The 71897-nt window shown below is 40.3% G+C and overlaps 3 protein-coding genes and 1 non-coding gene across 4 annotated transcripts in view; 1 reads left to right on the top strand and 3 right to left on the bottom strand.

Annotated features, from left to right (window-relative positions):
- The window catches only part of DCT (dopachrome tautomerase), an 18248-nt gene extending 15639 nt beyond the window's left edge, over nt 1-2609 (bottom strand). Inside the window, exon 1 of the mRNA XM_071570458.1 lies at nt 2315-2609. Coding sequence (XP_071426559.1) covers nt 2315-2609 — 295 coding nt within the window. The remainder of the gene's footprint in view (nt 1-2314) is intronic.
- Nucleotides 2610-13906: 11297 nt separating this feature from the next.
- TRNAF-GAA (transfer RNA phenylalanine (anticodon GAA)) lies at nt 13907-13979 on the bottom strand. Its single transcript has one exon. It is a non-coding gene; the product is annotated as a tRNA-Phe (tRNA).
- Nucleotides 13980-18469: 4490 nt separating this feature from the next.
- Nucleotides 18470-34143, bottom strand: TGDS (TDP-glucose 4,6-dehydratase). The gene is made up of 12 exons (XM_071549500.1): nt 34037-34143; nt 31790-31856; nt 31301-31369; nt 28662-28752; nt 27131-27273; nt 25553-25651; nt 24672-24731; nt 23038-23081; nt 22603-22768; nt 21998-22056; nt 19971-20068; nt 18470-19601 (listed from the first exon to the last, which is right to left on the bottom strand). The coding sequence occupies exons 1-12, from the start codon at nt 34105-34107 to the stop codon at nt 19501-19503; spliced, it is 1068 nt and encodes a 355-aa protein (XP_071405601.1). The 5' UTR covers nt 34108-34143; the 3' UTR covers nt 18470-19500.
- Nucleotides 34144-34514: 371 nt separating this feature from the next.
- On the top strand, nt 34515-59232 carry GPR180 (G protein-coupled receptor 180). The gene is made up of 9 exons (XM_071549485.1): nt 34515-34746; nt 37619-37777; nt 40454-40648; nt 42720-42900; nt 43104-43153; nt 46420-46577; nt 52844-53035; nt 53390-53467; nt 55141-59232. The coding sequence occupies exons 1-9, from the start codon at nt 34596-34598 to the stop codon at nt 55297-55299; spliced, it is 1323 nt and encodes a 440-aa protein (XP_071405586.1). The 5' UTR covers nt 34515-34595; the 3' UTR covers nt 55300-59232.
- The last annotated feature ends 12665 nt before the right edge of the window (nt 59233-71897 follow it).

Raw genomic sequence — 71897 nt, 5'->3', positions numbered from 1 at the left:
CACGGTCTAACCAAATGATCAGCTACATTGTAGTTGGAGTTCCCACAGCTTATCATTTACACCACATCTAAACTCTAAATTAAACAGGGCCAGGATGGCAGTGGAACAAAACCATTTATATTGTTAAACTGCTAGAAAGAGCCTTGGCAGGATTGGAGTTTGTACAATCCAGGAACCATTTCAAACAGGCAGTTTGCACATAATATTCATTTTTAAAATAAGATACCTTAATGGTAGAGATGTGCACAGGTCCGTGTCCCTTTGAATGAGCATATTTAATTTATGTTATGTAGGTACCATATGCTACCTACCATTATGTCACATAGGTACCATAGCACTGGATGCCTAATAAATACCACACTCCACATCACTTAAAACTCTGGTGTTCAGACAGCAAACCAGTGTATAAAACTGAGTGGAAATAAAGAATACAAAAAATCCCTAATAGACAAAAAGCCATGATCACCTGCACCGTAAAAACAACAGATCTAATTCAAACCCCACACAGCTGTAAACTTCTTAGCATTCTCCTAGAAATGCCCTTGCATACAGCATCAAGCAGAGTACAGCCCAGGAAAACTTTCTGAAAAACATCCTTAAGGATTCTTTCCACCTTCATATTTCATCACTGGTATATTTAGATAAAATCTGCAAGAAGAAAGAGGAATCCAAGTGAAATAAAAATGCAGCAGGAGAAACCAGATTTAAGGAGACAAGGAGAGCAGACAGCTCAGCAGAAGTAAGGCTGAATTAAATACTACATTCTGCTCACATAACTTGGGATCCAGTCCTGCAAATATCAAATACCATCTCTATCTCTACTTGGATAAGCAAATTAATATCTGCCTACGCAGACCATTCTGTCTCCACTGCTCTTCAATTTACTTCCATGTTTTGATGTCCTAATCACTTTACTTTTGTAAATATAGGTATATGCCCCTGTGTTTTAGCATTCTTCCGACTCAGGGTCTGTGCCTGTATGTGATACCTGACTTAAGTTTTGGAGGCACATAAGAACATGTGAAATGAAAAAAAATCTGCATCCAATTTTTTTTGTAAAGTGTCTGGAAAAGTCCTTCCACACTTCCATTTCAAGCATTTGAAATCCAGTCAAAGGAAGAGATAAAAGCTGATTTATATTCTAAACTTTGTTGTTATTATTTTGAGGAGTTTCAGTAATGCCATGTATCTGTGTAAGTCATCTGCCACTACCTCTGTTTTCAATTGATAACAGTGCTCGAAAACTTAACCTCTTGGGCTGAAATTTTCTGCAGTGCTGCCTTCTCAGACTGATCTGGGCACTTCTGATAGTGAGACACAAAATATGTTTTAGACTAAACAGTTCAGCTATTTCTAAGAATCAGGCTGAAGGAAAGCAGACTACTTTTCCCATGTTAGAAAATTCAAACAACTTTATGTTTTCAACAAGAAAGCTCAGGCTTTCTTTGAAATCTCCCTAGCAAGTGACTTCAGTTCCTGAGACACACCTATTGCCCAACTCCTAGTGCCATCTCCTGTCAGCCCTGCATGGTAGTCTGGGCTGAGACTGCAGTTCTTCTTAATTTTACCTCCTTCAACCAGGGCTGTTGCTGAGAAAAGTCTTATCACCTTATCCTGCCCTGACCTTACCTTCCTACCCCTTCCCTCCTACTAGCACTAGTGAAGCTGTCTTATTAAAACCTTATCCCTTTGGCCAGACTAGCCTTCAAAATCTCCTCCCAGATCCGTTTCACTCCAGCATGCAAACAGAGCAGCCCATGTAAAATCACAGGTGAGAAGGAGCAGATAAAGACGGGGAGGAAGAGAATGGGATGGTCTCTTTGGTGGTTGTATAGACATTTTGGATCAGTGTAAGTTGTAGACTTATTTAAGAACCTTAGGAAACACCTGACCAGACATCTCAACATATTCAGTGCACAGGGCTATATTGTGCTGCAAAGTACTACTCCATGAGGAATAAGTCTCCAATCAATACACACTGATCCAATGTTCACTGCACCAAGATTAACAGTGACAGATGTTTGAATGCACCACTGAAAGGTCCAAAAGCCTGCAGAGAAAGGTGATGGGTGGCTACAGGGACTACTCCAGAGGCAAAGAGGAAAACACAAAAGTCTGCATGAGAGAAAACACTTATTTGACCCTGCTGCTCTAAAAAATTGTTGATAGTATCATGAACATGGCAGACTTTTTAGGATATTAATAATATTTGATGCCTTCTTCATGCCTTATGCCATCAGAGATGTTTCTTGCCTTTGGAACAAGGTTAGTGGACATATTCATGCCCATCCCCTCCCTCCAGCACCCATCTCACCTGTGCACCGACAGCTCTGGTTGAAGAACTTGAGGGGCCACCGTTCCCGGTCATCCACATTGTGAAGGGTATAGGGGCCACTCCAAGGCTGAGTGTCTGCCTGCACCCCCTCACACCGTCCCCTGCCCTGCAGGGACCCACAGATATTGCCTGGCTCTGTCCCTAAGGCCGGGCAGCAGCGCTTCAAGCGAAGGGCTTCCACCGTCATGCAGACACGAGGAAACTGTGCCTGTGCGGGACAGCAGCAGCTCAGATAGCCCAGCCCAGCCCAGAAGAGCCACCTCAGGGTGCCCATTACAGCTGGGTGCAGGCTCTGCCTGTCCACTGGACCTGAACGAGTGGAGCAGGGAGATCTCTGTCGTGGAACAACCTGGCTTTACCACAGCTCCATGCTCTGGCCAGCCAGGGTAATCCCTCTCACTGCTGAGGATGCTGGTGTTGGGTGTTTGTTTAATTCCCAGTCTCTTAATTGCCTTGAATGTGGTTCAAAAGGTGCTTTGACTCTGGTGCCTGCCCAGCAGCCACAGCTTTGAGCAGGGTTTATATAGAAGCTGGGAGAAGCCCTCATTAGAAGGATTAGCACGGCATAAATCCTCGTGTTTTGCACATGACATCAAGGGCAGAAAAGATGCCAGTGTGAAAGCAAGTTCTGCAGATTCTGGCAGCTTGTCAGGAGAATGAATGCCTCAGATTTATTTCTCCAAGTGTTTTATGAGCTTTGAGAAATTGATTGTCTTGTTTTAGCTGAGGTGCCTGGATAAATATGTTTATTCTTTTAATCAAAACTCTGTAAACAAAAATAAATAGAAGAGGAAACCTTCTCTTTTAGTGCATTCATTGCAAGATAATACTTTCCAGCAGCAGTAGAAAACTAACTGGAAGTGCAGATGATATAGGTGCATCATTAACATAAATTAATAAACGTGGTAGTATAAATTTGAGATGGAGAATACACCTAATGACTGCAGAATTCTACTGCTTATACTGAAAACATCTGAGTGGCAAGTGGAGAAGAATTTCCTTCCTAATAGCCTGTTTTGCAGGAAAAATAAATTATTTAATTGTTTTTAAAAGGTGAGTGGTCCTTGTTTGCTCTCTAATCCTTTCCCCATCATTACACTAGAGGTTGTTTTGGAGCTGGTCTGGCTGTTAGCCTTTCAAAACTGCCACAGCTGAGCATTTATTACCCACCTGGCAGGAGACAGTCTATGAGATCAATACACACACCAGACATGCATGCAAGTGATTCTGTTCAGTACATCGACAAAAATAACTTTTAAAAGCTCCTAGTATGCAGAAGTTCTTGCCCACAATGCAACTCTTGTGTACTAGAGGAATATAATTAATAAATCAAAATAAAGTAGTTATAAGTGATTCTGTGAATCTGAAGCAATAGCTGTCAGTTCAGATCTATTATATGAAATAAAAATTGGCAACCCACCCTGCTTCACTGAAAGCTTTCATTACCTTCCCACTCTGTTGTTTAGCCATTTTTGTAAGCATGTATAATGAAAACAGCCATGGTTGTGTCTGTGCTATTCAATATTTCAATGGATATTCAACTACACCATTCTGGCACAAGAAGTCTACAATCTATGCAGCAAACTATTGCCACCATGCAGCTAAAGAGTTCATCCACACTGCAGACACTGTCATCAGCACTTTCAGGTTCTTAGATCTTTATATCATAAACTTATTATTTGCCAGACAAATTGAAATATGATTCTACCTCATTTATGGAGGCACCAGCTAATTAGCCATACCATGAAGTCTGAAACGGGTTTCAACATATCTCACTTTGGATTCAGTTTACCTGGCATTGGCTTTTCTCTGCTGCTCTTGACACAACACATGAAAAAGACAAAAAGCACAAATAATTACTGAAAAAATATGTTGAAGAAACTCAGGAGTTATAAATGGAAATACTGACTCAAAAACACTCTGAACGACACTCCTCCCCATAATACTCAGCACTTGAATACATCTTTCTGTGTAGGAAGGATCAGTCTTTGAATCTAGGTTAGACAATGTCTTGTACCAAAGTTACCAACATACTATCTGAAAGCAATTAAAGTGAACACACTTATCAGCATCACCAAAATAAAATCAAAACATATGGATAGGAGGTAGCTAACCTATCAAATCCCTGAACTGGTGTGTCTGTACATAATATATGTGTCCAAGCAGCCATTATAATAAAAGCCAACTCAGTTTAGACACCCATAAGAAGGTTCCTACTGTCTTTTGTGATCCTATATGAGACAAAAAGAGTAAGCATAGAGTAAGGTGAGGTACTGAGGCAGGCAAGTCAAGGAAAAGCAAAAAAATGTGCTTCTAATGCAGTACACGAGGAAGGAGAAATCTGTCACTTTCAGGGGAGCTAGAGCATGGGTAAAGGAATAGCAGGCAGAGGATAACATGGAAATTGCCAGGGAAGGAAAACTGTGAGTAGAAGAGTGGCACATATGTAGTTTTTATTATGATTACTTCCTTCCATCACAACTACAGAATTTTACAAAACTGGGAGCATGCTACAGCATGTAGTCTTAGTACAGATGTGGCACTAGTCTCTGGTCCTCACTAATGCATCAGCATTTTAGGAGTGCCTTTCCTGTCCAGGCAGGGAGCACCAGGACAGACAAATTACAGGGAGACCCCACATCCTGACGCCACTGTGTCGCTGGCATTGGTAGTTGTCTGCTGCTGTGTGATATACTGTGAGGAAGACACTGAGCACAATTACAAAAAGACAGTTGTCTTTCTATCAGTTACTAGGAAAACTGCAGGCACTGTTTGTTCCTCAGTCCATTGCTACTACGAAGCTCCCACATTTTTCCTGCAGCAGTCACGCTTAAATAAAGGAGCCATTGTTGGGGCTACACAGTATCAGCACTATACCAGTTTACAAAATAGCATCCTGAATGAATTTTTATTTACTACAGAGATTTTACTCTGCCCTGAAAAATGACTAGTGCTGTGTGTTGGCACTACTGCCGTAAACTATCAAAGGACTTTTCAAGCAGCAAATCTGAGCACATGAGCAATGGCCAGTGATCAAAACTGTGACTGCACTGCCTTGTCCACCCATATTGGGCTTGTGTGCCATGGTTTGGTAGACAGGGAGCTACAGAGGTGGCTTCTGTGAGATGCTTCAGCAAACTTCCCCCATGTCCAACAGAGCCAATGCTACCTGGCTCCAAGACAGACCAGCTGCTGACCAAGCCCAAGCCCAACAGCAATGGTGGTAGCACCTTAGGGATAACATTTAAAAAGGGGAAAGAACTTACTGCATAATGGCAACTGCAGACAGAGAAAGGAGTAAGAATGAGTGCGATAAACAGCTCTGCAGACACCAAAGTCAGTGAATAAGAAGGAAGAAGAGGAAGAGGTGCTTCAGGCACAATTGCAGAGATTCCTCTGAAGTCTGTGGTGAAGACCAGGGTGAGGCAGACTGACCCTCTGCAGCCCATGGAGCTCCACGAGGGAGCTGAGATCCATCTGCACCCTGTGCAGAACCCTACACCAGCGCATGTGAATGCCCAAAAGAGGCTGTGACCCCATGGAAAGTAGGCTCCTGTGCAGAGACAAGCTTGCACTGTAGCAGATTTGCTGGCAAGAGTTGTGGCCCAGCAGGGACCCACACTGGAGCAGCCTGTTTCTGAAGGAATGCACCTGTGGGAAGGACTCACATTGGAGAAATTCATGGAGGACTGTCTCCTGTGCGAAGAACCCCAGGCTAGAGCAGAGGCAGAGTATGAGGAGTCCTCCCCCTGAGGACAAAGGAGCAGCAGAGACGTGTGATTAACTGACCAGAGTCACCATTCCCCATCTCCCTGCTCTGCTGGTGAGGAGAAGGTAGAGAATTTTGGAGTGAAATTAAGCCCAGGAAGGAGGTTGAGATGAGGGGAAGGTGTTTTTAAGATTTTATTTTATATCTCATTACCTCCCTCTGATTTGGCTGGTAATAATTTCACCAATTTCAGCCTGTTTTGCCCATGACAGTAACTGGTGAGTTATCTCTCCCTGTACTTATCTTGACCCACCAGACCTTCTGCTATATTTTCTGTCCCCTATCCAGCTGAGAGGGAGAATGACAGAGTGGCTTTGGTGGGCACGTGGCATCCCAGCCAAGGTCAAACCACCATACTACACATCTGAGCTACTGGGTTAGGCTACCACACCTGAAAGTACTTAAAATATTTAGGCTTTACTCTCAAAGTACAGCAAAACAGTATTTCAGCTACCTTGTCATCTGGATTCATGACCAGGGTCGTCATCAGTTGCAAACTTCTCAGCCTATAATCAAAGGCTGGTGAAGAAATATATACACATGGATGCCATGCATTTGTGGGATTAGTACATTCACATGTTTTTGTGGCAAGAGTGGAAATAAAGAAAAAGAATACTCCAAGGTACAGGCAGAGAAATCACTAAACACAATTCACACGAGTAATACAGAATTCCTGAGTAGTAAGTAGGCAGTGGGTTCACATTTTTTTTCTCAATGACACTATTGTTTCTCAGGCTCCTTCTACTGTACTAAAGCACAGATTAGCATCAAGCCAGAAAAGTATTTAGCCTTTGGAATTTTGGAAAGAATTTTGGTCAAAATAAAACATTGTACATATAAACCTGCGTGGAAACCAATATATCAATAAAAGAATGAATAAATTACATGTTAATTCGTAATGACAGATGATAACTAGAGATAACAAGAAGAAAGATAATTCTATAAGGAAACCCGCAGCAGAGGCTTCCAGACACCTGTGCATGTTCTAGATTTCCTGAATCTCCTAGAAAGTTAAGTCTTTGGGATCCTTCAGCACAAGCCACTGCCCTTTCACCACCTTACCTTTTGTCTCCCTGTCCTCTATCAGAGAGAATGAGGCCAAAGTGCAGGCACAGCAGAGTAACTCTGAAGATCTCAGGATGCAGCCCTGGAACAAAACTCTTCTTCATATGAACACTGTCTTCATCTCCTGGCTTCACATATTTAAGTTATTTATCCAGCCCTTTCTAATTTGTGGAATTGTCTTCCTGAAAACCAATTTATATGCTTCAATACCTTCACATATTGTTAGAACAGAAGAGCAACTCAGAGAAGAACAATTTGTTCAGGTCTCATGGAAATACACAAGATGAATGTAGCCAGGAATGCAACCTTAGTTAAGACAGTTTCATAGTCTTACGTGAGTTTTCTTTCCTTAACAACCACAAGGCTGCTTTACTCATACTCTGTCAATCAGGAGGATGGATTACTCAAACATTCCTTGCATTGCCAATTTCATATCATCTTTTTGTGGATTTACCTGTAGGATTCCTTGTGACAGAGGATGAGATTTATCTCACCTGATGTTAGACACCTATTGAATATTGATATCTATACATAACCAGTCACGCAGGTTTTTCTTTCTTTCTCTCCTCTCTTAATTCAGAAAAATAGCTAGTTTTAGGGTGAAATTCACTTGGCCTGTTTTCTGTACTCACATTAGGAAGGGATGAATTGCACCACACAAGACCTAACCTCAATTTATTTATTTCTTGCAGGGGAAAATTGAGCATCTACCACTTTTAGTTATAGATACTTAGTCCCACTTTTAGTGGTAGATACTCAGTTTAGGTAGATGAATCCCACCTAGATTCCTCACTGATTCTTCGATGGGTCTTGTGGTTCAGCTGAACTTGTCTCCCATATGACTGGAGGTAACTGCAATAGGAATTCCTCATTAAAGACACTCACTTCAAAAGTTCCAAATTTGACGACACTTTGCTTCTCACTGCTCCAACGACATGTGCCAGCTGAAACATGTACTATATACAACTCGCATAGAAAGGTCATAAAATTATACACTGCTTTAATATGGTGGATGCCTGTGTCAACTCTGTTAGATCTTTCCACAGCCTTAAAAATGTTATTAGCAGACACATTTTCATAGTTTTAAGTCAGGCGTTGCCTTACTGTAGTTTCACTCATTTATGTTAGAGATAGCGGATGAGTACGTCCATTTTCTTTGTAAGATCTTTCTTCCATTCTCATTTACTCCCTCATTTAACATGTCTGAGAACTTTCTTCATTGATCATGAAGGAATATCATCATTTGGTTAATGAGACTCAGTACCCTGTCACTTTCTAACTAAACAAGCATGCTTTTTCCAGTATCCATACTATGTAGAAACACAGACAAAAACTTAAGCTATTTATAGTTTAGATAAATACAATGCCAGCTGATAGATTAAACCACTGCTGTGGTGATCACCCATGCAAACAGAGCTTTTTCTCCAGAATTATTTCATCAGCTTCTAGTCTGGACCAACTATAAAGGCAGTCATAGAATATAAAGGATGATCCACTCAAGGAACCCAGACATCTGGAAGATAAGAGAGCTAAATGTCAGTTAGCCTAGAGTTCCCCAATACTCTGTGAAAGGAAAGAAGCACCTCCAGCGAACAGCACACCCCATTCTGAGACAGGCATCTTGGCAAGTTCACATTACCTCTCTCTGTCCTAATTTCTCTGCCTTGAACCTTAAAGGAGGTAAGAGTGACTGGTTCAAACTCAGACAGACACTGAACTTCTAAATGTCTAAAGTGAAGTGAGATGAACATCACTAAATGACTGTGGTAGAAGAGGACCTACACAGAATAAATTTATGTCAGTTTACATAACGTGAAATGGAATACAACATGATTTAATATCCTAGTTTTGGCACATGGGGTGCAAAGCTGTAAGGAGCCTGAAGCCCACTGAACATGCAGGCTGTCTTTGTTGCCCATGATTTAGGGCATGATCAAGAAAGTGTGAGCCGAAGACCTCATCTGCAGTGTCGGTGGGTAGGACAGAGGTTCTTAACTCAAAAATTCAGCTATGCAACAAATTGTCCCATTCGCAGGGGTGAAAATATGAGGAAAGAAATACAGATCTGGTTCTGTACCACATTAAAAAAAAGAATCTGAAAGACAGAACAAACATATCATTTGAAATCATATCAGAAATTATAGAATCATAGTACAGTTTGGGTTGGAACCTTACATTAATCTTTCCAGAGCCTGTTCCAGAAGACACTCTTTCCTCACATTTTTTTATTTGAAACACTAATGCTATCACTTATCCCAATGGAAAATATAAAATGGAACAAAATATACTCATCTCTCATGTCATGTGGGCTAAATCCCAAGACCACTGTTGGGCAAAGTAATGAATGATCCCTTGCTTTAAGCAAAAGGATGTATGTACATTCAAACAAAAAGTAAAATGTTTCCCCTGAGGTTCACTGAGGAATAAAGACAGCATTGAAAACCATAGCAGGACTGGAGGTTAAGGTTTCAGTTAACTGCCCCAAATTTGCCTTGTTAATTGTACCATAAATTCTATGGTTCTACATTACTACGGAATATGAGTTCTATATTCCTATAAAAGCACAAGGAACTCTGAGATACATTGCTGGGAAAGAAAAAAAAAACAAAATCAAAACTGCCAAGGAACTGGATCAGGAAAAGCCTCACTATATGAGGTTTCTGAGCTGAACTCAAACAGCTCTGCTAACTTCTTCACTCACAGAGGGGAGGGGTGTGTATGTGTGAGGAATAAAGTATTATATTCTAGAAATGCATTGTAAGCTGAAAAATGTTGTTTCCTTTTTAACTACATTTATTTTTCAGAAAGTTGAAAACCACATTTCTAGTTCTTCTATGGGACTAGATAGACAATAACTAAGATTTGGTATTAAAAACATATAAAAATCAAAACCACTAAATGTGAGTCATGACTCATGTTTTCTAAACCCCTTGTGTCTCTCATAGTGTGTAACTAAATGAGATTTACCAGATGTCTGTAAACACTAAGGAAGACAAAGTCAGAAATCTTTTAATCATGAGACAGAAACAAATATTTTCTATCCAAAAAAACCATTTTCAATCCAAAGAGAAGGAAATTTTACTATGTGGGAGTAGCATTTTTTCATTCCTCAGAGGAAAGCAAGACAGTAACAAATTTCAAGTGCAGAAACTGCCATCAGGGACAAGGAGAGGACTTTTTAAATCAAGTAGATGTGCTACTCAGGGGACATGGAAGAAGAGGAGGATCATGTCACACGAGGAACATCTGAACTTGCTAAAACCCTCAGAAAGCCTATGGTAAACACCAAGCAAAGCAACTTCCTCCCACCACTGTCAGAAATACCAAATACAGGTGTGTCCTAGTTCAGCAGGAGGGACCAGCTAACCCTGTGTGGGGGTGATCAAAGCTGTGTATTCTACCCCCTCTATCATTCCCCAAGGACAATGGGCCATTAGCAGCAGCTGCCCAGGGAGCCATTATCACCTTCACACCCAGCCTGAGGGGGGCGGAGCTGCTCATGGGCCATCAACAGTTCAACACCCCCTGGCTCCCAGAGTTAATCACCCATTGTGTGAGTCCCCGCCCAGGGGGAGGGACTGAGTGCTCCCTGAGGGTACATAAGTGGTGGGTAAGAAGACCTCGGGAACTTCTCGTCGGATCCAGAGCAGCAGCAGGACCTTGACAGGAGGAGATCCCCACTCTCGCCCAGACCACAGCCCTCGCCTGCACCAACAGGTTTTTCTTTTCCTTTTGCTCTGGACTTGGGGGAGCCACAGGGGTCTCAGCACAAGGGCAAACAAACCCCCTTGGGTTTGGGCCCCAGGACACTGGGTTATACTGCTGGGGTTTTGTGAGTTGAAAGCAATTTCCCTTGTGTGTCAGTGTTGTTATTGTAATATTATTATTAAATTTTAGCTCTGACTTATAATCTCTCTCGTGGTGAGTTCATTTCCCCTGCTGGTTCACCTTTAAACCAGCACAAGGTGTTTCAAAGTAAAGCCTTAGGCTTCCTATATTATTTGTCATGTTTTGTGACTGCAAGTTGTTGCAGCCTGAAGAAGTGCTAGGATGTGGGAGCTCTCTCTGAGCTGCTCCTTCTGCCCCAGTTTTCATTCACTTAGATTAGGAACCAGAGATGGTAATGGAAAAAGCACATGAACCAAATTCACCAGATTTCGAATATTTGCATAAGGCTGAAGTAACACTGTAAAATGTGATTTTTACTCTGAATACCTGTGACGTATCAACTTCAGTATCTGATGGACATAGAGCATATATAAGCATATCTGTCAGGGCAGAGAAGTTTCCCAGTTGCAGAGAAAGAACTTTGTGACTAAAACATAATGTCTCTTAGAAAGATGTGAAAGTAGCCTGGATTTGCATCCTACCAAGGAGTTCATCTTGAGGGAAGAAGCTGATAGAAAAATAAATGGGAATGTTTGCTGGCAAGAATAAACCTAGAAAGCAGCAAAGAAAAAACATTGGGTAAAAAAGACACAGATGAATGAAAAATGCCTGAACATTGTGTGACAAGCAATAAAGTAGCAACACCTAGGGTTATTTTCACAGAACATGCCAAATCACATTAGACATCCGCATCAAGGCTGCGAAATCAAACAGACAGAATTAAGTTTATATCTCATTTTTGTCCTCTTCTTCCACGTAAGACTCCAGGTCTCACTCAGTGTTGAAGCATCATCTGAGCCCTTATGAGCTGCAGTGCTGGGACACAGAATCACAGAATATGCAGAGTTGGAAGGAACCCACAAGGATCATTGAGTCCACCAATCCAAATCCCGTACCAAACAAACATGAGATTTTCTTCTCAATATCAATGCTATCACCCTTAGAACTTCAGTGTTCCACAAAATTTGTGTTTAACATCACAAAACCTCTGAAAAGGGAATTGCTGTTAAAGGTATTATCCTTAGCTTAAAAATGGAAATTTAAGATACTACCACAGCACATATTTGTTATACATCCATGAGCCTGGGTACTCCTGCTAAAAATCAGACACTTTGAGAGGGCAGGAGTGACCCACACCTTTCCTGGCCCTCAAAAAGCTCAGTGGCAGAGGGGACCAAACCTCCAGAGCAGCACTGAGGGGGTATGGCCAGACAACTGCATAAAAGGAGTCTCGGGGCCCCATCGTGGCCCCTCAGCTGAGTGCCAGCACTGTGGGGGCTGTTCCATCCATAGCAAACATACCTTGGGAAGGGCTGTCTCTCAGGATGCTGGTGCACAAGCCAAGAAGAGTCAGAGGTCTCAAGCTTGTTTTATAACTCTTTTTTATTCAGCAGTATGGAAAAGGCCCGAAAGTAAACAGTCATTCTCTCTTTTGCCTCTTTGATCACACATCCACAGGAAATTAATACTCCTAACCCATTCCCAAAGAACCATTAGTGTCTTTGATGAATAATTAAAAGCTCTGGGGAGGGGGGGAGTATTTATTTTTATAACAAACGTGCAAAAGTATGTATGAGAAGTCACAAGTGATCATTTTAACGTTTCCTTCTATCCTGAGTACTTAAGCATGAAATCTTAATGTTCATTTGAAAGCTTAAAAAATCTAAAAGCAGCTATACTATCCCTGATCTGTTTTATTAGTAGAGATCTAAGTCACACTATCCCTGTTTGTATTAATGGATTGTACAAGTCATTCAAAATCAGTGCTTGATGTGAGGCTGTGAGTGGAAAAGGAACAGTGACACCTTTTCATGAACAGACGAAAGACGCTGAACAAAGAGGTAAAGGAGCTGTTTTACTGCTCTGTTTTGTGCTGGTGACATCAATACTGAAAGTCTTTTTTCTGTATATTGTTCTAGTGTCAGTATATTAAAAAGGCTACAAAAATAACTGAAAGCTGAAGAAAATGTCTTAAAATGAGCGTCTCAAGGAGTTCAATTTCTTCAGCTTACCACAACAAAACTGGGTGACAGTTTCGTGATGACCAAACACCAGGTACCATGAAGATCTCTGCTCTAACAGAGAAAAGGTTTAACAGAGGGCAGGTCCAAATTAAAGGAATACATTTGACACAATTGCAGCAAATTACCAAGAACCACTGGTGAACATTCTGCTTCAAATGGCTTCAAATCAAAACCAGGTACCCTCCTTAAAAATGTGCTTCAGAAAAATCCAAGTGATGTTTCCCATCTTGTAAGTAAAGAAAGGATCAGAAGGAAATAATGAACGGCAAAGACCAGGCATTAATTACCAGAGTTCCTGGCCTCGAAGTTATTCCTTTGCCTTTCTGTGAAGTAAAGCACTTTCAGCCCGTTGTTATCAGCAGAGGAGTAGTGAGGTCTGCGCTCTAGATTGTGGTAAGAAGTAATCTCTAATCCTCCTGCCTCTGTCCCCGTCTCAGTCCTCTGGAGAGACTCCGTCCCTCCGTGCCTCACCCTCCTCCTCAGCTCATGGTTTCACTTTCTCCCGTCCTCCCTCCCGTCATCGATAGTGGGACACAGCAAGTTGCGGAGAAGGGACCTGGAATGAAGCTTGCTGCTTTCAAGTTCTTCCATTCCAGATAAAAACCGTCAACCCAGAGGAGCTAAATAAGGCACCTGGAAAGCAGGAACCGGTTCGTCATGAGCGACACGGTGGGTATCGGCTTGACACAGCATTCCCACGCTTGCCACAAGCCCCGGGGGCAGAGCCTGCGGGGCTGCTCCATCCACGGCATCCGCTCGCCACCTTCCGAGCAGGGCGAGGAAAAGTAAAAGGGAAACAAAGAAGAAAGAAAAAGAAAAGGCTTCTGCCGAAACCCGGGATCGAACCAGGGACCTTTAGATCTTCAGTCTAACGCTCTCCCAACTGAGCTATTTCGGCTGCTGTGGTACCACTTTAAACGTGAGGTCAGTAATCTGTTCTTCCCCCGCCCCCCGGTCATCCAGCCCAACTTCGCACGTGGTAGTTTGAATAAAATAGATGTTACTCGCCCTGCAGTGCCGCATACCACAAACGAATCGATGACGAGCCTTTGCAAACAAAATTATGCCGTAAGCCAAAGAAAAGTGCAGCAGTAACACAAAACTGTGTATACATTTATCCCAACACATAACCTACATGTGTTTACCATCAGGATAATGAAGTTTTGGCTTTGGTTCCCTTGTTTATTTAGGGAGTAACAGAAAACAGAACATTCTGTGGGATTCAGGAACGTTAAATTAGCAGTATTTTTGCTTCAATTTTCAGGGATGTTATTTTGAACCCTGACAAATTCTGCGCAGAGATGATGTATCACAAAGAGACGGCAACACAAAAGCACATCTGCACCCTCATTTTTCAATGGTCTTGCTGGGAGTTGCATATTCCACAGAAGCTCCATGAGTCTGCCTAAATCACAAATCCTGACTAAACACAGTTATAAGAAAAAAAATTATGCTCACATTGTTGATTAGGCATTTATTTCAAAAAGCAACAGTTATCACACTCTTTGGCTACAGGTCAAAGGTAAAGGATATACCTGAGCGCCCACATTAGTGCACATTGCCCTGGTGCTGGACACTCACCTCCCAAGTTGGTATTTATTTGCACATCCCATGGCTTTAAAAACCAAGCTACCCGTGAGAGTGTCCTCTCTTCACGCTCTCTGCTGGCTGTGGGGGGAGAAAGGCTGCTTTGCAAGATTGTTCACTGCTGCTCCCTTGTGTTGGTCAAAAAAAAAAAACCTACAGCTTGTTTTTTTTAATCTCTGTCTCTTCTACAGTAATAGAATTTAACAATTTCCTTTACTGCTTGGGGAAGCAGAAGCCTTTTCTCAAACCAGCCACATGCATATTAGATGACATACACCCCCGTATTTGCTTTTATTTTCTGAGTACATTTTTCCTCAAGTCGTTGCCTTTTTGGGAAGTCTTGTGGGACAAACACTGTTCTTCAGGAGCTCATGTATTTTCAGAAGTCAAAGACCTGTTTTCAGAAGTAAAAAGGCTGAGAGGAGTGGGCCAACAATCTTGTGACTGAAAACAAACTAAAAAATTTAATTTAGGGAGAGGTTAAAAAGAACTACTCACACCATCATACTAAAGAGGTGTGCAACCAACATACTGACGCAAAATCTCATCTTCTCATGATTTTTCACCACCACTGACAACAATTGTTTTGCTGAGAAATTATGAATGTAATCCCTTAATAACTATGTTTCCTGCTGATGCAGCTAAAACAATCTTGTGATCTTGGCTGCAGATTAACTCCAAATGTGTCATGACACGGAGAGAAGTCAAAACACTACCGATTCAAGAGTTTTCATATATTACCACAACAATCAGAGATACTATGAACCAATAGGTTAGCTTGATTTTCATTATTTTTAGAAGCCTTTGGTAGTGGAAATGGCAATGGAAATAAAAACTATAGGCAATGCAAACCAAAATGAAATGAAGAGGACAATTCAGTCTCAGATATAGTATATTTAACACAACAGTCACTTTTTTCCCAAAAAGAAGGGATTCTGTATTATTCCTCCTACTGAAGAGTAGAAAGATACTTGCATTTCATAGCTATTTAAAGAGCATAAGAACACAGTTTTTGCAAAATGGAGCATTCTAAGTTAAAAAAGGACACTTTTTTCACCCACCACTTTTTTCCTATATCAAATAAAGACAAACAAAAGCTATTTTCTAGCCCATCATATCATGACAATGTAAACAGCCTCAACCACAGCTGATATCCCTTTATGCCAATCAGCATACAAGTGTAAGCAAGTGCCAAGGTCAGACCAGGGGAAGCCTTGGAGGAAGTAAGGGTTATCTCTCTTGCACAAACTGGAGCTAATACACACGAACACTCAAAGGCACCACAGGCCACAGTTTGCAGAGTAAGCGGGGGATGCCCCATCCCTGGAAGTGTTCAAGGCCAAGTTGGATGGGGCTTTGAGCAAGCTCGTCTTGCAAGCCACCTGCCTGTGGCAAACGAGTTAAAACTAGATGTGATCTTTAAGGTCCCTTCCAACCCAAACCATTCTATGACTGCAGATGGCCCTGCCTCAGCTGCCCACTTCAGTGTCTTCCAAATCCTTTCACTTGCTGCTGGCAAGGGATGTACTGAATAGCAGGTGTGGTACACCAAAATAATGGGGTAGCAATGTTGGTCTTCCCCAATGCACATGTGATTTCAGGAGCTGCTTCCCAAAGATCTGATCCAACTCACAACAGTAACCCCAAGAAGAAATGCAAACCAACAGCTGTTTCCACGACTGAACCTGGAGAGAAAACCCTGGCCAAAAGCCAGTCGTCCTTCTTTCTAAAGAAGTGACATACACTTTTACTCCATTTATTTTCTTATTGGTGTAACCTTTGTTCTGTGACACAAACCTCAAGAGAATGGCCTCAAAGATTAGTGTTCACAGTATTTTACATCGCTCCCCTTTTGCCTTTTGCAGAAATGCTTCCCAGTAAAAATGGTAAGAAATAAAACCTAAAAGCATTACACTTCTCCACAGTGTCAGTTCACTAGTTGATCCTTTCTTTCTTTCTTCCTACAGAAACCATAGACTTAATGGCAAAATAAGCTGTTTTCTTTGACAGGAAAAAGACTTTCTCCTCTGAAAAGAAATGGTCCTACTGGAGCACTCACCTGCTAAGACAACCTGATCTACAGCAAAGTGTGTGTGTGTGGCTCAGCTTCGCGAACCAAGATTTGGGAAGGGCTCTCCCCACGTGGGTGTGCCCTTCCAGCCTGCGCAGTGGATTTTAGGTGAGGCACAGCGTTTAAGTCCTGAGGGTTCATCTGCCACAGCTAAGCGAGCTTGGACCGTGCCAGTGAAGTCCTCAGGACTAGAACCCACAGCACCCGGCATTTCCCAGGAGGTCTCCCATCCAAGTACTAATCCGGGGCTGACCCTGCTTAGCTTCCGAGATCTGATAGGATCAGATGTCAGGGAGGCATTTAACTGCCTTCTTACAGCAAAGTAGCTCAAAGAAAAAAAAACCTCCTAGGTTTTTTAAAATATACATTTAAATATTTTTAAAATGTGTATGCATGTATTTATTTTTATATATATAAATAAAAGTAGGAATACTGAGCCAAAAATCTCAAATGCTTGAAAGGATTAAAAAATAAATAAATAAAACAGAACAGCTTCCATTAACAATTGATCCTTTTGAAAAATACGCTCCCAGTAGTATCACTTGTTTGGATAGGCACGTGAATATCAAAGCTTGCATCTTCAGCATCTAAACATTCAAAACAATTTTCAAAAGATCTATTAATAAACCAACCACACACTACTGCCTTCTACTGTGTTTCTGGTAGCACTACCATAAGTTAATTGATTTTTAGTGTTCTAAAGATACTGTACCTATTCTGAAGGTTTAAAATAAAGTTTATGTACATTTAAAATAAGATTAAATAATCTCTAATCTCTCCTCCTAAAGACACATCATCACAAGTATTCCAGTATAAGCAGATGTGAAAGATACAGACTTGCATGCATCTCACCCAAAGCAGCTGCCACAGTAACCACAAATACAGCTAGAACAGATCTTTGCAGCACTTCAGCTGTTTCTGGTACTGACTTTTGTAAAATACAGAACATTAAGATGGATATTGTAAGGAAGGATACATATTGTATGGAAGCTGTATCTCAAGAAAAATACCAAAATTATGACAATATTTGAATGTCACCAGCAAAGTGTGTTCGACACTGAAATTTAAGTGATTGATCCATGTAAGTGTATCCAGTAAGCAAAGTGTGCTAAGAAACCAATACATACTAAGTCCAGCAACCTCTGTCCTTTGTAAATGGAGGTTTTGACTTCCAAATCAAGTTTCAGAAACCCAAAAAATATAATTGCCACACGAGTCAAGTGTAGTGTTATCCCAGTTTGTCACGGAAAACTCATCTTCAATAACACACTCCCAGACTTCAGAACACATACTTGGCACAATGGTACACCTAGAAACTTCCTGCTTAGCCTTCTTTTAGGATGACTCTTGCTAACCAGAAGTGGCATGTTATCAACAACACCATGCACCACACAAGAGGTGTGAGGAAGTTGGGAGCATTTGTGTTTTAAGAGTTAACTCCCAATTCTGAGACACTTTTGAAGTCACAGCAGCTTCTGAGTACACCACAGCATTCCAGTGGTATGCTTCTTTTGCAGCTCTGTTCAGGGGCCACAGAAGGCTCTGGGACTGTGCCAAGTCCAGAAGCTCAAGTGATAAAACCAAGAAGAACAGCATCTTCTGTGTCTGCCACACCACCTCGAAGCCAAAGAAGTGAAGTTAATTTTTTCAGGATAGAGGCAGAGCCAAGAAATTTAAAAAAAAACCAACCTGCCATCTGCATTTTAAGCATGTTTTTCTGAATTAAGAGAAACCAGCTGCAACATAACTTTTATTGCTAAATCAACTTAGAAAAATATTCATGGACATAATTATAGCATCAAAGTTTTTTCCAAATTTGACATTAAAACTCAAATATTGTTTTATCTTTAAAATGTTTGTTACAGAAAAACAAAATTGTGCAATGCTGCATTGAATAAGGTCTGCCAACCCACAAGTCACAGAAAAACAAGCATTTAAAAACATTTTCCCCATAAATATCCTTCATATCATCGGAAATAATGTCATTGGAATGTTAACTGTGTTCCAGTATTTCAAGTTTGTTACAAATATTTAAGAAAAAGAAATGAACATGTAAAAGACAGCAGTACAGTAAAACAAGGACAAATTTAAGAAAATGCTTCTGGAAATCTCAGTGAGAACACCTGCTACTTCTTGACCCATTTTCCCCCTTGCTAATCTCAAAAAGGGGCATTTAACGTTAAACAGTAGGTAAGAGTTTAATCAGCCATCTACAGGAGTTAATACTGCCCCAACAGAGAAATGGACGGAACCATATGAGGGCCATATATAGCTTTTAGCAACCAATTCATACTCACCAAAAAAATACATTTCTCTCTTTGATCAAAAATAAAACCCAAATCTTTGAAGTGGCAAAAATAATATATTACAATGTAAAAACAAACTGATAAAGATGAACAATTCAGAACTAAAACAAATCTAACTGAAAGTCCCAAAGCTGTAATCGCAATTAATTATTCTTAATTAATAAGGCAGATTTTACTTTAGTTACACTAATTTGTAGCATTATAAAATGCTTCACTCCATACAGTTCTTTAAAATCAATACCTAATGAGAATAGAGTATTGCACCAAAAGCTGAAATTAACAAGTTCAACTTATAAAGTGCTGAAACCGTTCCAAAGTTGTGCCACGCTGCAGCTCTGTGCTCATCAGGGTTCCTGTATCTTGAAAACATTGAGTCCAACGTGGCCACTTGATTGCAGGCTTTGAAGAAAAGACCATACATGAGGTAGAAAAAACTCCTTCAGTTCTGCGCCACCCTATGGATCACTGAGGTGTGCAAATGGCTCTGACACAGGAAAGGGCTCCAAAGCTTTTTCCGAGTTTTTCCAATTGTGAAAGTTTTCTTTGTACCACTCAACTAGTATGGAGAGAATGCTGATGAGTCAAGCTGACCAGAGATAACAGGGAAATTCAAATATTCCACAGACATCATAAGACTAACAACATGCTAAGTGATCATTATGCAAAATTTTAACCTATGGTATTATAAAAATCTAGTTTAAATTTTATAAATTCTTTATGCAAGACTTATTCTAGAACAAAACAGTGATCAAATTTTTTAAAATCATATAAATTCACTACTTAAGAAGCAGACAATTCTACATAAAACCAAAGTGTTAAATTCTATGTCAAGCGTCTCATTAACTGACCTATATAACCCTTTCCCCCACGTTCCCTTTCCCTCCTCCCATCACTTCTAAACCAGTGTAAAAGCCATCAGTCCTACTTGTTTTCTTTATTCCTTCTTTCCAAGGCACTTTAGGTCTCCATCCTAAGTTGTGCATCTTTTCTGAATTCATTGGGTACCTCAGGTCATTCGTAGGCCTGATGAAGTACAAAATGGACACGGAAAACAGTTTGATTAGACTTGTTCATTAATAAGAGATGCAGTACCTCACATAGTCTTCAAAGGAATATTAGGTATGCTTCAGTTTTGAAAATTCACATCAACATGAACAGATTGCATTGCCTACAAAGAACACGTGGCAGCTGAGTGTAGCTACAACAATTACAATTCAGTTTGTACAGTCAGCTACTTGGAATTGACTAGAATAAATATGAATTAATATTTTATTGGCACAAAAATGAATGCAAAACTCGACACACTGCCAATGCAATTGTGCAAGTCAGTGCACTTGCCACGCAAAGCCAGTGTTTGCTAATATTAGCATTTACGTTTTTCATCCTGAAAACCCACAAATTTACACATACTTCAGGTTTAAAATACACAGCCTTCCAAAGGTTGTCATTACAGTGTCTCAGTAGCCACACAAACTTAGTCATACTGAATATGTAGAACCCCAAACTGCAAGCTTCAATACAGAAAGAGATATCTGATATTTAAGCATGACAGAAAGAGATATCTGATATTTAAGCATGACACAAATCTTCACTTCCGCAGTCTGGCAGATAGGTAGTCTAGTCTAACACTCCTGCATTACTGGGGCTGGTACACTGAATAGTCAAAGTACATGTGCAAACACAAACCAAGTACTACCACTGTTATAACATGCTGATCTCAAGCAGAAGCAGAACTAATTTTTTCATAGCAAGTAACCCCCATGACCTTTAAGTCACTCATTATAGAATTAAATAATCATTAGTTAAGTATCTTACCACTTCTTTATAAGATTTCAACATTCTTTGAAGCATGTATTCTCACATGGCTAGTTTTCCCAAGCCCATTTATGTTTAAACATTAGCAGACAGGGCCCAATACACATAAAGAAACATCCCAAGCTGAATTACACTGAGACCTACTGAACACTCACATCATGTGAGCCAAAGGCAATTTGTTCAAAGTCCTGTGATACACTCAGATAGGATTCTAAAGAACACTTCCTTTTCAAAACAAAAGTTAGTACATTTAAAGACACTTCAGTTGCCATGATAACAATCCACATGTGAACAGAAAGTGAGAATTCTAAAGGCCATAATACTTAACTGCTATCAGTAGACACGTCATTTCTAATCACTCTGGAGAGAGTGATATCTAAAGTAAGCAGAGGCTCATTGTTGCTGCAGAAAAGAAATGGAGATAAAAGAACAGAGCCAAACTAAGCCTGAAATTAAGGACAGAAACACACAGCAAAAGCGTATCTGTAAAAGCTCTAAAATTTTTACCACTGCCCTAACTTTGGTACCTTAAGAGTTTTACATCTACTTTTGAGGTAGCAGCTTCAGTCTAAAACTAACTACACTCCATAAGTGCATATTTCTGCCTGGAGACAATGAGTCTTATTATAAAGTACATCTAAGTTTGAATTAGTCGCATTAACGTGAAAATACCAAAGCTAAGTGACAATTGGGACTCATCTCATTCAGTGATGATGAATACAAAGTACTGAATAACCATACAAACTACCATGATGAAAAGACTTAGCTGCTGTGTAAAACCTGAACTCATCCCAAAGGGACTTCAGTAGTGAGAAGGATGAACAAAGTTTGAAGACAGACGGATTAGCATTACACATTCCTCTTCAAGACATGCACTCTGACTTAAAGATCCAAATAATAAATGGAAATCCTCTTTTTCTATACAGTGCTCTGTATAGATTATGGATGTCAAATCCAGTAGCCAAAAAAAAAGAAAAAATATTAAGAAAGCAAACCAGCTCTTACTCCCTCAAGTGTTTCCCTCCTTCAGAGCAGAAACACTTTCACAAAAAACTATTTGGCAAAAGTCTCAGAAACCTTTAGGACAAAGCTATGCTGGATGTGCAGGATATCCTGAATGTCCTCCACATTCCTTACCTGTCTTTGACATAATCCATCCAGTGCTCCATTTCAGATTCTGAACTGGTCTTCTTTATCTGTCAAGAACAGAAACAATTACCACCCTCATACATTTTGCACTGTCTAAACATACATTTAAAAAATAGGAGGGTTTAAGAAGATTTAAGTCTGTTAAAAACAAACAAACACAAAAACTACAAACAGATGGTCTTTTGCAAACTGACTTTTCAAACTACTGAAATTACCAAAATTATCTAGAACAATTCCAATACATCTCCTTCATCTGAGCACTCTCAAAACATCCATAATCAAATTGTTAGATTTTAATAGTGCCCAATTCTCAAACAAAAATTAAAGCAGCCAGCATGAAAAAAACCAATAAATGATATTTAATTATTATGCCAGTTAGGATAACTGATGAAGCAGTCCAACACAGAACAGCCCGTACTGCAAACTTACACAGTACAGCTGTCACAGAAAGGGTAGCACACTGTTCTGCTACAATTACCTTCCAAGAACCACTGCAAATCTAAGCTCTTTCAGAGTTACAAAAGGTTTGTAAAAGAATGGTTCACACATGTAATGAAAACTGGTAAAGAAAAGCATCAGAACTGTTTACTCACTAAATGGATTAGTTCCTTAGCAAGCTGGACAATGGACAGCTCAAAGTTAGTTCCAATGTTATAAATTTCACCTGGCTTCCCCTCCTTCAGGACAGTAAGGAATGCTTCTACCACATCAGTTGCATAAAGGAAATTCCTTCTTTGAAGCCCAGAACCATGAATACAGCTTAGGAAAAGAAAAAGACAAAAATTTGTATTAATTCTCAGACACATTCAATTTATTGGACTGTGTTTAAACAGTTTTGCTTTTAGGTGTTACCTAAAGGTACCTTAAGTAGCTGACAAGCAAACAATCCTCTACTTTAAGGAAATCCTATTGTTAAAATAAGTGATTCATAACTTAGTTATGAAACTATCATTTACAAACTGTAGCACACATTTATAACTGTAATTACAGTTTTATAGCACAAATACCACAAACCAAAAATTACCTACCATTTTCTGTTCTGGTGCAACAAAGATATAAACTTTGGAATAACCTAAGGAATAAAAAAATATATTATTCTGCTATTTTAGAAGCTGTTAAATCTACAAAGAATAAGGTATTTCACTAGTGAAGCATCATTAAGTATTTTATTAAGATCCTTTAAATACTGTTAAGTTTTATTAAGTCTAATGAAAGAATGTATCAAGCCTAGAAACTGCAAGGATTTCGGTCTTAAAAGTAGATGCCTCGATTTTATTGTAAACCTTACCTTTCTGGCAGTTACAAATGTAACATTTTTACAAAAGTAAAACAAGTTCCATTACTTTTTGCACACAGCAGTGCACTACAGTCTAACTAGAAACAATTTTTGCCAGCAGGTCAGAAAAAGGTTTAAACATCCAGCAAACTGAAGTAAATCAAAAAGTAAGAGTTGTTAAAATAGTTATATTTGGATAGAACCAATAGAGAATTTCAAGGTAACTAAACACAGATCAAGTGACAGACACTAGTTTGCTGCACAAATATTTACAATATTATGTTCAGCTACAAGCTTAGATCCATTCATGATGCCCCAGAAACTTCAGAACAGTAGGCCCCACTATTAAAGTTCTCAAACTGAAGCCATTAGAAAACTACTCAAGTTATTTTAATTTTGTTAACTTAATACTTTAAACATAGGAGCAGACATACTAGGTAAAACTAACAATTCATCTAGCCCAATGGTGTGTTTTCACTGGTAACTAAAACTGGGTATATGAGGAAGACTATATCTAAGTCAAAAGCAAGCATATCGAGACCTCTACACCCCTGACTATACTCCCAGTAATCATGCAGCCTGCAGCCAGGCATTTCCCCAGTCACAGATCAGTGAAAAAATGTATATTTTAAAAACATTGTTTATCCACCTGCAATAATGTAGGGGAAAATAAATTTATTTTTTAAAAAAGGGCAATTCCAATTAAAAAATACCACAGTAGAACTGCAAAATATATTTTGCATAAATTCCAAACTTCAAAGAGTATGTGTGATTATCACTTTCATTCCATCAGTATATTTCCACTCACTAGCATAGCAGATTTTGGTATAGACTTAAAAAGGCAGCTTGCTCTCACTAATAACTATTTTAAATAGTCGCCCTGCAAGGTCTGCATGAACAATGCAAAGACAAGTCACTTTACACTACTTCTCCCCTTATATCTGAAGCTTTATCTTATCTCTTTGCTGTACAGGTTAGAACACCACTTTCTATACCAGACATATTGTGTTCTCACATTTTACTTTTTGAAATGTTTACCTTGGTTATTAAATGCTCCCAATTATAGAACATGACATATGATTTAATGTAATTTGTAGGAGAACCCTGCCAAAATATCCCTTGAAAAAACAGAAAAATTACAAAACAAAGTCACTGTCATAAGAGTCATGTAAATAACTACAAGTCTCTCACTGAAGTTTTATTGACAACCAAAAAATTTGTGTTTGCAGTAAGACATGTTAGCATGAGTTCAAAATATATAATCACATGTTAGTTGCAGGAGTGCTTTTTCCAAAAGTCACTGCATTCATATGAGAAAAGTGCAACATCACTGTGACCCTGAATGATGGTACCCTGAAGCTCAGAGTAAAGCACAATTTAACTTACTTTTTCTGGATACTGATGTGGTCCATAAACATTACTGCTCCGTGTGATAACAGCTGGAAACTTGAGAGCATTAAATACACATGTGATTATAAGAAAATATATACCAGTAAAAATCTGTAGGCTTCTTGCTGATCGATAAACAATAAACTGACACATGTTCAGTGCTTATTCACAAATCTGCAAGACTTTACAAATATTAGTGAATTAAGCTATCTGCATTTCTGCCAAATAGGTAAGGGCATCCAGCCTCCTCAGCCTGTTAGAAGCACCACAAGTGACAAATGTTTGAAATCTCTGTCTTGCTCTGGAACCACCATGGAACATTGCACATGTGTATCTGCTTGACTGAAGACTAGCTTACTCCTATTTATTCCAAGATGATGCTTCACAGTCATCAACATCCTATTCATGCCCACTATTTATCAAAAACATCATATATCAAGAACAAAAGCCTAAAGTATTCAAAATTTTAAATATTTTTCCTGAAGCAAATCTAATAGGGCTTTTTCTTCTTTTTTTGCTTTAACTATAAGCCTAGTTTTAATACAATTTCAATTCTGCACATTCTACTTCTATGTAATACGTCTGTATTTCCTTTAAGCTTAGCACTGGTTTTTAAATCCTATTGTTCTCTTTGACTATTTTATCAAAGCACACGTTTAGACATTACAGTTCAGATTTAAAAAAGAAAAATTAAAAACATCTGACCTGTCATGCAGTGCATCTCCACCACTTATTGGTGGACATGCTCCAATGCATCCAAACTAAAGGACTAACATGGAAAGAGGTAGCACTGTGTGGATTAGTACTGGCTTTTCTTTTATACATAATACAGACATTAAGTATGGGCTTCACAGTTTCTGAAGCTTCCATCGACTTACTTGATACCTTTCCCAGTAAGACTGAACAAAACACTCTGCAGCTGCTTTAGAGGAGGCATAGGGATTTGTTGGACGTTTTGGTGAAGATTCATCAAATTCCTAAAATGAAAAGAAAAATTTGCATTACTCAATTTCCTTCGTCCAGGTAAGCCTTAAAGTTACAAAAGAAATAAAAATCCCTAAATATCCAAGCACATCAGTCTGACAAAGTACACAACAAAAGTCAGTATATTTATGGAACACAGGGGGCAGCCAGATTACCAGCAGTAATATCTTTTTACTTCTAGCAGAGTATCTCAAGGTAGCAGGGCCTTAGATTTTTATCTTGTAAAATAATCACTGTTGCTACAGGGAGGCTCCATCCTTCTCAGGTTCATACTGCCTCAGAATGCCATTGCACCACCACTAACAAACTGACCTAAGTTAAAGGGATCTTAAACTTTTCTATAAATTTTATTTCTGTAAGAAGTGTAGAATTGCAACCCAAAAGCCTCTAAAGCAAGACTTCCAACAATTTTGACCACTTCCAGAACAGTTAGCTTTCCAGGCTAACTTGCCACTTCAAACTTCTCATCTGGAGGGAAAAAAAACCAAACCGACACAAATGAAAAAAAAGAGGGATACTACTCAAAGCATGATTTGTAACAACATGATTAAGAGACTTACTGTTCTTGTCTGACCTTTGCCTCTAAAATTAACTGGGCCTTCTCCCCACAAAACAACTCTACACAAACTTCTAGTGTGATTTGCAAAGAGAAGAAAAAAAGCAGATCAAAGTGCTCTTTTCAATGCCCAGAGGCAGAAAAATTTCACCTGAAGGTAGCAGCCAAACCACTGATTTACATGCAAGAAAACATTATCCTTGCATATCTTAAAGTCTACAGATGGAAGTGGAGTTGAAGGAACTGAACAAGACATTGTAGCAATAGGGAAGAGCATAGAACTCTTCTGAAGTACATTATTATTATTTTCATGGACCATGGCATAAGGCTTCTTGACTGTTATTTATGCCTCCAAAAAATGAACATGCATATTTTGCCTTTTTACTGATCTAAATTACATTTCCTGAATTAAGGTCAGGCATAAATTGTCAAAAATCAAAGACTTTCATAGAACAATAAAGATCTGAATACTTCTTAGAGTCATATGGGAAATGTTTCCTGTTTGAATTGTCACTCCCTACAGTTGTTAGCATTTAGCTAGAGTATAAAAGTATGAAAGCAGTAGTTCCCTGCCTGTCAAACTGTGCACATTGCTGAAGTCTCATGAATGCTCCAAGACAAAACCTGTATAATATTTTGATACTATCTGAGAAGTATTCATGTCATTAATGACCCCAATCTCACTGCTTTAGGTAATAGACAGGCAATATAAAATACGCTACCAAAAAAAAAAATCAGGACAATTTTGATACTCAGCTTTATAGAAACAACCAGTGCTTATTTACATGTTTCAGTACTGTCAGAAATAGCTTGAAAGTCACACATTTAGAGAGGCCAAGAAAAGTTATGACTCAGTTTGTTTTCACTATTAAAAGCAAATAAAGCTAGCAAAACTCCCATGCACTTTCAAACTCACCTCATCAGTGCTCCCTCCATATACTTCATCTGTACTAACATAGACAAATTTCTCCACATTGGCTTCATGTGCAGCAGCAACCAGCACGTTAGTGCCATAAACATTCACGTATGTGAACTCCAGGGCACGCCAAAATGAAAGATCTACATTAAAAAATTCAGACAGTTCTGATTAAATTTAGGCAAGTTGGGTTATTGGTTCCCACTGAATAATACTGGAGGCTGAAATACAGACTTGCAGATTGCAAGATCATTATTAAATAAAGGGACTTTCTACACTTACTTGAAGACAAAAATCTTTGCTCTCAAGAGGCTGGAATCAAGAAGAAAAGCGTACTGGCTGTGGACTTTTTAACCTAAAGCAGCATTATCTAACTTTATTTAAGCACAACTACTTCCCTTCTCACTAGGAAAGGTTATGTATGTATGTATGTATGTATGTATGGCCAGACTTGGCAAACGCAGATTTGGGCAGGGCTCTCCCCACGTGCCCTTCCAGCCTGCACAGTGGATTTTTTAGGTGAGGCACAGCGTGCGCAGAACTGGCCCCACCGTTTAAGTCCCAAGGTCCATTTGACACGGCCGAGCGAGCTCGGATAGTGACAGTGAAGTCCTCGGGACTGTCACAGCACCCAGTACTAACCAGGGCTGACCCTGCTGAGCATCCGAGATGTGACGAGATGGGATGGCAGGGAGGCATTGAACTGCCGGGGGACGGTCCCACTGAGACTCGAACTCAGGTCCTTGGGATTCAGAGTCCAGAGTGCTCTCCTTTACACCACGGGACCGCCCCAGGAAAGGTTAAGCACAGTAATAAAAGTGTCATGCAAAGACAGTGTCAAGATGCAGTAATATATAACTATTACTGTTCATTAACCAGCACCTGTTTTAATTCTTACAACTGTCCCACTGGCCTAATGACTGCGCATATCAAATCTGACAATTTCAAAAAGTATTTTCCCAGGGAACTTTCTGAGGATTTCTTCTCATGATGGAAGGAGCATGTCAGGGATTGTTCTTAATAACAGTGATGCTGAAGAGCAGTGACCTGAAATAAGCACTTTTAAGTATGATTTATTCTCTCTTTTTAGAATTGAGGCAGGATTCCGAAGGGACTTAAGCCTAATCCTTAAGCTTCCACACTGTGTTTCTTCATGTGAAGCTGGAGCCAATCAAGCAAAAACTTTGGATTATGTACAAACTCTCTCTCCCCACTGTCTTTATGACTCCATCAGTACACTGTCAGTTACATGTGAGTCCAGATGGAATTTAAAAATGTAATGCAAAAAAAAAGAAAAGGGGGCATTACCATTTATGTGAAATGAAAACAGACAACAGCCAGATGAAGCACTTTTGAAATCAAGGCTGTGAACTCCTTTAAGTTAAAAAGGCCATCAGACAGTAAATCATGTAGTTTGTAGGTACCAACTGGATCCTTGGTTTATATGAAGGAAAAAGACAAAAAGTACCAGCATATATTTCAAGCAGATATGGCCATGGAAAACAATACCAAAACATGCAGCATTGCTCACCTACATGTGTTTGGGCTGCAAAATGAAGGACTATATCTATTTTCTCAGTTTTGAAGAGTTGTTTTATAAAATCAGGTTCACAAATATCTCCCTAAAGAGAAAAAAAATTCAAACATTATTTTTGATAGAAAATAGCTTTCATCATAGAAGCACTTTTGTATGATGAAATCACACAATCATTACAAAGCAAGCACAAGACATAAACACCACTACCAACTGAGTTTTGGCAATTTCTCAATGCCATGTCTAAAAGAAGACCAGCTATAAAAGTTCACCTATTTTGAGAAACATCCTCAATGAAACTTATTTCAGGATTTACATTACTATTAACATTAGAAACACCAATGTTCCCAAAAATACACACCCCAGCAGTACAGCGTGGAACTTCAACGCTGATGCTGAAATGCCAGGTTCGGAGAGAGCAGGTAAGTTACTGGAGTCTCGCTAAGCAGACAGGGACATCTAGTGGTGAAGCGGACACGTGGCTGGATGACTTGCAAGGATTTGGGTTTTTGTTGTTTGTTCCAGTATTTATTGATATATTTACAAAAAAGAGAAAGGCATCGACCCAAAAACCATTCTTTAATTTGACACCACCAACAGCACCTTTTAAAGGTAAATGTAAGCTGACAAAACCTTTTGATATTTACCTGTTGGCTCAACTTAAACGAGACAGTACCTGAGAATGGTGTCTTGTGGAAGACTTTTGTATTTCAAAAACAAGGCAAATAACTAAACATAGTTCAAATGTATCTCTGTTTCAAGAAGTTCTCAAGTAACAATTCTGAACAACAGCATCAAAATAGTAGACTATGTCAGAAATGGTAGGAAGATGAACTGATTTTTCCTATTTCTCATGCCTGAATAAAAGAGACACACTTCAGTAAATACACTTCAGGCTCACAAATTATTTTGAACTAAATGGTTACAATTACTTTTTTAAAAAAACCTGAAATTCAAGCTTGGTGCATCTGTGCTGAGCAACAACAGAAATAGCGACAGAAATGCCCCTAATGCAAATTTCCTAAACTTTCACTTCTCTACTTTCCAAAATAGGCTTACTTCCTACAGTACCACTAGAGCATATACGCTTCTTGCAGTCTCTTAAGGTCAGTAACAATGTTATAGTTTTAATCAAAGGTGTTGCATATCAGAAATTATTTTTCCCAGTGCACTTTTTCCCGTCACTGTCAACTGCTCGGCTGCACGGCTACTCTATGTTAAGCTGTCCTTAAAAAAAAAAACAACAAACAAACCACACATACACAAAAAACCAAAATAAAAAATACTGGTCCAAGTTTTGTGACAAGATATCCCCACCCCAGTCCAAAAGCAGTATAGCCACATCATTCCTTGTTACTGTTCCCCTGCTTCAGACGGGGCTGTGACTCTTTAGAGGATGCCTTCTAGAATTCCATGCTCTCCCACACAGTTAAATGTTACTATTATCCAGGTAACAAGGCTCTTATATGGCATTCATGTATTTCGTATCACATACTGAAAACAAAGACCTCAGGAAAAATAACCAAAAAGCCAGTTTGAGCATGCTGAAACTGCATGTATGTGCACGTCTACATACAGACAGTCTCTTTACCCTCATACAACTTTTATCCCAATAGCTCAGACATAATCTCTTACTGAAATAAAGAGATCCGTTCACAAAAACAGCCATGGGGGTCACCAAACAGGTGAGGGCAAGTTAAATTCCCAACTTCACCTGAATCTAAGGAAAAACGTAAGCTTACATTTACTACCTCCAACAAAGTTGCTATTTTAGAAAACTAAACAATATGCATTTCTCAGATGTCCTGCAGCTTTGGGCAGCCCTCAAGACAGAGAGACCAGAGTCAATATTGACTTATGTAGAGAGGAAGGACCTCAGCATGAAAGCCCAGCAGTCTGTGCTTCCAAATATTGATCTGAACAATCAATCAGAGTCAATCTCTTATCTGAAGACAAAACTGTGGAAACAGTGAACTAATTTAACTGGCAAAATTTTAAAAGGAAAAGGTATACCTTGAATGCTGCCATAAGACCCCATTCCAAAATGACTGTGAACTCTGCAGCTTGAGCAAGAACACAGCCTGATGGCCATTACTGACAGAACCACAGCCTGTTGCACACCATGGAATGTGTCAAGTGGCAGAGTTTAAAGGTGCAAAATCTAAGACAGCATCAGAGAATTACAGTAGAGCTGAATCTAAGTCTATCTTGAGCACACCATATATCAAAAGTGAAACAACCATCACTAAAAAAAAATTATGCTCCCTATCAAAATTACGCTTTTATCCATTTTGTACCTTTATGATACAATCAAATACATCAACTTTCCAAAGAATACTTCATGTAAAAGACAGAATATACTGCATATTCTTACAGACTTCTGTGGATGAAATGCAAAGGCTATTAATGTGGCAAACAGGTGAAGTAAATGGTGTTAAGCCCATTGAACTGTCACATACATTGGCATATTAAATATACCGACTCATTTCTGACAATGAAAGAGTAGAAGTAATTTCAATTTCATCATAAATTAAACTAGTGGCTTCCACTTTGGGGACCTCTGGAGACTACATTACCTAGTATACAAAGGGATAATCAGTAAAAAGTCAAATTTCTAAAAGAGAAGGCTTTATCACCTGGATAAACTTGTAGTTTTCCTTCCCAGAGACAGTTTCAAGATTCTTCAAGCTTGCACAGTAGTCGAGCTAAAGAGAAATAACCACACAATATCAGTAAGTGGGCTTCATGCAAGCAACTGAGGTAACTCAAACTCAACATAATCAGTAGAAAGTCTGGGAACTAAGTAAAAACTTACTTCACAAGAAAATCTATTGTGCAAGTAGATGTAATGAAGCTTTAAAAACACAAAACTCAAAAAAAAATCTTCAATGCAAAAATTCTTAAATGAAACTTTAGAGCTTGAAGTTTCCTTTTTTTTTAATCAAATAATTATTTGTGGTGGGAACATAAACAGCAGTTGATTTTTTTGTTTGCACAGGAACAAATGGAATATCAAACAAAAATTAATAACTAACAATAACCCACATGAATTTCAATATGTTACAGACTGCATTAAAAAAAATTTACAACAGTTTTCCACATCAAGAAACAAAACAAACTATTACCTTATCTAGATTTATAATCAGATAGTTTGGATAGTTTTTCACAAGAGAGACGACTACATGTGAAGCGCTGCAGGATAGAAAAAAACATATTTTACAGTTATATACACAGGTTTAAGGTAGAAAAGAGATGACAAATTCCAACTAAGTTCAGCAATATCAAAAGCCTTTGGGGGAAGAAGGGGCTATACTCAAGAGAGGTGAAAGGCATTAAAAATATACTTTAAGATATATCAACATTATTCTATTCTATATATATACTCTATATATTATTCTCTAGAACGCAGCTGCGCTGGGCAGGGCACGTCTCCAGGATGGAGGATCACCACCTCTCAAAGATTGTCCTCTGGTGACCTCGCCACCGGCTGCCACAAGAGAGGAGCCCCAAAGAAGAGATACAAGGACTCCCTGAAACAACACCTCAGCCTTGGCCATATTGACTGCCACCAATGGTCCACTCTGGCCTCCAATCGGGATTCATGGAGACAGACCATTCATGACACTGCTGCTTCCTTTGAGAACACAGGCAGAGTCAGTCTCCAGGAGAAAAGACAACGCAGAAAGAACCGTTCCTCGCCAATATCACCTAAAGAGACGTTCCGCTGTGCCTTTTGTGACCAGACTTGCCTATCCCGTATCGGCCTTTTTAGCCACCAGCACGCTTGCAACAAGCGTGGGTAGTGCCCTTCCCAAATCTTTGTTCGCGAAGCCTGGCCATGGTGATGATACATCATTCTAATATAGTCTACATATAACCGCATACTGTTAAGAAACTAAAAGTCAGAATAAAATTTAATGCTATAATGAAAGAAATCAGCACTGCTCACAGCCACATAAAAAAACCCAATAAACTGTTAAACACTTTATTCAATTGCCTTTCTAAAATACTTTTACACTCTTTAGCTTATACATTCAATATTAGGGAGAATCAGTCAAGTCTCCTGACCTGTAATGCTGACTCCCATCACTTTGACACTATTGTGAAGTGGCAACCAGATGGCATTTCCTGTTTGGCAGAGCTTCTTGTGTACAAGAAGCTCACGCAACAGCTCAGGTTTAGCAGGGGTTATTTGCACAACAAAATCTAATCCTCTCATAGCTTCTGAGACGGACCAGACCTTTCTCCAACTTGAGCAGAGCCAACAACACTGGAGAGCTGACATGGGAAATAGCAGCTGGCTCAAAGCACTGCCACCCCAACCCACAAAATCACAGAATCATTCAGACTGGAAAAGGCCTCTGAGATCATGGAATTCAACCTATGACCGATCACCACCTTCTCAACTAGACCACAATATGAAGTGCCACATCCAGCCATGTCTTGAACACCACCAGGGACAGTGACTCCACCACCTCCCTGGGCAGCCAGTTCCAATGTCTAATCATCCTTTCTGTGAAAAAATTCCTGCTGATGTCCAACCTGAACCTCCCCTGGTGCAGCTTGAGGCGAACTCTTCCTGTCGTTGTTTGCCTGGGAAAAGAGGCCGAATCCCACCTGGCTACACCCTCCTTTTAGGGCGGTCCCGTGGTGTAAAGGAGAGCACTCCGGACTCTGAATCCCAAGGACCTGAGTTCAAGTCTCAATGTAGGGCCCACCCCCCGGCAGTTCAATGCCTCCCTGCCATCCCATCTCGTCACATCTCAGATGCTCAGCAGGGTCAGCCCCGGTTAGTATCGGGTCCTGTGACAGTCCCGAGGACTTCCCTGTCACTGTCCAAGCTCGCTCGGCCGTGTCAAATGGACCTTGGGACTTAAACGGTGGGGCCAGTTCTGTGCACGCTGTGCCTCACCTAAAACATCCACTGCACAGGCTGGAAGGGCACACCCACGTGGGGAGAGCCCTTTCCAAATCTGCGTTTGCCAAGTCTGGCCATACATACACATATTCCCTCCTTTCAGATAGATGCAGAGAGTGGTAAGATCTCCCTTGAGCCTCCTTTTCCCCAGCATAAACAAGCCCAGCTCCCTCGGCCACTCCTCATGGGACGTGTGTTCCAGACCCTTCACCAGCCCCGCTGCCCTTCTCTGGCCTCTCCTTGAACTCCTCGCGGGCCAAGGGCCGGCGGGGCAGCAACACCGGTGTGGCAGCCCCCGACTCACCGCCCCGTCCTTCCCGCGGCGAAACCCGCGACACGGGCGCGGCATCAGCAGCCCCTGAGCCACCACGGCCCGAGCCAGCGGCGCCGCAGAACCGGCCCGGGACAGGCACAGGGAAGGCGGCCCCGCGGACCCCTCACCTCACACACTCACATGAAGCCGGCGCCGCCCGTCACCAGCAGCCGCTTCTCGAACCCCACAGCGCTGCCCGCCCGCACCGACATCGCCCGCGCTTTACGGCACCAGCCCCCCCCTCCGCGCCTCTCCCCCCACAGCTGCGCGTGCGCGGCACGGCCCCGCGGGTGTCACGGACAGGCCCGCAGCACCGGCGAGAGACTCGCTGAAGACTCGCCCTTCGCCCTCCCCGTCGCCCCCAGGGCGGAGCTCTCGCCGCCCCCGAGGGCAGCGGCGTGTCCAGAGCGCCGACACGTCGCCTCCTTTACGACAGTGGGCCTCTCAACCTACGGCCGGACCCGGCAACGGGACACGTTGTGTCAGGGGCGGGGCCTGTGCGCTTGGCCACGCCCCCGGCGCGGACGCGCCCCCTCATTGGCTCTCTCCGCTCCCGCCTTCCCGCTCGAGCCAGCCCGGTGGGGCCGGGGTGTCACGTGACCCGGGCAGTGCCGCGGGGGGCGGAGCGTCACGGTGGCCGCGGGTCCCGATCCCGGCCCGGGTCCCGATCCCGGTCCCGGTCCCGGTCCCGATCACGGGAATGCGGCGGCGGCTGCTGTGGCTGCTCTGCGCCGCCGCCGCCGGCTGCTGCTGGTGGGGCACTGCCGCGGGCAAGACGCTGCGGGGCGGCTTCGCCAGCGCCGCCGCCCGCCTGGAGCCGTGGCGGCCCGTGGCGCGCTTCCAGTTCCACGGTGGGTGCCCCGAGGGCAGGGAGGCGGGAGAGCGCTGTCATTCACGGGGAGTGGAGCGGGGGATGAAGAGACGCCGGGACGTGGGGAAAGCGGCGACGGCTGAAGGGGCCGCGGACGGGAAACGGGGTCAGCCCCGCAGCTCCCTCTCCCTCTTTCCCTTTCTCCCTCCGCCAGGGCGCTCAGCAGGTCCGATGCGCTGTCCGGGCAGCTTGGCCACCTGTGAGACACGGGGCGCGGGAAGCGGGAGCTGGCAGCAGCCCCTGGCTGTGTGTCACGCATGGAGGAACGCTGCGCCTCCTCTCCTGTCCCGCAGCCCGGGCCCCGGAGCGCAGGGGCGGCTTAGCTGTGACTCGCATCCCTGCTGCCCTCCTGGGACCCCACCAATGGCAGCGATGCCTGACGCTGCCCGGGGCTGTGTCCCATCGCCCTGTGCTCCTGGTGTCTGCGTGCATCGGGACGTAAAGTCTCAGCTGGTTATTCCCAATGGCTTTTCTTTCCCGTACTGCTTGTTAGTAATAGAATCTCAGAATCATAGAATTGATTGGGTTGGAAAAGACCTCCGAGATCATCAAGTCCAACCCTTGGTCCAACTCCAGTCCATTTACTAGATCATGGCACTCAGTGCCACGTCCAATCTGAGTTTAAAAACCTCCAGGGATGGTGAATCCACCACCTCTCTGGGCAGCCCATTCCAATGCCTGATTATTCTCTCTGGAAAGAATTTTTTCCTGATATCCAACTTAAATTTCCCCTGGCAGAGCTTAAGCCCGTGCCCCCTTGTCCTGTTGCTGAGTGCCTGGGAGAAGAGACCAACCCCCACATGGCTAGAACTTCCCTTCAGGTAGTTATAAACAGTGATGAGGTCACCTCTGAGCCTCCTCTTCTCCAGGCTAAACAACCCCAGCTCCCTCAGCCTCTCTCCATAGGACTTATGCTCCAGTCCCTTCACCAGTAATTCCTGACTGTTGGCTAAGAGGCGTGGCAATAGGCAGGAATCCTTTTAGAATGGCCATTCCAGAAGGTTGGAAACTGCTCTCCTTGCTACGGAAGTTTTACTTTGCAGGAGGAGGTGTGTGGAAGGTTGATGAGTACCCGATACAGTCAGCATGCTTTTCCTATATATATGCTCAGGTAGCTTAGGCTGTTTTCTTTGCCACTGAGCCTGACAGTAGAAGAGTTTTGCAGAATGCTTGAAAATCTAATGGGATGAAAGAAAATGTGACATAAGCCAAAGGGACTTGGAGTGTGACCTTCCAAGACTGAATGAGAGATGATAGATGGGATGGAGACAGCTTGTGGAGTGACTTGAAAGCAGTTAATTATCACTGTCCTAGAAGATAATTGTAGAAGTGCTCTAAATAGATCTAAAGGGGAAAAGTGCACTGCTTAAATCTGAGAAAAGACTGTTAAGATTAAAGATGAGTGGTGTAAGTGTTCAGATGTAGTTCTATAAGTCAATGTTGCATATTTGCTTAGAAATACTCCTCTTTTTTGGATGAATACCAACAACGTTGTTGCGTCTTAGTGAAGGGGTTTTTTAATATTTCAAAATCTTAGGTAAACTGTAGCTCATAAAACATTTTACAGATGCTAGGAGATCACCTTAACTGAGGTTTTCTTGCAGGACCACTGTCTTGCAGCTGTCTGAGAACAGGCAAAGCTTCCTTATTTGAAGCTACTACTAGTCTGTTGATTCACATCTAGCTGGTTAGAGGGAAAGAAGGTTGCTCTGACAGACAAACATTCAAAGCTTGCTTAAACTTGAACAGAGTTTATGCTGTTGCAGTACCAACTGACTTTTGTTCTCCATTAAATTCTACCTTTTAATTTAGGATACTCTTACGTTAAAGAATTCTATGACAATATATGAAAGAATTTACCAAAATAAGTTTGAGGATTGTAGAATTACTGAGACAAGATAAGTTGTGTCAAATGAGCAAGTTCTAAAATGACTAAAATATTTCTGTGTGTCAAGGTGCAACCTATAGTGACAGAACAAGGTGTAATAGTTTAAAACTGAAAAGAAGTAAGTATAGATTAGATATTAGGAAAAAAATCTTCACTGTGAGGGTGGTGAGGCACTGACACAGGTTGCCCAGAGAAGTAGTAGGTGCCCCATCCCTGGAATTGTTCAAGTCCAGGTTGGATGAGGCTTTGAACAACCTCACCTAGTGGAAAGTGTCCCTGTCCATGGGAAGTGGGTTGGAAATGGATCATCTTTGAAGTCCCTTCCAACCCAGGCCATTCTGCCATTCTGTGATTCTATAGGTAGATTGACACGTTACAGAACACTTCTGAATTTTGATTTTCTTTGTATCAGTTTGACACCTATCATCTCTATAATTAAGTATTTTAGCTCTAATCCATCCATAGCATGAAAGTCCATTTACATAAGTTCTTCTGGTATTAGACTCTTAAGTGCTACCCCACAATGCTCATAGTCATGCCACAAAGGTCATAAAATACTAGACTTTGAACCAGTTATTGAGATTATTGAGGCACTGTCTTTAACTTGAGAAAATAAAATTTGGGGTGGGAGGAAGGAAGGAAGAAGAAGTTTTCTAGAAGTCTGTTTAAAAAAGAAAAGGGGGGGAGGGAAGACAAGGCTGTTTATAGTAGAGAAGGTTAATGATATTTGGGTTATGGTGAAGGTTTGTTTAAGTACCATCATAGGGAATCCTGCATGCAGTGTTTTGTTAATAAGATGTATAGAAATTGTTCCTGAAAGTCCATAAATATTTTCTTAGGAAGTAGTGGTAAAAATATGTGAAGCTGTAGTGTGACTACTTAGAAAAAAATCTGTGCCACTCTATCTTTGTGCTTGTAACTGATATCAAGGCAAACTAGTTGATTTTATTTTTTAAATATCAAGGTGACCATGCTGTTCTGTGTGTCAGAATCAAGAATGTAGCAGTAGCTGTGACAAAAGCCGCTAGACTTCACCTCTTTCAAGCACAGGAGTGGCAGAAGATACAGAACAGTATCCAAGATAACAGCTGTGCAGAGAAGTTCTCTAAAGCTCAGCTGACAAGTGAGTTGCTACATTCTTTCCCCTCTATGAATTAAGTTACTGGTGTATATAGAACACTGTTTAGTTATCTGTGTTTAGAGTACTCATTTCAGTGAAGTTTCGCGACAACCAGGACTTCGGCCTTCTGCAATTGAAAAATACTACAATACTACAAGATTGCTTTCGTTGTATCACTTCAGAAGACGTTTTAAGTTATTATATAGTATGCTGCTGGAAAATTAAATCCTTGACAAATAATGAATTTAATGCAAACAGCCAAACTTTATGAGCAGCTCTAGTCTCATGCTCTCACTTTTTCGCATCTCAGAAAGGGTACATGTTTGGCTGAAGTTCTCATTTAGTCATTCAGGACAGAGATTTTTGTTTTGCTATGCTTGGAGTAAAAGTCTGGGTTTTTTAATCTTAAATTTTCCAGTAAAAAATTATTATCTTGAGTATATGAAAGAATTTACAAAGAATAGCATTTCACCATGAAACCAAAGAACCTGAGAATCTACATGTTTGAGACAGTCAAATGTACAGTTTGAATTGTGACTTTTATTTCAGTGGAATGAGGTACCCTGATGGAACCTACTGCAGCTACCTCTAAACTTCTGAAGTGAATGCTTGTGAGGTGGGAGTAGATAGCACAAGTACAAAGTAAAAGGTTAATTTTGTACCTGCAAACCTTCTCTTTAACTACGTCATAATAAGCTTTTCTTTTCTGCAAAAATTAATGTGCATTATGTTTCTTTATGACTTGCCTCTATCATAACCTACAGCTCTTTCACATTTTAATTTTGTAATTTGGTGCTCATCACTGAATCTCATATTCAAAGGTTTTTAATATTTTAGCTGAGAATTATATCAGTATACAATATGTAAGTTGTCTTTTTGTCTCTTATTTACAAAGGAACATTTCTCATTTTTTAGGAGGCTTCTGTTTTCCCGTTCCATGGAAATGGCATTTTCAAATCTGAAATTATATTTTCATGATAGCACATATCTGTCACACTTTGATGTACAAAACATGTTAGAAAATTTTTATTACAGTATCAAAGATGAGCTAATCAGGACAAAGCTTAACTCGAGTACCCATCTAAATGTGAAAGACCAGTAAAATAGTGAAGCATTGAGTTATGTAACTAGAAGACAAACAGACTGAAATAATAATTTTTGTACTATTTGTTCATTGTAATGGTACCAAACCTACTTAAACCATAAATGTTCCTCTAAGAAATGACATTAATATTGGAAGCTTCATTCCAATATGTTGTGACTACAGCTTCTCTTTGAAATACATTTCCTCTGTACAGCCAGAATCGCCACAATAAGAGATTGATCTCTTCTAACATTGTCATGATGAAATCTTACACAGATGTCACTTCTGAGAATGTAGTTTCTTTACACTTGATAAAAGCTGCACAGAAATGCTGCTGAAATGACTAGCAGCTGGTCCACTATTCCTGACTGTCCCAGCAGTGTACTCGCTGTTTTCTGCTGTGTTTAGAAGTTTTATGACCACAGGGTGAGTTGGATCTGTTTGCTGATGTTGGGCAAAACCAAGTACATTTTTATTTTATCTACTTCATTTCCTCCAAATTAGCTTGCAGATTTGATGGAAAACTGATTAAACATGCTCTCTGTGGTTCTTAGTCTTGACATGAGTAACATGGTGTCAGAACTCAGCTGAGAGTTGAAATGGAAAGTAAAGCCACTCCTGTCAGACACTGTTTGCCTTTCATTTGGAATAAGCACTGTATGAAATCCTGGTTTGTGTGTTGTCCAAATTTGTCCTTCATGGTAATTGCTGCAAAGAAACATATAGAACAATTCTTTCTGGATCCCAGTGTTGATCAGTTCATACCTTCAGAGAACAGAAAATAACTTCTTGTTGTTGAAACAGGTTTATTTGAATTACAGAAGAGTTTTCCACAGCTAGTCTTCAAGTTAGAAATTAGTTCTGAATTTTGTATACAGAATATTTAGGGAAAATAAGTTTACTGAAGGGTTGTTTTGTATGTACGTTTGCAGCTTATTCACTTAGAAGGGCCAGTGAGCAGGTGAAACATCAGTCTCTTACATAGTTGTTTTTAAATGTATTCTGATTGAAACACACAGTTTTATTAGGCAATGGTTTCAGACCTTAACTGTCAATTGAAATTTAGTATATTAGAATTTAGGGATGGTGTTGTGAAATATACTACATTGCAGCTTTAAAACATTCATACTGTTGTTTACAGAGCTTACATGCAGCTGTTCCTGTTTGGTGCTCTAAATCTCTTTGAAAACAGAGTAGAATAAATTTCACAAAGGTGTGTTGCACACTGCAAAAGTACCTGTTGAGCAGTACAGAATAGCTAATCCTATCAGTATTGGGGGATGGAAATGTGCTAAGCATAGGAGACACAGTTGACGGTGACTGACTTCTGGCAGCAAAGCTAAAAGCTGAGAGGTGGCATGCAGTGTGTATCCTCACCAACCTTGCACCTACTTGAAACAAAAGATGAAACTGAAGGTCTGGTCTCTGGTCTTATGGCTAGCTTTCAAAACTAAGACTGTTTTCTACTGTATGTGGCTTATAACCTGTATATGATGATGTAGATTTAAGTTTTATCTTCATTCAAAGATGAGTTTTCTAAAAGTATCCTAATGGAGCATTTACTCCTATTTTTGTTTCTTTGTTTTCTTCCAAAGTGACTGTGAACCATACAGAGCAAAATCTGACAGTGTCCCAGATTCCTTATCCGGAAACATGGTATGTGTTTTATGTAGACAAATTTACCTGCGAGGAGAATTATTCTGAATCCGAGGATATTCAGTTTGAAATGGTCTTACTAAACCCAGATGCAGAAGGGAATCCATTAGATCACTTTAGCGCAGGGGAATCGGGTAAGACTTTTTTTCTTAAAATTAGATTTGTAAGTTAAGGTCCTGGTCACTCAAATCAGTATTTACTATGCTTGGAAGAGTATGGGGAATGGATAGCAGAGGTGCTTGTATTTCACATTCTGCTTTCTCATAGAGATCAAACTTCAATTCATTTTCTGTCAATACAGAAAAATCCTTTTCTTTCTCAGGACAGACTTTCTAAAACTTGCCTAAATTGAAGTATAGATGCACAAGGATATTTAGTGTTAACATCTTTGCTGCTTTGTATTTTACCATGTTGAAATTGAAATCTTCCACTTGAATGTGAATTTAATCTCTGATTTTAATGAATTAGTGAAATACCTATGTGAAACTTGATTCTGTGCAACACAGGTATATGCACAATAAAACATTTTGCCGTTACAATTTCAGTTCAGTGTTTAGCTTTTTCTGTGTGTCTTAGTTGCAGGCTGTAGGTTTTGTTATGTAGGATGAGGTATTGGTGGAATTTAGGATTTCTAAGGGCAGCTGAACAGGTAGACAGCATTTTGAAGATCTTTGAAGTTAGGTATTTTAAATTAAGGTATATATGTTTTATTTTCTCTGTCAACTCTACGTTTCTTAAAAGTCAGGAAACTTAGAGAAGACAGGTTGAAAATTATGCTTTGTATTTTTTATAGTTGATTTCCAGTGCAGTTTTTTCGTAGCTCCTTTTGGTGTCAAGCCAATAATTCACACACTGTGTCTATACTTGGAAGGAGCTTTCTATCATAAACTTTTTGTGTTTATTAAGAACTAGTTGATTTTCCTAAAGAGTTTTTCCATGTGTACTCATTCATCATGGTGAGAAATAACTTTACTGCTGAATCCTTGCCAACTTCAGTGAGTGTCTTTTGAAACAGGAAGATCAACAGTGAAAGAAAGAAAAAGTGATTTGATCTAAACCACATATTTTTATCATTCAGAAATCATGCTTTTTCACTTGTGTACAAGAGAAGCAGAGTGGCCCTGAATTTTTTGGGTATTTATTACCTTAAACTCTTTTTCTCCCATTTCACTGTGTATGTCCAAAATGTTTAATTTTAACTATAGAAGTTATAATGCTACCAACTATTTATAACTCATCCAGTTTTAATGTTTTTTGACTTGAATATTGACATGTGTATACTTGCTCTTCCCAATCTCTGGGTGGAACTACTTGGAAGTTTTTCATAGATTTATTTTGCTGCTGGGGAAAAACATTTTTTAGAATCTGATTCTGTGGGCACCACTAGGTTTCAAGGAAGGTCGGAAAAGGAAAACATAAGTTTTGTAGCTCACTGGCTTTCATATTCTGAGAGCTCATGATGTATTGCAAAACTTACGGATGATAGAAAAGATTTTCAGGATCCAGGTCTTAAGGGAGGCACTTTACCAGACTACTACTAGACTGAAAATCAGAAGACTTCTGTTTTGTAAATAATCTAAAAAACTTAGGGAATTACTTTAGACTAGTGCAAAAAAAATTCATGCTAAGGACTAATTGCTGTTTTCTGTGCTGTTTTTCTATCTAAAACTTTTCGGGCTTGGTCAACTATGCTTCTTGAACTACTTTATACAGAGAAAGAGTGACACCTAGCGGTTAAAAAATATTAAATAGGCGTCTGTTCGGTTTTCTTCATCTCAGATTGCGCCTTTACAGTTTGAAATGAACTACAAACAAGAGCTAAAAATGAGTCCTTTAATAAATGTGTTTTCAACTGATCAAATGGGCTACAATTATTTTCTGTATGTCAAGAAACTGTATTCCACTTTATCCTATTTTGTAATTGCTGCAAACCTTTCCTATGCTCAGAAAAGGTATTATTGAATAAAAAATACTTTGTCAGATCAAAAAACAACCAGCTTCCTGAAAAAATTCACTGACTTTCTTGGATAAAATTGACTAGGATTTAGACGTTTTTATCTGGCAGTATTTTTGGGAGTGACAGTTGCTAAGTATTTTCCAATGATGATATATTAAAAAATAGCCTATTTTGTTTTAGCTGTTTGCTGCTAATTGCAATGCTTCTTTACAAAAACTGAGCTGTATTTATGTTTTTTTTTTCCACAGGATTACATGAATTCTTTTTCCTGCTTGTCCTAGCCTACTTTGTAACTGCTTGCATATATGCACAATCCCTATGGCATACAATTAAGAAGCGTGGACCTATGCATGCTGTATTAAAGGTGTTGACAATTGCATTACTGTTGCAGGCTGGTTCAGCTTTTGCCAACTACCTGCATTTCTCAAGGTATCTTTGCTCATTTTTGCTTTCAGTCTTTAGACTTGATGAACAATGTTTTGTAAAGATCTGTACATGGTCTTGCCTGTGATGATTGTAACAAAATATAGGACTGACCTTTGAACTACGTCTTTGGGTAAAGGTACTTTTAAGAGAGAACACGTATTTAAGACACACCCCTTAAAAATATAATATTTTTATTCTTTTGTCAGTTATTCTAAAGATGGGATAGGAACTCCTTTTATGGGAAGTCTAGCAGAATGTGAGTATGCTTTTCTACTGTTTCTTACATATTCCCACATGTGAATCTATATAATACATTAGCAAATGCTGTTGTTGGACTATATTATGATCTTGGACCGTAACACTGGATTTTTAATATAAAATGCTAAAAATGGATCTTCCAGGAAAAAAAACTTTTTCAGGTGTTTACAATAACTGTGTTTGAAGTTGTACAGTTGTGATATGTAAAGATTTGGTGCTAACAAAGCATTTTTCTCCACTGTATAGATATTCTGAGTTCTCACTGGAACTAAATTCCTATAATACTCCTTTCAAAAATGCACTAACTTACTCCTGTTGAATTCTTCAGTGTTAAACATTGTTGTTAGGTAGTTTGGCGGGTTTTTTCCCTGTAGTTCACACTTAAAGCATTGGGGGTTCTTTGTAAGCAAATACATTGCCTATTGATTGGCTTGAAGCACCCAAGGAAAGTAGTACTGTTGTCGTGAGATAGCACTGGTGAGTAATAGCCCGTATAGAAAAATACTTCCCTTTGCAGAGTTCATTTAGAAACCTGCAGTTGGAATTAACAACCTCTTGATGGCACTTGGTACCACAGTAATTGCCTCTTTCTTGTTTTAACCATTTGAGTTAGCAGCTCCTTGCAGTCTCTCCAGCAACTGTATTAACAAACCTTCCCTCTCATCTCTTGAAATGAAATGAAATGAAATGGAGAATATGGAGGTAGTGATAACTCCTCCCCGGTGTTAACTATCCAGCCAGAACTTCAGAGGGAATAGCTGCATGTTAGATTTGCAGTGTATGTGTAGTCAAGAGCTCATTTTTATTTGGGTAAAGCAAAGATTATAATGAACAAAATAATATTTTTGAAACAATTGCTGAATTTCTTAAATTCAGCTAAGGAAGTTTTCCTTTCCTACTGTCGTTAAGGTTTGTGGTTTTCAAAACAGTAAAGGAGCATAAGTAATAGGTAGAAAGCTTCAGTGGCAGCTACGGTTCTGAAGAATGGCTGATGGCAAGTAGTATAATTTGAAGGTGCTACCATTTTTCCTGTATCACAACAGAAATCAGAGTTAAAAATAAGTGTTAAAATTTCTGTTAACTGCAGTGGAGCCAGAATAGCTTTTTAAAAACTTGTTCAGATACTATTGTTTTTCTAATATGATTAAGTCTTTACCATGTATAAAGAGCTGATCCTCAGTCTATTTTATGGCCTAAGCTAATCACATAAATCACACAAATAATGCTGGCACTCAAAGGCATCGCAAATAGTGGTCTTTTAACTTTTGGTAAGAATGAAATGTGAAAAGTAATAGACTATTATTAAGCCTCTTGAATAGCCAAAAAAGATTAATTGTGATGAAATTGGACAATTATGAAATCAGCTTAGTAACATGTGACTGTACCCTGACACTGGGTATTGTGGGACTATTGTAATTTTTTTAATTTTTCCCGTCTCTGTTACTTTCTAATAAGGTGTATGAGATGTCAAAGATTAAAACCAATACTGAATTTTTGTCTTACACCATTTTGTCTTGGAATCCACTTGAATTGTTTCCACACTGAAGCAGAGCAGTATCTATATCCAAGATGTGATTGAGAGATGATGTCTGGCTATAACTTATAGGGCAGGTTATCTTAAGGAGTGACAGAAAATAAAATGCTCCCTAAAACATCCATATTTGTTCAGTCATTTCTCTAGTTTGGATTTGTGACACTGGTTTGGCATACCTGTGGTTTGTGTAACAATTCTTTTTCTAGAGTGTACTGTATCTTCATAGGTAGCATCAGAAAATAATTTCATGATCCTTTTGCCCAAAATCAGTGCTGGTCATTTTATTAAAGAATGATAAAGCTCTTGATACATCTTAAACAACAAAGGTGTCTGAATACATTAAGAAGCACTTAAGCATATAAACTGTGAGAATACCAAATATATCCAGGAATTACATGTTGATGTCTGGTTTATATCCATATCTTGCTAGTATTGCTGAGTTGCTGGGAAATATTGCAGCTAATCTTTGTTTAACACACTTGCCTTATATCCATATTAAACTCTGTACAGTGGCAGCATTTTCTGTGCCAGTATTTTTAGTAAATGTGAAAGTACATTTATCTTTTTTAATACAGCCTAGTTGTATAAAAATAGAACTTCACTTTTTTATGATAGAAATACTACTCTTGTACCTGGTAGTCTAAGTGAAAATTAAAAACAAGAAACAAATTTAACTAAACTAGAAGACTAATCATGTGAAAAAGAAAGCATCACTGTGTGTAGTGCCCACTCTGTAGTTTCTGAACCAAATTTACAATTTACATAGTATAAGAATCAATTATTGTTATGTCTCTGCTGCGCCACTACAAGGAGTCAGATCCCAATACCAGCTTTAAGATTGCCTGGTAAGTTTCAATCAAAAGCTCACCAGGTCTAAAGCTAACAATCACTCAGAAAGAAATCTTCGTGTTTTTCTACTGCCAGTAGTGCTGCAACGAGGCTAACAAGTAAAGGCTTTAATATATTCTAGCTTGAAGATTTTTTTATTCAGATATAGCTTCATTCAGCTTTAAACACAGGTTTGAGACGCTGATTAAGAATGCAACTTCATGGAGTACATGTTAATTGTTCCCAAACAGAGGTAAAAATGGACATAGCAAAATGAGGCTAAGGTACTTTGCATTTAATAAACTGAAATACAGGCAAGTTGTTGCTCTAAATGAAATTTATGTTAGGGTTTTTCATTATATTATCCCCTTGAAGTATCTCAAACTGGAATTTGTCCTAAATATTTGTGCTACTGCATCCCTAAGACAAAGTGCAGCTAACTTAAAGTACAGTACAACTATCGGATTTTTGAATTAAAGTTTTTCAGAGCAAAGAAAGGAGTTAACTTCATGTTCCATATTTGCAGTATGATTAACATACATATGATTTTAGTTCATTAGCATTTATAGGTCTGTTTATATAGATGGACTCCTGAGCCCAGACTACTTTGACACAAGGGTGGGATTTGGAAGGATGTGGCATTGTGTCCGTGCAGAGCTACAGCATAACTGGAAGCAAGCTGACAGAGATGTGTTTGGTCACTGAAACCTTCACAAAATATCCACATGTTGTGGCAAAGCAGCCCCAGTTAGTCAAACTATCATCAAAATTATAACTGAGTGTGATACAGAGGTGTAAGTGTCCATCCTTCATTTGTGGGTATATAGAAAGTTTGTCTTTGCTGTAGGAAAAAAAGTTGGGGTTTTTTGTGACTCTGTTCATTTTTCTTTTGTTTTTAATAGTGTGTGACATAGTCTCACAGATACAAATGCTATATTTATTATTGAGTCTGTGTATGGGTTGGACAATAGGCAGAATGAAGAAATCTCATGGCAGACCTCTTCAGTGGGATTCCAGTCCAACATCTACTGGCATTGCTGTAGTAGTTGTTGTGACACAGGTTTGTATTTTATATTCATTCTTATACTGAAATATACAGCTGCAATTAAGTATGACAGAACTGTGAACCAAATAATTTCAATATTTTAATTCTATGAGAAGAGCGAGTATCAAGACTGGAAAAAAGCCCACAGCATAATGTATACCCAGTATGTCTAATAGGTAACACCACCTTCTCTTTACTATAGCAATTTAAGGTGTAGCTCCACAGTATGTTTTTGTTCAGCAGTAAAACCACTTAAGAAGTTCCCACAGGTTTCCAAACTGCTGTTTGTGCCAGTTGTTTGTAGCATTGTATCGTGAACCAGATCAGTGGAATTATCTAGACTGGGGAAAAAAATCCAGATATTTCAGCAAGTCGTTTTACTGGCCTCATGTGCAATGTGGTGCTATAAATAGTTGTAATCGGTACAACTGAAGCATTGTGAACTGTATTATGAGGGGTGACAATCAGCAGCATGAGCACAAAGAGAAGGGAAGCTGATGTGAGAAAGTCTTTCTGTCACAAAAAAATGGAAATCCTCAGTGCCCTCCTTTTGGAACCACTCATATGGAATGTCTAATGGTCCTTTCAGTCAATATAAGAGAATTCTTGAAAGGTTCATGTGCAGGATTGGTCTTGCAAATATACAAATGGTCTGACACATAATTCATTCAAATATTTTCCATTAGTATAAATTAGAAAGTCAAGTAAACTAGCAACTTAAAAGTAAATTATAATGGAGATCATTCAACCCTGGTGGTGCCTTTTGTAAACAAATTTTTTTAAATCACATCATAAAGACAAGAGAATCTGAAAACCGTTGAGAAAGAGAAGAGCCGGGAGAAACTGTAGACAGTAATGAGGAAGAGATTATACTGAAGATTTTGTGCCATTTGGGTAGTATCTGTAATTAGTGTGGCTTCCAAACTAAATGAGTGGACTGCTAAAACATTCAGAGTAGCTGGAAGCTGACATTTCTTGCTAATGAAGTATATAAACCAAAGGCTATTAAGGTCAATGCAATTGTTGAAATTTAAAGATAGGTCCTTTCCACCTCACTTTGACACCCATTTAGCACCAGAAATTTTACATGCTGTTAGTAAAGGAAACTTCTAAAGTATTTCATTTTATTAATGCCTCTGCACTTGTGCATGTGAATGGGTGTGTTAGTACTCTGCCACTTGAGACTGGAAAATTTTTTGTTGTTGGTTACTTTTACTCTACATAGAAAGGACACTCCGTATGATCAGCGTGATCTGTTTTCTGTTGTTACTTATGGTAAAAGTTGGGGCAGGTATCAGATATATGCTGTTTCCCCTAAGGCTGGGCCATTGCACATTTGTGTTGGCTCTTGGAGCAGCACTGGAGCATTAGTACAAAGTTGGCTATCTTAATTTTCACCAGTAAGGCACAGACCTACCACATCTCCTCCTGGTAACATTGTCAATGTCAGATTTGGCAGGAGTCTCCTAGGAACAGAATATGGATATAGGAATATGTCATTGCCTATGTGGTTTTGCATCCCAATCTCAGTGTCTACTGTCACCTACAAAAATTCCCTGACATCAAGAGTATCCCTGCCCCTTCTGGAGTGGATATTTTCCATTTCATGGTTCAGGACATATAAAATATACCTTCTGCCAGATTTGTTCTTCTTAATACAGAGTGCAGCTGTTGAGCTCAGGGGAGCAGGATTTAGACTATCACCTCTAGCAAAGGTGGTGAGCTTAAGACTTTAGTCTCTGGATTATTCAGTTGTTCACTTCTCTGTCTAGATTGACATGGGTGTTTTACCTGCAGTAATCAATCAATGGGCATTTTTAATGGCTAAAGACCTAAAATAACCTCCTTCCTGTTCTGATCTTTCCCAGAGATTCTTATGGGGGGGCCAGCTTCCTCCTATGCCAGAGGTTGGACAGACTTATGTGGATAAGAGATATTCTGAGGACTTGCTGTGGAGGCTGCTGAAAACCATGTGCATTACCCTAATGCAACAGATAGAGATTGCACCATAGTAGTTCTATTGATGTTCTCCTGTACCTGTCCCCATCTCATCTTCAGGGAAGTCAAGCAAGTGGACAGCCTGGCAAAACATAATTATTCTTCGACTTAACTGTAGTTTTGACTGGCAAACTATCTGATCTTGTTTGCCTGCTACTAGTTCAAATTACTCAGCAAATTTTCAGTGTTTTTTCTCCTCTTTGTACTGATGCTGTGGATTTTTTCTTTTTGTTCTTTCAGAAGCACTGGCAATTTCCTGGACTGTGTTTATGTGTTACTATCAGTGTAGGGTGGACACAGCCTCCTAGTCAGCAAATCTGTTGCGATCTTTGCAGCTGCAAAGAAGTAGCATCTCAAAGGAGGGACAAGTTTGCCATTCAGCATCTCCCTTTGTTTTAACTTGTTCTTTATTTCAGGCACAGAACGAAAGATTCCCAGGCTGCTGTGCATTCATTAAAAATTTCACTCTTTGCTGCCAGGGCACAAACCTTGTTCAGAACTTTACTCATGGGAGGCCTTCCCGTCACATAGATCTGAGTAGTTTCCTGAGCGGAACGGAAGCAATAATTCTAGAAAGACAGCTGACCAGAATGACACAGAACCTTATTGCATTAGACATCATGCTTCACAGGGGTTCTTAGATATACACACCTCAAAGGTGTGCTCAGAATGAGCTCTACCTCTGACCTTAGATCTAAACCATTTTTTACTATGCTACCATTGCGTGACATCAGATACCTGAGTACTAGATAGGTTAGAAACAGCTAGTTAATCCACTTTGCCTTGCTACTACTTCTAATCTCCCTTTTGTTTCCCCTTCCCCCTTGCCTCTCAGAGATGATCTGTCCCATGAGAACCTGCCTTTGCTGGAGATTGATATGTTATCTGGGCTTGTCATAAAGTCAATGTTGGCACATTGAAGGGAAGGAGGAGTTCTACCGTAATTGTTTCCTCATGACAAAAAGGAAGAGTGTCTGGTTCTTCATCATATGGATGTGGATGTTCAGCTTGTATATCTGGAATATCAAGATGATGTCCATGGCCATCATTCTTCTAGTATTTGAAGAGGTAGGCCAGTACTGGACAGTCATTGGTGTCCACTGTGAACAAAGATAGGTCATGTGTATGTGCAGGTGAAGTCAGGCATTTTGAACAGTGTGTTATATAAACAAGGAGAGGGTAATTCTCTTTTACCTTATGAAGAAGCAGGTGCGACCTTAATGTTGGACATGGCTGGTGCAAGTCAGCTCCTCAGCTACTTGTCTCATCCAGTTCTTTTGTCTACAGCATAGTTGTTCTTCTGGATGACAATTAGAATTGTCCCTCCTGATTTCTCTCAGACCTCAAGCATAGTTCTACCTGCTGCCAACAAAAAATATGTCTCTGATACTTACTTCAGCAGGTTGGTGTCTGGGTGTTTTTCAGCTTGTTCCTGCTATTGCAGCTAAGTGAGTTGATACTTGGCTTTCTGTGGTCAAGATAAGGGACTTCATTGCTTATTGACCTAAACTTCTCAACCAAATTTTAATTCATTCTTTTCATTTTCCCAGTTAAAGAGATTTTGACTTCAGGATCACACTTGTCTATGGAAGTTCTTCCTTCATTGAGAACAGATTGCCTAATCCATTTTTACCTAAAAACACTCTATAGCAGTGATTTCTCTTCCATAACATCCTACTGAGTAAGAATAGTCCTGGCTCATGGTAAGGGCAATGACAGATTCACCTTGTCCAAGTTTATACTGTGTTGCGCTGACAGTTCCATCTCTGCCTCTAATGTCTCTGCCTTCTGCCTATTTTGGAATAATCTAATGAAGCTGAAGGAAGCTGAACTTCTGTGATGCTACATTCCTGTCACCATACACAGCCTTTGATCCACTGATGTTGTGTTGTTTACACTCTTTAAAGGGTTAGTCCAGAGCATAACTTGCTGTCTGTCAGGCACTATTTTCCTATGAGGACCTGGGCTTTGTTCTCATGATTCCTTTACTCCAGCTCTTTGTCATCTTCTCATTAAAGTGGCTTCCGTCATTGCTGTTACTATTGGTGCAGATTAAAGAATATTTAGGCCTTTTTGAGCTCTATTTTTTAAGGTTAGGTTGATCCCAGGGTTAGCTTGAAGTTTCTTCTTAGAGCTATATGACCATAACATCTCCGTCAGCCTATATGGTTTTCCCCCAGATGCTTCCTTGAGTCAGGAAGATTCTATAGATAGGTTGGGGTTTTTCTGTTTTCTCAAGCAGAATATGTGCCATCCAGGGAAGTTAAATGCTCTGGCAGTTTCCAAGTATAAATACCAAAAGCGAAAATACAAGACTGCAGTGATTCTGTAACTGGTAGAACCCTTGTTTGTTGTCTGAACATGTTCTAACTGGACTGAAATAACTTCTCTGATAGGAATTCATCAGTTTCATGCCAAAACTAGTGCTGTAGACACAATGTTGCCAAACACTGTGCTGTATCTCAGGCATTCAGGAGTAGTGTAATCTTTCTTACTTCAGTCTTAACTTCTTGACAGAATTCTCAGGCAAGTAACTTGATCATTTCAAGATGTTTCCTTGAAGTTGCTCCATTTCTGAGCACTATAGTGGGAGCATTTGAAGCCTGTTGGTTAGATTGTTTACTAGTAATCAGTGATGTTGAAGACATGCATACTTTACGTCTGTACCTCTTCCATCCTTCCATTTTCTGTCCAGGTAGCTGAAGAGTGACTGAAACGACAGCAGCTGTGCTTGCTGTGTCATGGCCTAGATGAGGGAGGGGGAAAGACATGAGAGTACTCTCTGAGTGTATTCTAATCAAAAATTATTCTAATACTCAACTCATGAGGCCATCCACTTAGGAAAGACACAGGTGGATTACATATTTTAAAAAAAATTTAATATCAGTAACCTTTTTGTCTTTATGTAGTTAATGTAGTGAGAGAGCCTTTGAATGTGTTCAGAAAGGAATCTTGACTAATTTATATTTCTAAATTGAGCTATACATGCTTCTGAAGGTCTTCAGAGCTACTTCACTCATAAATCAAATTTGCCTACCTTTCTTCAGAAAGCCTGCTTTATTAGGCACCTGAAGCCTCAGTGCAAGTTAGATGTGTGCAGTAGGTGGACTGGATTCCAGTGTACATTCAAGTCTTAAAATGCCATTCAGCTGTTACAAGATTCTGTGAGAGTGTAAACTTTATGTGCATTCTAATTTATAATGTTAGCATTCCTAAAGTCTTAAAAAGGTGTTCTTCAGCAAGACACATTTTTTATGCAACAAGTAGGCGCCTGCCTTCTTCCCAACTAAGATTAAGAAACTAGGCACTTGTTAGTCTGTTTTCACTTGAAGGATATCAATATTCTCTCTTAGAGTGCTCCTACAAAATTTGATTCTACAGTAAATGGATATAACACTGAGAGTTAAGGAGGATTACTATCTTTTGTGTAGTTATCTTTTAGTTAGAGTGTTGTCCAGACGGTGGAACAGCATTTGGAACCTGTGACACTCCCTTTCCTCGGCCCTAGAAGGTTTCTGAGCCAGTTGCTTGCAGTTAGGCTCACTCTCAGTTTCTGACCTAGCTGATGTTGAATTCTTTTCTCCACAATGGCACAGCTTCAAGAGAAGGGGTGGAGAGTGGCCCACCCAAGAACAGCCTATAGCCTGGCAGTTGCGGCACTCTCCAAGGAGGTGGGAGATGAGAATTGGATATCCTTTAGGCAAAGAAGGGAATTGTGGGAGATCCAAGTTCAACCTGGGTGAATGCTTGAGCCTTTAGGCTATTGTATAAAAGGGGCAGCAGCACCACCCTCTTACTTCCCCATCTTAGAAAAGAAAAGTGAATCCTGTTAGGATTTTGAAAGAAAAGGCGTAGTCACCTGCCTTTGAAACAAGCTTTACAGGTTGTGGATCACAAGTGGAAGGAGACACCTCCCTGTAGCTCTGTGAAATCATTTCAGTGGTCTTCCTGCAAAGTAGGCTGAGTGTTTAACGAGGTGGTTATTTTAGAACTTCTAAGGTGCCACATTGCTTCTATCCAAATTAGAGGAAACTTTAACTTGTCGGACTTTCTAAAAGTTATAGAATTCAAGAAGTGAGACTCTGTTCCTGCCAGTTACAGTTGGAGTAATAGGTTATGCCAAAAAGCAGTTCAGACTGAGGAGTTCTTTGTGTGTAGCATGACAGTTTCTAACAGGCATAGTGGAGTATGACCAGATAACTTAATCTGCGATGGGAAGGTTAATTAAGATTTAGTATAACCTTGTTTACTCTAAGTGTACTTTGCTGTCATTTTTTTTCCAGAGCTTTTTATTAATTTGGGAGCAGTTTGAAGATACAAATCACCACAGCTACCATTCACACCATGGCTTAGCAAGTGGACTGCTTATTGGCCTCCGAGTTTGCCTAGCTTTGTCACTGTCTGCTGGTCTTTACCAGATTATCACAGTGGAGAGAAGCACGCTGAAAAGGGAGTTCTACATCACCTTTGCCAAAGTATGGTTTACATCAGGGAAACTGATCCCTTCTTCTGTAAATATAGTTGTGGCATGCAGTTGACTGAAGCACTAAACTCTGTTTCTCCATAAGAAAGTTAATATTTAAGTGTCTGATTTGATTACATGGCACCCTGTCATCATACTCTGAGTAGTCATTTTAATTTGACAAGGAGTATAGAGCTTTTTAAAACAGAAATCCTACCTTTCATTGTGTGGTTTTCATTCTGTTGATTGAAAATTAAACAATGGGTTCATAAAATAGACAGAAATGTAAATGTAGTTCCTGTAACTGTCATCTCTTTCTTTTAAGCTGGCATGTAGTCATTTTACAACTTATACTCATCTTTTTCAGGCCTGCATTCTCTGGTTTTTGTGCCACCCATGTCTTGCAACCATTGCTGTAATATTCAGAGAATATCAAAGAGAAAAGGTATGTACAGGCAAGATAAAAGAGATGGAATTTGAATACTAGTTGTTCTTCATGTTTAGTGTTTGTTAGCAAACTCATGCTCTTAGGCTGTTAATCTTATGACCCCAAAGCAACTTGAAAAGTCTTAGTCACACAGCTCTCATTGATGCTAATGTGAGTCATATTTTACAAAGGCACACAGGGTTTGAATCATCTGAGGGTAATCATTTCTAGGTTAAGGGAGGGAGAGGGGGAGATTGTTCAGTCAAAGGAAAATGTGGAGGGGGTGTTTTGTTTTATTGTTTGCTTGTTTGCTTTTAATTAAAAACACCTTGGGGATTCTTTTAACAAATGTAGTAGAAAGCTAATTCGGTGGATTTTTGGATTTTTGCTTTTTTAGTCTTCCTCCTTTAAAAGCTTTATGTGGTTAACTAGGTCAGGGAATCTGTAGCTGAACTGCATTCTTTGGATCAAGAAGTATGTCCAAATACGTTGTTTTGGTTTTTAAGATCTAAACAGTTAAAAATAAAAGTGGACTCATTGGGTTTCTTGGTTGCTTAAACATATTGGGAACTAGAGAACTACTTGTGTGGAGCCTCCCATGTTCAGATGAAGTGCACTGCTATTCTCAGGTGATTGACTACCTCATTCCAGGGTAGGGTTGGCTTCTTTTCTTTATGCTTATAACCATCTGTGCATTTGTATGCAAATAAATTCAGAAATTGAGCTTTTATTTGTGTAGAGGATATGCAAGGAAAAGGTTCCACTAAAAATGTATCTAGTAAATGAAAGGCTATGTTTGATTTACAAAAAAACAAAACAAAAAAACCCCACCAAAATGTAGGCAGAAAAAATACTCCTCTAGAGTTATTAATGAAGAGATGTTTTGTTGTTGCTTGATGAAAATGTCCTCAGGGCAGTAGGACAGTCTCTAGAAATAGGATCAGAAAGAAATGTTTTTGCAGTATTTGGAGCTTACTGAAGGGAGAGTTAAATTGCTCTGCTCTTGCATTTGAGCAAGTTTAACCATTATGTGCAGCTGCAGTTCCTACACTAGGATAATTTAGCTTTGTTTGCTTCTTTAAATGCACTCCAATAAAAAATGCACAATCAATAAATACCATATTTACTTAATAAAAATGTGTATTATAAAACTCTCTGTACATAAACTGAAGACTTTCGCTTTCTCAGAAAGAGTAGTTATACATTTATGCACTTAAAAAATAACTGCCGTATACTGCTTTTATGGGTGAAGAGCTTTGAACTGAAAAGGGGTCTGACTAAGTGAGATTGATAAATCACTATCCTCACAGCTCTGTCATTGTGCTAGTGCAACATGTTTCCAGGCTTTCTTTTTTTTTCCCTCACTCTGTTTGTTGTAAGAATAGAATATCTAAACATCACCTCTGCTTGTGAAACTGCATGGGTGGTGAATTGCAAGTCTGAAATTCCCCAGAACAGAGACTGCCAGAAGGGCTATGTGGCTTGCCTAGGGCTATCTACTGATTTAAAAACACCCAGGTGTGAGAGTCTGAATCCTGGACTTTAGGTGCATGTTCAAATCTTTTGTAACTGCAGAAGTACTGAAAGGTTTAAAGTTAAACCCCAAGCACTCACATAGTATGCTGATAGAAATTTATTGTGCATTGTTTGATGAGGTTTTTTTCACTTTTTCTCTCTTTTTTTGTCTCTAGATTATTACCATAGGTGTTATCCTCTGTCAGTGCATCTCCATGGTTATCCTTTACAGACTTTTTCTGTCTCATAGTCTATATTGGGAAGTATCTTCACTATCATCAGTGACATTGCCACTAACAGTATCCTCTGGACATAAAAATCGACATCACTTCTGAGATGTTTAGGAAGAATGCATTATGTAATAAATGTGCAATAATTACTTAAATATTTTGTCACAGGTGTGTGATATATTGGTTTCACTGGAAAACTGAGTGATAGTATTAGAGCACTTCACAGACCTTTGGTCTGACAAGGTTCCTAGATTATTAAAAATATTGTGGGGTGTAAAAATCTTTAATTTTAATACTTTTATAAATATTGTATATGTGTAGCATGAGGTGCTGAGCTGTATCATGGAAGAATACAGTGACTCTTCCATTCATGGACACCAAAAATACTCTTACTTTCTATCAGTACTAGGTTTAAAGGTCTTTAAAAATGCAGTTCTTAAACATCTACATGCTCAAACAAGTTTGAAATAGGCCAGTTTTGAAATTGATGTGATGCATAATGATGAGTACAGGGGGATTTTTTATTTTTGTGCTTTAGAGAAAATCCATATTATGTATCAGTATAAAAGATGGAGAAACAACAGAGGGAGAATCGTCTACAAAACACATGTAAAATGTTCACAACTGACTGCAAGAAACTTTATTACTGATGTGAAAGAAAAGTCTTTTCTGCAACTAATGTTCAGACTGGTTAAAAATCTAGTGGGAATATAAATAGGGTTTATATCTGCCTCTTTTTTAATAAATGTAACTAAAAATTTCATCCAGTAATGAAGGTTTAAACAGTTTTTGAGGCTTGGAAGACATAGCAACATAAAGGTAATTAAAACAGCAGGCTTGCATCTTTTAAAGAAAAAAAAAGGCAAAGAAAATGGAATGGGTGATGTGGTACTAGAATTTTAATCCTGATATAATTCATTTCTGTTACATTGAGGATTCAATCATAATTAAGCCATATACACAGATTAAATTAACAGAAGCATTTCAAATAAATGTTGGTTTCAGTCATCAACTACCCATGAATTCCTGCCCAAGGATACTTAATCAGGATTAAATTTTCTATGAATAATTGAAAAACAAAATACTCACTGGATTTGTTATAATCCATGTTGGCACTGGGTTCTAAGTAGTTGCCATCTTCCATCCATTGTAATAAAGCCATACTACTTTGTGATGCCCTAGCATTCAGAAAGCCAGTGTAAATATATACTTTATTGAAGGGCCTATTTATTGAATATGATTAAATCATGCTGACATTTTTTTCCTTCATAATAAGAACATACCTATTGCCATTGTGAGTGAATTCTTTTTTTTTATTTAGCTTAGTATTTGTCAAATGTTAGGCTTCATACATGTGTTTCTTCACAAAATGGATTTTATTTTCTAGTAAATGAGTGTTTGCTTCTTCTTAATAGTGTGTATTAAGAAAATGTGAAAATGTGAAGACACAGGTTCTAGCTTTAAAATAGCCCTAACTTTTCCATTCATGTGTGCCTCAGTTTTAAGCATAGTTGAAACATAAGTCCGTTCCATTTTAGTTTAGAGGCAAAAATAGACATTTGCCTTTGACTAAGGCAAAATGGCAACATGACAAAGTTGCTCATTAAATCATCTCCTTTCTTATTGTTTGTAATTCAGATCAAGAATGGCAGGTTGAGGCTGGAAAAGATGAGATATTATGATTTCACACAATCTTCAGAATGATTAAAAGATTAATTATTACATTCCTCTGATAACCATACAAAAATATTATTGGTTAAAACTTCAGTCTTTATTTCCTTGCTTATCTCTGTACTTTTTATCTTCTCAAGAAAAAAAGCATCCTGTTTTTGATAAGTCTCCATTAATGCAGTGGAAGAGTTCTGTCTGTCCTCATGTATAAGACTTGCAATTCACACATAAAATAGAATTTTCTGACAGACACAAGTACTACTTTACAGTTTATGATCTGTCATGATAGAAGTTTTAATCTGTGCAGAAAAACCACTATGTGACTTTCAGAAGAGTCATTCCACTTGTTTTATTCTCCAGAAGTACTTCCTGTACTTCCTCTGACTTCAATTGGTCAGTTATGATACCATTTACCTTAATTTCACCTTATAAATATACCCCACAATAATTCATACATAAAGTGATGTCTCTTAAGTCTTTCCATGGTTGGCCCGTAAGTTAAAAGGTAACATTAATTTCTTAGTTTGCCATTGTATCCATTTTTTTGAAAATAAGTTTTAATTGTGCTATTAATGTAACTAGGAATTAAGTATCACTTTCTCAGGGTAAGTGGTACAAAGGATGTGCATTTCTGCGCAGGTCTACTAGCAGTCTTGATAACCAACACCAATTTTATGTTGTTAAATTCTTGTGTACTGTAGCAGTACATCAGTATGACTGCAGTAATGTTCAAGACATCGGTTAATTCAGTGCAGGATATCTGTGGGGGAGTCTTCAAGTATGACTAATTGACAAAGCTTCACACTTACCTGTACTCTAGGCTGAAGCTTACTGCCTCTATATCATGCCCAGAGAGTGGTTCAAGAATGTGAAAGCCTCTCTCTTCTTTCTAACTTGCATCTCCTATGGGACCAGCTGATAAGACTGCTTTTTTCATGCTTATCCTTGCTGTTACTCTTTCTGTCAATTTGGTTTCATAACTTCGTCCTGAAAAAGCAGCTTCCAGCCATCTTTCAGTTGTCTTCAATCCACGTATCCTGACTTGAAAATTTTTCTTCTATAATGTGCTTTCTGTCACCAAAAAGAAAAAAAAAACAGTTTTCTGTCACAAACTGGGGCTTTTGGGTACACCCGAAGAAGTCGGGACACATTCTACGTTCTACGTCAGCTCTGCGTTAGGTGACATCAGTGGACAGGAGTATTCCTCCAGTGTGGCTGTAGCCCCAGTGTGTACATGCTGCAGGTTTGGACCTGCTGAAAGCTGCTGCACACCTGGGGCTGCTCAGGGAGAGCTGCAGCAGCTCCAGGCTCCCTACCACCTCACCACTGCAAGGGGCTGGAGCAGAGTCCCTCTGAAGGCAGCACTGCTGCTCCTGACTGATGAGCAGCAGTGTGGAGTTGAGGTTGAACGATGCCTCACTTGAGAGCTTCTGTGCATTGTGCAGCTCTGTTTTAAAAACAGTTGGGTTTACAGTGTCTGCCAATTCTACTGCCTGCACATTTCAGTGCTCAGAAAAGATGGATGTGTATTGGCATGACTGTAAACTGAAGTTGGTTGTGCTCTGAAGAAATCCACCTCTATTGTGTGAGAGGGCATCTCCTGGCCAGCCATTGCCCTTTCTGCTGGCACAGGTGCCAGTTGGCATCAGTTATGATTTATTGGTTGGGAGGGAGGATCCCAGTTCAGGAGAGATGAGAGTGAGATCACCAACTTGGTCTACAAGACCCCCCACAGGGTGTCAGGAGAGATCATCCTGCATTGCTCCCGACCAGCAATGTGAAGACTGGAGCAGTTCTGGGGCTCATCACAAGTCACCTAAGCTATTCGCTCCTGTTCAGCGTAGAAGGTGTTTATTGTATATTTATTTAAAGTGCTTCAGGTAGGAAAATGAATATTTACAATTAAATATATGTAAATGGAAGTGGAAAGGCTTGATTTGAAAAATATCAAGATTCTAATACATATTACAATACTAAGACCTCCCACACACGACAAATGTGTATAGCCAGATCTACTTAATGGTTCTTTCTGGTTCCTATGCCAATGGAAAGCCATGGAAGTATCAAAATCTTTTTGTTTGCATCTCAATCCTCTACAGAACTGGAAGAATATTTTAGTTTTTTTGGCTCTAGTTTATTCTGTGCAATGTTCTCCCTCCAACTAACAGAATAAATGTTTATTGGGCTGGCCAAGCCTGATGTTACACTGTACCTTTTAACTTTTTGTGTGATATGCAATGTACACAGAGCAGGTGACCCTTGTGAACATCAAACATTAAAAGAGAAAGCGTTAAACTGTTTTTCAAAGGGCCTTTCTTTTTTAACTGCAGTGATGCAACCAGTCTGTGATTTTCCAGTACTAAGTTCCAATTCCAATTTTTCTTAAACCATTATTTTCTGCAAATCTATTTCCTGCCTTGCGAATTCTGTCTCTCCCACTGTGCTCTGTCTCTGCCCTCCCCTCTCCCCCTCTCTCATACATATGATTTTGAGTGTAATGGATGTCATTTCTCTCTATCTCTCCATCTGTTCCCACGATCAGCACTCACAGTCCAGCCCCTACTTTGCATCTACTATGTGTATTCTATTTATCCTTGGCCTGTTTTGATTTCGCGCTTTTCCTGTCTCTCCTTTGCCCTCTCTACCATCTCTTTAGTTTCCCTAGCCCATCAGAGACCTGGGGGTGTCATTTGACATCACAGCTAATTTGGGCTAACTGTTAGCTGTCAAAGAAAAACAGTGTCTCTGTTCCCCTGGCTGCACACTGCTCTCACTTCCCTGGAACCACACTGGCTGTCACCCAGCCGTTTGACTGAGGAGTTGAGGAGCTAAACTGGTATGGAATTCAGCCTTTAGCAGCAGTCAAAGAAAAAGCAACTTCGTTCTCAGTGGTTCCAGTTCACCAAACCAGGTCATCAGGCTTTGAGAAGTGCTGGTACTGCTGGGGGTGGAGTAGAAAAGGCACAGTCAGTTCAGCCTTGTAATTCCTCTGGCTCTCACTTCCATATGTTTTCTGCATACTTTTTGCATGCTAAGATTTGGAGTGTCCCTGCCCTCAACAGGATTGTGTCATTAGGGGCAGGAGTGTCCCAGCAAAAGGAAAACTCTTACGCTACTCTAAAGTAGTCTAAATTGAATGCGGTCAGTTGTGGCATTACAGCCTTAAAAGGAAGGCAGCCTTAAAACACGCAGCCCCCAGTTTATAGAAGTACTTTTGAGGGGAGAAAAACCATGAAAACAGCCTCGACTTGAGTGGGTGCCATTTTTTTCAACAGATGAGAGCACTGTGGTAAAAGGCAACCAAGGAGGTCACATGGCTTTTCACAAGGTCTGCCTGTGGGTAGAGAGAGACTTAATCCAAACATCTGCAACCCAAAGAGCAAAGGTTTCCAGCAGCTGGTACTCTGGAAAGCTGTTTTTATCTTGTTAATCTGCTGAGATGAGTGACTTTGGGAGGCTGTGGGTAGGATGGCAAGAATCTGTCTCGCTTTGTGGTCAAGTGCTGGTGAGTTTGGCTTTTGATGCTACTGCAACAACAATCCCCTCCCCCCCAAAAATGGATTAATGGAAATCAAAAACGAGCAATCTCCAGAATGTTCTTTAATACTACAGTAGTTACAGCTTGACTTGATGTGCACCTTGTTAGAGTGGATCCTTTTTTTTTTGCTTAGTTTCTCACCCTTCCAGCCTCTTTTAAAACAATGGCATTATTTTCAAATCAAATTTTATAAAATGAACACTGGAGTTGTTAAGAAGAGATCAAAATTTACATAAGACTTCTATTTAACCTATTACCTATGAAAATTTACTCCAGGCTGAAACATGTTTTCCAAAGTTTACAGCATATACAAAACAATTTTTTTTTTAATTTCTTATGAGTACCTTAAATTGTGTTTTCTAAAAAGAGGAAAAAAACCCTTGGAATCTTACCAGTTTAATTTGCATTTTGGCTCTGATGTAACTCAAAATAGATTAGATTAAAAAAGGAAATTTGGCAAGTGATTACTCAATTACATGATTTTACTGCTTTGCTATTTTGAAAATAAAAATGAACAGATCTGTTTTACTTTGAAAAGAGCTTGGTGCACGTGTGCTGTAACCACTTTTCAAAAACCATATGGAAGTTTCCCTACGCGCATATGGTGATGCTCAGATATGTATTCCTGTGACAGACTATATGGGATCCAGACACTTCAGGGATATTATTGTCTACATTCAGATAGTACTGTTTCAAAGCAAGGCAAGGTAATGAGTTTGGTGTGTAAAACACAAAGTTCCCAGTGACAGGGCTGCATTGCTCCTTTTTCACAGAAAGGAACTAAAATTGCTTGGAGCTAGTGTCAAGCCAGGAAGCTGGGTGGAATTTGCAGAAGGGATACCATATATATGGGATCTGTATTTTGCAAGACTTCATTTCATCATCTAGAGCTATGGATATTTGAACTTCTCTCTGCCTTCGTCATTATCCTTGATTCCCATACGTGCCTCCAGGACTTCTCTGATAGCTGCTCATCTCTAGCCTACATACTATGGGAAGGAAGCCTCTGTTGACTCCTGGAAGACCAAGTAAGTGGTGACAAACTCCCTAGAGTAACAAAGCATTGATCCTCCACGTGGTGAGATGTGGTGTAGTACTGCACCTTAAAGCTGGGCATCATCAGGGTTATCTGTTATTCCCATCACCCTGTTTTCATTAGCAAAGTGGTAGGAGGAGATGGAGTATCTGTCCCTCTGTCACTGCTGTGTCTCCTTGGGACCCCTAAGGCTATTTGTGGCTTTTGGGTCTCTGACAAATACAACAGTTTTGCAAATGTTTGTTTGATACAATGATCTGGTCACTTGCCTGTCCTATAGACCCAGTTTGGTTCTTGAATGCTCCTCCATATGCATCTCTGCAGCTGTCTGTTCAGAGCAAAGCACCACAGGATGTGTCTGTTCCTCCAGCACAAAGTCAGCTTGCTTGGTGGGGTGGAGAGGGTGGGGAACTGACCAAAGTAAAAACAACTTCTAATGACAGAAACCTTTACTTAGTGCCATCCATGCTCTGGCAAACTGTAGCTCTTCCATGTGGTTTTAGAAGAGCTTCCAAACATTAATCTTGGTGTAGTAATGACAGTGCAGACCCTAAGTCCTGACACACAAAGAGCAGAATTGGCTGGGGAGTTGTTAGAAATTAATAAATTCCTTTTGAAAGAGTGATATGGAATGGAGGTGATGGGCCACAGGATTTCACTTGTCTATTGAGCCTGTGGATCTTCAGATCCCTTTTTGAAGAGGGATCACTACCTATATGTCCCTCACACAAACAGCTGTTGTGGAGGGACAAGTGCTCTCCTGTTGCAACAGGGAGACTTTGCTTCAATCTGCTTCAAAATGTTCTAACAGTTACATGGCACATAAGACTTGGTTCTCCTCTCTACATCTTTGTTTCATCCTGCTACCTCTTAAAAGTAACTGAGATTGGCTACTACATACCTACATATGTGATATTTGACAGACCTGTTTCTGAGAAATCAGTGAGACAAATCTTTACTGTCCAAAATAAAGTGTTTCTCAAGACTCTGAGGGAAATGTCTTCACTTTTATCCTGTTTCAATGTGAAGCAATGGCCTTCGGGAACCTGCATTGCCATGCCATTGTCACCGATGGCATCAGTGCATGAGGTTCATACTGCTTTCCTTAGGAAGAATTGAATATGTTCAATTTTTCCTCCTTCCTACCTTTGTGGGGACAAAGGATGAGCTCAGACCCCGGTCTTCATCCCTCCAAGGCAGGCAGCAACATGTGCTGGCAGTCTATGAATGGCCTGAGTCGTCCCAGGACTGATAGTGGACAAAGTGTAAGCGTTTATTCAGTGACAGGAGAGGAGCTGACACCTGTCATTGGCCCAAAGTAGCCATCAGCCCAAAGCATTTGCAAGGGGAGAATGGTGATACACTTGCCAGAAGAGTTGACCACCTTCACAGGGAAGAAAAAAAAAAAAAAAGGCAAGTCTTCCACCACCGAGTTTGAGTGAGGTTCAATTTCTTATCTCTGAGGTCTGTTACTAGAGACCAAAATGTGTGGTGGGGGCTGTGTACGGATGCCACTGTTGTAATGGAGTTCGTTACATCGTGTGTCTGTGCTGGGGGAAGTAGCAACTCCAGGGCTTCTGTTCTGGAGACCAAAATAGGATGCTAGAACCAGGGCAGGGAGAAATCACTTCCCGGTTCCATATCCTAGTGGAATCGCTGCAATTCATGTATTATTCAAGGTCTGGATTTCATGGCCAAGTCTTGAATTAACCTTGAAGTTATCTGAAAAGTCTCTTCTTCCCTGTCGAGTCTGCAGCTTTCCCCAAGCAAGCGCCCTCGCTCCTTACACACCTCACCCCCAGTCAAGGCTGTTGGTGTGCCAGAGGGAAGGAAGTGCAAGCAGCGTCGTGGCTGAAGAGCTGGTTTAGAAGTTTATCCAGCTTAATTCCACAAGCACGACTGTGCCCGTGCTGAGCCCGTGAGGATCCACAAGTCTCCTCAGCGTTCGGGTCGGCAGCTGCACGTTTCTCCGTGAGAAACGAAGTCCCCGTGGGTGGGAGCCTCTCCGCTGGGGAGGGCGGCTCAGGGCGGCGTCCTCGGGGCTCCGCGGGGTTCTGCGTTTCCTCCACGGGCGCGGATGGGTGGGTGAGCCGAACCGCGCCGGGCCGGGCCGGGCTGGGCCGAGCCGCCAGGGGGGGCTCTTGGTCCGCTCCGTCCTCTCTGTCCGCCCGCGAAGCGGCTGCGAGCGGCCCCGGCCGCGGCGGGACACGGGCACGGCTGGCCCGGGAGAGCAGCCTGCTTGGCATCCTGCTCCTTCGCTTTGGGGTTTGGGGCTGATTTCTCTCTTCTTTCTTCTTATTTTTTTTTCAGCCCACAATTATTTTAATACACCTGGGCCGTTATTTCACACGCTCGGGTTACCCCAGAGCGTGGCTGCATCCGAGTCCCGGCGAGTGAGAGAGAAAGGAAGGGAGCGAAGAACTTTAGGAAGAAAAGTGTGAAATGAAAACACAAACAAACAAACAAAACAAACTAAACCAACAAAACATACAAACAAACCGAGCCTTTAGAAAAATCTTGAATGTCTGAATGTGTGTGCAGGTGTGGGTGTGTGTTTCCTTCCTGCCAAAGCAGGATGTCAAATACTGTCCTTTTCCCCTCTTTTTAAAAGCAGGTTGAAAGGAAAATTCTTCACAGAATCTTAAAGAACTTTTTGACACAAGAACTGCAAAATCTATTTTCTAAACAAAGATTTATACATATTTATACGAGCTTAATCCAGATTTTTTTTAATAAATCATTCTCAGAACTGCAGAGGTAAACTATATGTAAATACCTCAAGTAATAGGCTTGTAGTGCAAATCACATCATTTTATCTTCAATTTTGCATTCGTTTTTCTGGCTTAAAGGTGCATCAGAGATATGCATTTTAGCATATTCAGAACACGGGGCGTGAAATTAAATGTTTGACAGAGTGAGAAAAATATACAGACTTTGGAGATGCCTTAAAAATAGTAATTTATGCAGATCTAGAGGAGTGAAATCATTTGCAATGGAGTGACCCTCTCTCCAGGAATTTTTTGCTCAGTGTTCTTCTCTAATCTCCTGCTGTATCTTCATTTTTCATTGAACTAGCCAGTTTTCTGCGAAGCAGTCTTGTAGATAAGGGAAGTGCTAAAAGAAGAAGAAAGAAGAAGCTCAGTGGGTCCGTTTCCATTGCACTTTTACCCAAGGCAATGGGCAGAATTTAACGGATTCCTTCCAACATATGTTTTTGCCAGATAAGTAAACAGTGTGTGTCGGAAATGAAAAAGCATTTGCAATTTAATGACATTACAGCTCTCAGCTTAGGCTGGCGTGCTGCGAGGCGAAAAGCAGAAAGAGAGAGGAGAGTAGAAAGAGAAAAAGAACAAAGTTCATCTTCCCTTTTGTGCATTTTTATCAAGGAAAATATTACTTCTTTCCCCCTCTTGTTCTCTTTTCTTTTTCTCTTTGCTTTTTTGTCTCACTCATCTACATTTTTTTCTTTTCTCTCCTTTTGTCTCCTCTGTTCACTTTTACCTTTTTCTTCCACTGCCACCGACTCGTTTCCTTTCACCACCACCCCCTTCCATTGTGTTGCCTTATTCATCTATTTGGCCCATTCAGTTTTTACCTATAAGGAGCTGTTTATCCAACAATGTATCTTTTTTTTTTTCCGCCGTGTTGTACTCCCGGCGCTACAGCTCACAGTCAACAGGATTGTTGGAGGGATTATAACGTTTCATTTCAAAGCGCGACAAATCTGCTCGCCTTCCCTCCGTCCCCGCTCTCCCCGGGCTCGCCGGTCCCTCGCAGATGCACGGCCCCCTTGGGGCCGGGATCGCCCCCACGTTTCCCCACAAACCCCTCTCCAGGCCACCCCGTCGGGGTCGTCCTGCTCCGCCACGACGGCGGGGGAGCAGGGGGAGCCCCGGGGAGGGAGTGGGGGGTGCCGGGCAGAGCTGAGAGATCCTCTGCTCCCGCCGCCGCCGCCGGACGCGCCTGCATCTCGGCCCCCCATTTTCCCCAGCCCTTACATGAGCACTGCAAAGTCACGGGCTCCCACCTCAGGCTTTCCCTGGAGCTCGGGTGTAATTGAAAAATACCTCCAGTCAGTGGCAAGTCCTATCTTATAGACACATATCTGAAACGATGTTTAAAGGGGGGAAAAGTCCTTGTCTAAAGATCCGTGCATGAGTTGGTTTGGGTTTGGGCTGGGGTTTTTCTTTTTTCTTTTTTTTCCATGAAATTACATCTTTCACATCTCCCAGATCCGGTACTTGGTAAGTAAAAAGGGAAATCTGTTTGGACATAAGGAGGTAAAGTAGCTAGAGGTGGTAATTTAATCAACCGAGGATATATTTCAATGTTTTCTCTGGTCTTCTAGGCATTAGCACTTTAAATTCATTATGTCTGTTTGACAGATATATGCAGCCTTAAGGATCTAAAAATGAAATCCAAGAAGTATAGCCTGCTAGAGGACATATATTGAAGTTAAGAGATTAAAACGGTCTAACCATTGCAAACAGAATGGAACATCTCGCATTTCTCATTCCTTATAAGCATGACTATTTTGCAAATGTTAAATACGGTCTGCTCTAATTATGAAGGAGGGGAGGGGGGACCCGCTCAAGAGCCGAGGCTTTCTAACTTTTACATTGATGAAGTGGATATTAGAAAGACAATATTAGCTCCTGTACCGTCTCGGGCTCGGGAAGTTTTACATGGGGGATTTTCCCTATCAACAATTTAATAAGGAGGGTGCAGCAGCAGCTTCTCTTACATGCTTTAAAGACTCAAGAATCGTGCATGAATTTCCTATAAGGCAAATAACAAAAGAGCCAAATGAGAAGACCGGGTCTTTTTTCCATCTAACTGGGACACTGAGGACTCTGTGTCATTACAGTAATTTAACAATGTTAATGATCTGTAATATTAATACATCATACTTGAAAATGGGGAAGAGTAGTCATAATTAAATGCATTAAGGCACAATTAAAAAGTCATCTAAGCAGTTGTAAAGATACCAGCGACGATAAGGCTGTTCATTACACTGCGAACCTCGCTGCCCATGGAAGCCCTCCCTGGCAGGGCTGGTGCAGCAGTCTCGGCCCGGCGCAGCAGCCGCGCAGGAGGGCGGTGGGGCGCGCAGCATGAGCGGCCTTATCCGCCTACGAAGGCGGCGGCGAGGGGGCTGTACCAGCGAGCCCTTTGGCCGACCTGCCCTAGTTCTGCCGGGAGCGGGGAGGCGGAATGGGGACACCACAACACTCGTCCCAGACTCTCGTGTCTGCATACGCCGGCCACCTTTTCAAACTATGTCCCCAGCCGTACTGAAACGCACGTTTCTGCTGCGAAGCTGTCGTGACATTTAAGCACAAGCCCGGACGCAGACTGCCCCTCACCCGGTGGCTGAGAGTCCCTGTCGTCCCCTCCCTGCCTGCCACGGACGCGCAGGGCTGGGCGGACACGCAGCACAGGGGCAGCGGCCGTCGGGGCAGTTCCTGGCCGGGTCCCGGGGGCAGCTAGTACCCAAATCCTCCGTGCTGCATCCCCAGCATCTCCCCACTTGTGCCGGCGAGGGCTGAATCCCTGAGCCGTGATACTGAGCTATCGATGGTGGGACTGAGTACTCCACCTGTGGGGCTGAGTTCTTCACCCACGGGGCTGTCTCTGCTCGTGCTCTGCCATGCATAGCCAGCTTCCCAGAGAGTCAACTTGCTCCCAGTAGCACGTGAAACCATGCAGACACTTGGGGTTGAGGTGTGAGCAGACACAGTCTGATAGTGTGGGCTCTAAGGCCTGGCCCTTGTCCGCCCAGTTGCTGCCGGTCATCCCATGGGGGCAACAGCTCCACAAGTTTCCTCCTGTAACTCATGAAAAACTCATACCCAGCCTAGGTCTGTCAAAATGATCCCGTTTAAAACAATCCATTAAAAAAAATCACATTCAACCAATCACTGCTGATAGACAGAGTGTTTCTTTTTCCACTTCTGGAAGATTTTCATCTCATGGACACACACTGTGATTTTCAGAATGGTTTAATAATGGAGAAAAGGTTACACTAGCAGGCAGTGTGCTTATGTAGGGCTCTCTGGTGATCCCCTCCTGGATCTGGCTTATCTCTTTGGCCAAATTCAGGAAAATCTGGCTGAGGGAAGACAGTCTCACAGCCTTTTATTATGGAAATGGAAAAATCCCAGTCTGGTGATTCCAAAGGAAAAGACTCTAACACAAGTTCAGTCCTGTGAATCAGACATAGAGATGAGCCTTCCAACCCAAGGAAAATTTTCAGACAGATCTTGAACATAATTGCAAAAATTAGGCCTGTTTCCAGCCATGATCCCCAACTCCATGTAAATGTCAGCTTGCTTAGCCTGGAACTGCCTGAGAAGCTACAACACATGGACATTGTCACCCAAATGGAGTCCCGAGAGGAGTGTTGCACTTTGCAGGAGCTTATGTCTTCCCCCCTCCTGTTGATCTCAATGATGAACGTGATGGTTAAAAATAATATGGAATAGAAGTAATGATAAATGAATGGATAGGAGTAAAGAATATGAAGTAACACAATTTGCTCAATCTTCAGATAGGACATTTTGATAATGTCCACAATTTTGTATTTTGTTTTGTATTACTGTTATATTCAAACCTTAGAAATAAACAAGATTGATATCTTGGTTGGATATACTATTTACACCAATATATTGATGAAAATAATTTACATGTGTAATTATTTACATATATGTTTCCAACTTTCATATACAATGAGTGTGATTCCTCTGCGGTCCCTTGCTTTCCATGGGAATGTTCCTTCTTTGAATGACAGTATGATGATGAGAGTCTCCTTTTGGATTTGTAAAAAAATCTATAGGTAGAAAATGGATTTATCTTGCTGATAAACTACAGAAAGCAGATAAAATGACAATGTCAAACTGATGGAATATTTGCTTAGAATATGGATTTCTTAAATGGCTAAAGGGAGCTTTACCTCCCTTTGCCCTCCTCTATCCGTTGATGCTATATGTCCAAGTTTTGTGCTAGGGTCACAGCTGTGTGAGTACATGGCCTCCCATTCAGATCACAGATGGATTAATTTCTTTTGCGTATTGGTCCATCAGAATAACCTCATGCATCCTCAGCTTTCTGTCTAACCACTTTCTTGAGTTTGCTTAATGCCCATGTTTAATCCCAGATGGATGCAAAATAACCTTGGACTAGAGCTTGTACTTACGTCCATTGTTAGAATTCCTTGAAACCAGTCAAAATAAGTCTTGATTTAAGTTGGGAAGGAACTGTTACACTTGGAAATGGGAATGGGTCCTTCATGGTTCATGGCCAACACTGCATTTCAGAACCGTATTTGTGGTCCATTTATCCAAACATGCCACAAGCATATTTCATAATGTATCTTACTACAGAAGATGAATGCCTCACGGATCTTCTGTGGTATCCTGGAGAGGACTTTTCCCCAGTGTGAAATCCTGGAATATATCTCTGGTGAACCTTCCCTGGAATTCAGCCCTAAAAATACCAACCTGAACCCAGGCTCCCTATAAATGATGTTTATGATCATCCCCACTGCCTGCTGCAGGGCTGGGATTCAGAGGCCAAGATCTAGGGGTCATGTGTTGGGACCCATAGTCCTGGGTCCATTTGGGCACTGGAAGTGCCTTACAGCCACATGTTCTGGGATGTTCCACAGGTACCTGGTGGCAGTGTCTTGAAAAAGATCCATGAAAGAACAGCAGTTACCTCAGTGACTGCAAGATGAAAGGTATGTATTTTATTTGGAAACATTACATTTTGGTGTTCTAAAAGAAATTTATTTCTCTAAAAATGTGCAGGCTGTGGAAAAACATTTTTAGTGAAATGAAAGATATGTATAAATATATATAAAATAAACCATGTGCTTGCTTGAGTCTGTGGGTTTTTTTAAGTCTTGACAAATGAAAACTGTGCTCTTTAGCTGGGTCTGTTGTGCATGCAACCTGAGATACATTCCTGGCACTAGAGAGTGAACAAACCTGGTGTGTGCCACAAGACCACATGCAAACAGGATGAGGAAATAATCACTCATATCAGAATAAACAACCATATTGCTCATCAGCTGCCTTAATTTTGTTCAGTGTTTTATTGGTGCAACTGGGGAAGTGAACTTTAAGGAGAGATTAGGAGGAGTAGGCTATACAGTTAACCTCATAGGATGCTCCTTGCATACAGAACTGGGCAAAACTGTAGGTGCATGAGTGGGAAGCTGAATCAATGAACCATGAGGATGTTATCAAAAGAACCAGAAAGGCAGAAGCATCTAAAGCAACACTGTAGTTAAGGAATAAGATTGGCTAAGATGCACAGTTGTCAAATGCGAGCACAATTGTGTTGAAACTGTTGACAGCTGTGTGGAGAAAAGGGAAGAAAAAGCAAAGGAGTAAGTGGTCACACGGGTCAAGGAGACCTATCCACTGTTATACCAGGATAGAGGGAAGATGGACAAATTATATTTGCCAAAGGAACTTATATCAACGTAAATTATGTAAGATTTGGCTGGGGTTTGGTTTGAAGGTAGTCAAGGCTCAGAGACATTGGTAGGAATATTAATCAAGGGATCACAATGGAAGAAAATACTCAAAACCTGAGAAACCAGAAACTCACCCTCAGCCTTGCTCCATTAGTGCTCGTTAAAATGCATAAAGATAAGACATTTTGAAAACAATTAGAAAGACAGAATCTGAGTGAAGAGTGATACTCTTTGCTGTCACAGATGAAACCATCTTCTCTTGAGTCACCAGGGAAATGAGAGGTAAGAGAAAGAGGGGGAAAGAGGCAAGTCCCTGAGACTTAGCTAAAAGACAGTGTGAGCAGCATGACAGAATTGTTGCATCACTATAAGAAATAGATATGGAAAAGATGGCCTCAGAAAAAAAATCCTGAAAGAGATAAAGGCTGAAGACTATGGCAGCAGGAGTCAAGGCACCTGAGAGTTTGAAGAGGATGAAAACAAGCCATGGGGCAGAACTTGAAAGAGCTGGATGGAAAACCTTCAAAAAGTAAGTAGGTGCCATGTTCTAGGAAGCAGGTTGAATGGAATATCTTCTACCATCAACAGAAGGTATTTAGCAAGGGGGAATATTGGCTCATCTGGCAGCTTTAACTAGTATTAGTTTGCTACCAGATGCTCAGCTCTATCAGAGTTTTGTGGTGTGCTTCAAGGTGACAGGCATTTGTTAAAAGTATAATACCTGACTAAGGCAGATGTGCTCAGAAGTTATCATTACTTCTCCACAGCTGATCATAAATAAATATTTCAGTAGGCGAATTAACTCCCCTTCTACAAAAGTAGCACAAGACAGAATTAATGCTGTCTTTTGAACTCATTTTCTTTGAGTTTTGGAAACTGATAAAAATTTCATCAGTCAAGTGGAAGCAATACCTACAAAAACAGTGCCATAAAAGGTACCCTTTCCCTAAAACCTTGTAATCTTATACCTACATCCTTCAAAAGTGAGAGATCTTTTTCTTGCCTACAAGCTAGAGGTGAAATATTCTGCTCATTTAGAGGCAACTTGCCTTGGGTACATGTTATTTGATGTAATAGAAATTGTTACTGAGGATTTTAGAGCAAGTAAAAGGGGGGAGTGGGGGTAGGGGTGTGTTTTAATATGTCTTCATCAATTGTTTTGATTAGTAATCTTTTTATAACTTGTCCTAGTCTGTCCTTGAAGAGCCAAGTTTGTCATTAACTCATGTCAGGAAAAGACCATTCTCAAGAATACTTATGAGATTTAAATGAAAGACTAAATTTTCATTTAATCCAGTATCCTCTTCAACATTTCACTTTATTATGCAGTGAGGACCTTTCATATGAATTTTTTTTAAAAGTTCCTAAAAGTGATCCAGGTGCAACTTCAAGAAGAAGCATGTTTCAATCAGGATTTACGACCCTCTGAAGAGTTTGGAGCCCCGAAACTAATTAATTTATTGCAAATCATAAAAAAAAAAAAGGAAGAAGTTGGGTCCTAGTGAAATCTGCAGTAGAGATGTCATTTTCCTTAGTGTAGTCTGGATTTTCCTGAGTGTCTTTTATCTTTGCCCAAGGTAAACCTGGTGCAGTTGCTTTCTGATTACTTCTACATTTGTGGCTTTTTCTATTTAAATTGCTGAGGTTATGTTCAAAATACAGTAAAATATCCAAATTAACATTGCTTATTTTTAATAAAATATTATGGATGTGACAATATAGTTTGATTTGTGCAGATACCCATGAATGGGTATTGTTTATACAAAATGTTTTGGTCAATATTGGCCAGCAATACTGGTTCCTGAACTATTTGAATGTTGGCTTGCTAATTGTTAAATTATGCTAATGATGAGATGCAGGAGCAAGTATTATTTATAGTGTATGCAGAATATTCAGGCCAGAAAAACAAATTTCAAACATATCTTTATTCTTCAGTAATTATAGTAACAAGGTCAAGAAAGGCTGGTCAAGAAATG

Source organism: Pithys albifrons, chromosome 1 (assembly GCF_047495875.1).
Source record: "Pithys albifrons albifrons isolate INPA30051 chromosome 1, PitAlb_v1, whole genome shotgun sequence".
NCBI lineage: Eukaryota > Metazoa > Chordata > Aves > Passeriformes > Thamnophilidae > Pithys > Pithys albifrons.
Note: the sequence above shows the minus strand (reverse complement) of the source record. Positions and strands in the feature narration are given on the sequence as shown.

What these genes read in the sequence shown, in the direction of transcription:
- GPR180 (XM_071549485.1), top strand. Translation starts at nt 34,596, where the DNA reads ATGCGGCGGCGGCTGCTGTGGCTGCTCTGCGCCGCCGCCGCCGGCTGC. An exon ending in CTTTAGCGCAGGGGAATCGG is followed by an intron (nt 40,649 to 42,719) that starts GTAAGACTTTTT and finishes TTTTTTCCACAG; the next exon opens with GATTACATGAATTCTTTTTC. An exon ending in GAGAATATCAAAGAGAAAAG is followed by an intron (nt 53,468 to 55,140) that starts GTATGTACAGGC and finishes TTTTGTCTCTAG; the next exon opens with ATTATTACCATAGGTGTTAT.
- TGDS (XM_071549500.1), bottom strand. Translation starts at nt 34,107, where the DNA reads ATGTCGGTGCGGGCGGGCAGCGCTGTGGGGTTCGAGAAGCGGCTGCTG. An exon ending in TGCAGCCCAAACACATGTAG is followed by an intron (nt 27,274 to 28,661) that starts GTGAGCAATGCT and finishes TTTTTAATGTAG; the next exon opens with ATCTTTCATTTTGGCGTGCC. An exon ending in CTAAGGAACTAATCCATTTA is followed by an intron (nt 22,057 to 22,602) that starts GTGAGTAAACAG and finishes TGTTCTTGACAG; the next exon opens with ATAAAGAAGACCAGTTCAGA.